Source organism: Magnolia sinica, chromosome 13, assembly GCF_029962835.1.
Source record: "Magnolia sinica isolate HGM2019 chromosome 13, MsV1, whole genome shotgun sequence".
Taxonomy (NCBI): Eukaryota; Viridiplantae; Streptophyta; class Magnoliopsida; order Magnoliales; family Magnoliaceae; genus Magnolia; species Magnolia sinica.
This window is the reverse complement of record NC_080585.1, coordinates 29,492,893-29,562,556: the sequence shown is the minus strand read 5'-3', so window position 1 is coordinate 29,562,556 and position 69,664 is coordinate 29,492,893. Positions and strand designations below refer to the sequence as shown.

Here is a 69,664-nt window from a genome sequence, read left to right as displayed (position 1 = left end):
AAACAGGGATTCCAAGTATTCATGTTTTACTGAAAAAGATCATCATTTTAAAGACATCTCTTGTAGAGCATATGAAAAAACATTACAGCAGCAATACATGACCAAAGTTTTATAAGTGTGAAGGCAGTGGCAAAGCAGTTTGGTGCTGTGACGCAAGGTGTAACTCATAAGACGCAGGGCTGATTCAGGTATAAGCCTCAGAAAAATTAACTAAATATAAAGAAAAGAATTCGAACTAAAAATAAAAATGGACAAAAAAGAAGAAGAAGAAAGGTCAATAAAAAATAAAAACTGGAAGAAATAATTTACAAACAAGGATCTAAGTAGACATCTATGCGGTATAAACTACAAACAATGAATATGAAAACTAAAGAGAAATGAAAAAAACAGGAACTTATCAAAAAACTTCAAAACAACAACATTTCTCACTCCAAGCTTGTGATGCAAGACAATTAACCACTTGCTCTAAAAGCTCGAACTATTAGAGCATGGCGAATTAATCCATTTATCTCATAGCCCAGGCCCCACATCTCATGGGTTAGGACCTCGGCTGAACCCCCTTCGTGGGCCCCAAATCACATGGGTACCACCTTACATGGGTCGCCCACCCCGAGTGTGTCCCCGCATCCCACAGGCTACCCCACTCGAGCCCGGTGTGAAATGCGCATTAATCACCCCCGGTAAGGAGTCTCGAACACGAGACCTCCCCCATGGGCCCCGCCCACCCCGAGTGTGCCCCTGCATCCCACGGGTGACCCCATTCGAGCCCGGTGTGAAAATGCCCCTGCATTTGCTTGTCTGCCTTTTTTTTGTGGAAGATCCCTTGAATCCTGGGTTTTTTTTTTTTTTTTCTACCACCTTGAAGCACGGCATAAACATTTGGCTACTTCCTCATTTAACATTCGATATGACTGAAGATTTTTAGAAGGAAATCCATAGGAACCTATGGGTAAAAGAACCAATTCTGAAATCACCTCAAAAAAACATGATGACAAAATACATGATCATATAATAACTCATGGACATCTTGCATAAGTTCAGTAACTATTTCTCAATTGAAAGGATTAATTGCATTTTTCAAGGTTTAATCATCCCAAGTGACATCCCTGCCTGCTGCATTTTATTATAAGCAAGAATCAATAAATCAAGCTTGATTATGTACATATGACTTAAGGGGTCACAACTGAGGTATGCACTTTCTGTCCTTTGAAATCAATTATAGGACAAAGGATCTTCATTCAATTATTCATCAAGATGGAACATAATGTAAAAGACATTCTCAGCATTATGCAGAGTAATATACTTCATTGTGCTTCAGTGTGCTTGTAGACATCATTTGACCTGAATCAAATGGCATCAAAAAATATGATATGCTATCTGCTACTGACTACTAGTTTTCCTGTATTGTCTACCCCTTGATGAAAATGACAGTGCACCTCTTGATATAAAGAAGACAGACTCATTGTCATGTATCACCTTCATCCAAATTGTTCCAATATCACAACTTGGCACAAATTGCCCAACAACTGTACACTTGTATTATCTTTTGTCAACTCTTATACCACTCCATTCATCGTGTGACCTGAATCAAACCAGTGAAGATATCAATGAAACAACACTTAACAAACATTAAATCCTTCGAAAAGTATGCATACAGAAGATGACAGACAAGCAAAAGGCTTACAGCTTTTAACTGATCTCTCCTGCATTGAGCATCTCTAGCACAGTGAAAGCGGCCTTCTGGAAATGACCTTTCTCATCCTCTAAGATTTTCTTCCGCTCAACAGCTGACTCCTTGCACTTCTCTATCTCTTCCATTATCCCCACAGAGCTTTGATCTATTTCACTGCATGAGCAACTTTATGTGAAATTGGAGAGCTTGATGAGAAGGAAAAATTAGGGGGGGAAAAATAGAAAATGCAGCAAACAGAAAAGAGAAAATTATATTCCTGCAACTTAAAATAAGCCATGCAACCACAGCATCAGTCCCATAGTGGATAAATCAACATTGAAAAAACTAAACTTGAACAAGAGTGAGGAAAAGACTGTGAGTTAGGGGTGTACGCGAACCGGGCAGGCTCGGTTAGTTTGCTTGACTCGACTCGAAAAAGCTCAATTCGACTCGGTTCGAAGCTGAGTTCGAGCCGAGTCGAGCTGATTTTTTTAGTTCGAAAATGAGTTCAAGCTGGCCCCAGCTCGACTCGACTCGGATTGAACCAGTTCGGTGACTCGGTTACTTTGCTATTGATGTTGCTCACCAAGTGTTTGATGAAATGACTCAACGAAGTGTGGCCGATGGCAAGGAAGGTATGTACATGAAACAAATACCCCTTTTTTCTTGGTTTTTATGTTGCTTAGAGGGTGTTTGATAAAATACCTGTAAAACCATTGCTTCTGTTTTACATAAAGTGGGATTTTGAAGTTGCAGTCCAGGTGTTTGTGAAAATGCCTCAAAGGCAAACTCGGCTCGATCTTGGCTCGTACTCGGCCCGAGCTGGCCCGAGCTGCTGACCAAACCAAGCTGACCACTCAGGCTCAAGGACCGAGCCGAGCCGAGTTCGAGCTGAGGTCGGCTAGTGGCCGAGCCAAGTCGAGCTGAGGCCAGCTCAACTCGATGTAAACCCCTATATAAGTTCTCAGCAGTCTACTTGTGGGGAAAAAAAAGTAGAGACAGAAGTCCTTATCTTGACTGCAACCTTGTCCATATATATATATATATATATATATATATATATATATATACAGCTTTTTAAATGACATGCAACTGAATGCGTTTTGAAAAGTTTCATGATCATAATCTTTTAAGCTAATATAGAGGAATGAGATAATTAGGTAATATCAGGTAAAATGCTACTAAGAAACTGACTTTATCATCTTAAGCATGTTCTCCATTGCTGCTTGCGCCTGCTGCGAGACATCTGTATTCGTCAAAAAGAAATGATAAGAGTAAACGTCATCATCTAATTCCATTGGAAGTGTCATAATCTCAAGGCAGAGTAAACATTTGGAAGTGATTTTTATTTTTATTTTTTTTACTATCCAAGACCATAGCAAAACATACTAACATGCATTTACACATAAGCATTTTATGATCCGACTCCATTCAAATCCGCAGAAATTACCAGGTGGAATTCATCTAATTTTTCGAAAATTCCACAAAGATCGGATTGAATTCCAACTCATTTAACCCATTTTCAACATAAATCCATGCATTTTCGCTAGAAATCAGACCTCCTAGGATGAAATCATCAGATCCTCGAGCTTTCAGCTACTTAGGTGAAATCTCTCAAAATTTCAGGCGATCAACAGTAATTTAGGCAATTTATAATAGATCTCACGCCAAAGCGATCAGATCATCAGGTGCAGGTGAGAAAAACGATATGAGATTGTTGGAGAATGTGAAAATGAGCAGTACATCGAAACGAGATTTGAGAGAGAGAGAGAGAGAGAGAGAGAGAGAGTACCGTAGATGAGAGCTGAGAGCTGAGAATCTGCTTCAGGGAGGAGAATGGTTTGGGAGGGAGCGGAAACAGCGACTATATCTTTGGAAGCTGCCATGGTCTTTGGAAATGGGACTGAAGATGATAGAGCGGACGTTTGCCCTTTTATAGCCCCGATTTTAGGAGGGAAGGAAGTTTTATTTTGAAGCAAGGACTGATGGGGGGAGCGGATTAGGGGAACGGATTGGCTACTCCCCCTACACCAGCCCCGTGGCTGGTGTTCGGTGGTGTGTGGGACCCGCAATGATTTATTTGTTTCATCCATTCCGTTCATCCATTTTTAAAGATCATTTTAGGGCTTAATGATAATAAAAAAAAGTATATAAATCATATGTGGAACACACCACAGGAAAACAATAGTGATTGGATATCCATCATTTAAATCCTCCTAAGGCCAAATGTACTGTTTTTATGACATCCAATCTGTTTATTAGATCATAAAGACCCAGATGAAGGGAAAAAACAAAGATCAGCTTGATCCAATACTTTTATGGCCCCCAAAAAGTTTTTAATGGTCAACATTCATTAAACACTCTTTCACTTGAGATTGGGATATATCTCGTTTTTTGTGTAAATCATAAAATGATCTATTAAAATATATTGACGGCATGGATGAAACACATACATCATGGTAGGGCCCACAGACCAGCGAACACCAGCCATTGGCTGGTGGCAGTGGGAGTAGCCAATCCGTTTCCCGGATGGGGTGAGACCCCGGCCTCACCCAAGACGGTGCGGCCCTTACGGTGGGGCCCACCTTGATTGTGTATTCTGTATCCACCCCGTTCATCTGTTTTCCAGATTATTTTAGATAACTATAAAAAAATAAAGCATACCCAATTATAAAGTGGACGATGCTATTAGAAACAGTGTTTATTGACCAATAATAGGCCACAGAAGTTTCAGATCAAGCTGATATTTGTTTTTTTACCTTCATCCAGGATTATGTGACCTTGTCAACAGATTGGATGGCAAATAAACACTACTGAAATATTAAGGTGCGCCTTAAGAAATTTTCAATGGTAGAGTGTTCAATCAGCACTGTTTTCTAGAGTACGTTCCATCTGATAATTGGATATTCTTTATTTTGGGGATGATTCCCTAAAATGATCTGGAAAATCGGATGAACAGGGTGGATACAGAGTACACACATCAAGGTGGACCCCACCATAAGGACCGCACCGTTTTGGGTGAGGCCGGGTCATTACCATAATTCCGGAGGACGCGGATTGAATACTTACATGCTGAGTAGCAAGACTCGCTACTGAAGTGACGTCATCAAGTATTATGGACCCACCATGATGTATGTATTTTATCCACACTGTCCATCCATTTGGAGATATCAATTTAGGGCATTAGCCAAATAATGAGTCAGATCCAAAGCTCGAATGGACCCCATCACAGAAAACAGTGGAGAGAGTGAGGCCCACCATTAAAATTTTCTAAGGGTCACAAAAGTTTTGGCTGAAATTTGTATTTTCCCTTCTTTCATGTCTGTCATAACTTATGAGCACGTTGAATCTCGGATAAATATCATAGTGGACCTTAGGAAGGTTTCAACGGTGTGCGTCACTCTTCCCACTGTTTTCTGTGGTCAGTCCACTCCAGATTTAGATCTAACTCATTCTTTGTGTCATGCCATGAAATGATCTCTCCAAATGGATGGATGGTGTCGACATAATACATGCATTGTGATGGGTCCCACAGAACTTGGTGACGTCACTTCGGTAGCTAGTCTTGCTACTCAACTTGTACCCCACCAAGATTATTACTTACAGTGCATCGATTTCCATGACGAACCTGATGAGTAGACCAGCTTGATTTTTGTGGCAGATTATCTTCACGGTGGAGTCGAATTAGGTGAGGTAGGTAGAGGTGGGCAATCCTGACCTAATTCGACCAGATCCGACAGCCTGGATCAGTGCGGATCGAGTAGGGCAGTCCAGATCCGAAAACGTTTCAGGTCGAGTTCGGATTCATACCTACCCGGATCGAACCGATTCGTAATCCGATCTGATTGGATCCGATCCGATCCGACTCGACCCGATCCGGAGCAGATGAACCACATGCATTTTCACGATGGGCCCCAAAAGAGTTTACTCATTACCAGAAGCGGATTTACTAGTGTACCACACACCAGCTATATAGTTGTTATAGGTACGTGTTGTGTGCGAAGATGAGTACCGGCCCCTGACACCAGCCCCGTGGTTGGTGGTCGGTGCTCTGTGGGCCCCACCATGATGTATATGTTTTGTCCATTCTGTTCATCCATTTTCCAGATCATTTTAGGGCTTGATACAAAAAAATAAATAAAAATGATAGGGATATAAATCTCAGGTGGACCACACCACAGGAAAACAATAATGACAAGATATCCACCATTATAATCCTCCTAAGGCCCATTGTACTGTTTATTTGACATCTAATCTGTTGATTAGGTCATAAGGACCCAGATGAAGGGAAACAATAAATATCAGCTTGATCAAAAACTTTTATGGCCTCCAAAATGTTTTTAATGGTCAACGTTCATTCAACACCGTTTCCTATAATGTGGTCCACTTGAGATTTTGATATACCTCATTTTTTTTTCCTCATAGCATAAAATGATCTATAAAAATGGTGGGGCCCACAGAGCACCAACCACCAGCCATTGGCTGGTGGCAAGGGGAGTAGCCAGTCCGTTTCCAGTACAGTTGTACAGGTACTAGCATCTGGCCTCCTCGAGCTCCAGGCGCTCCTCGAGCTCTGAGTTGTACGTTGGTTCAGAGGAGATCAAAGTTATATAGGCCCCACAGTGATGTATTTATTATATCTACACCATTCATATATTTTTAGAGATCATTATAGAGGATTATCCAAAAACTGAATAATATCCAAAGATCATCTAGACCACACCACAAATAGCGGTAGAGAATGATTTTTACCGTGTTAAACAATTCGTGCGGTCCACTTGATAGTTAGATATGTCTTATTTTTTGTCTCAAGCCTTAAGACGAGCTCGACGGTTTGGATATAACACATACCCCATGATCAGACCCATAGAACTCACTAACATTGATATAGAATTCACTCTGCGCAAGCTATGCTTGTGTGAAAAGCAAGTAACTGCGATTTCGTGCAGTGCACATCAAAAGTCCAGTAAAAATGTGTATACGATAGACATCAAAGTTCTTTCAGAGCCATGTGGGGCCCACCTTGATTTATATATTTTATCTAAGTTGTTCATCCATTTTTACATATTATTTCAAGCCTTGAGCACAAAAGGCGGTATATTAAAAGCTGAAGTGGACCACACCACATGAAACAGTTTGATTAAATTCATACGATCCGAATCATACCCAACCCGATCCGACCCGGTTTCCCTAACTAAGTCGAACTCAGTTCGGGTCAAGTCAACCATGCATCGGATTGGTCTAAATCAGTCGACCCGGATCCGGTCTCGGATTGGATCGAGTTCGAGTAAAGCCATTACATTTCGGTTCAAATCAAGTTGGACCTAATCTGATCCGATCCAGACAGATACTCAGCTCTAGACGCAGGGGTAAGGGCTCGGTGGTTGAGATCCTTACGGGGAAACGGATTGGCTACTCCCCCGACACTAGCCTCGTGGCTGGTGGTTGGTGTTCTATGGCCCTACCATGATGTATGTATTTCATCCATTTCGTTCATCCATTTTTAAAGATCATTTTAGGGCTTTATCCCAAAAATGAGAGGGATATAAATCTCAGGTGGACCACACCACAGGAAAACAATAGTGATTGGATATCCATCATTTAAATCCTAGTAAGGCCAACGGTACTGTTTATATGACATCTAATCTGTTGATTAGGTCATAAAAACCCAAATGAAGGGAAAAAACAAAGATCAGCTTGATCCAATACTTTTATGGGCCCCAAAAAAGTTTTTAATGGTCGACATTCATTCAACAATGTCTCCTGTAATGTAATGTGGTCCACTTGAGATTGGGGTATACCTAATTTTTTGTGTAATACAATAAAATGATCTAGAAAAATAGATGGACGACATTGATGAAACACATACATCGTGGTGGGGCCCACAGAGCACTGACCACCAGCCATTGGCCGGTGGGAGGGGGAGTAGCCAATCCGTTTCCTCCTTATGGTGGGTCACACCTCAATATATGTGTTGTATATCCACCCTGTCCATCCATTTTTTCAGCTCATTTTAGGGTATGGTCCTAAAAATGAGGCAGATCCAAATCTAAGGTAGACCACAAAGTAGAGATTGATTTCCCATTATTTAAAGCATCTTTGGCCCCACAAAAAGTTTGGAATCCAGTTGCTATTTGTGTTTTGTACACGGATTGTGTCCTACCGCCCAGATGGTAATCTGTCCGCGCTGGGCTCTATGGGGCCCACCATAATGTAAGTATTTTATCTACACCGTTAATCTCTTTTCTTAGATCATTTTAAGGTATTATACAAAAAATGAAGCAGATACACAGATCCAGTGGACCACATCAAAGGAAGCTGCAATGATAATGACACCCACTATTGAAACATTTCTAAGGGCCACATGATGTTTTTTTAAGACCCAACCTATTAATAAGGTCATGCAGACTTGGATGAAGTGAAAACACAAATTTCATCTTGATCCGACACTTCTCCAACTCTCAGGAAGTTTTTAATGGTGGAAGTTTAATCCCCAATCTGTGGTCCACTTAAGCCCTGAAACTAGCTCAATTTTTGGCTCATATCTTAAAATAATCATATAAAAATGATTAACAGTGTGAATAAAATACTTACATCATGGTGGGCCCCACAGAGCCCTGCCAGGTTGGACGGACGTGGATTGTGTCCTACCTCTGTCCGGGCAAGGTTCTATGGGGCCCACCATGATGTAAGTATTTTATTCACACTGTTAATCATTTTTATATGATTATTTTAAGATATGAGCAAAAAATTGAGCTAGTTTTAGAGCTTAAGTGGACCACAAATTGGGGATTAAACTTCCACCATTAAAAACTTCCTGGGAGCTGGAGAAGTGTCGGATCAAGATGAAATTTGTGTTTTCACTTCATCCAAGTCTGCATGACCTTATTAATAGGTTGGGTGGTAAAAAAACATCACAGTGGCCCTTAGAAATGTTTCAACGGTGGGTGTCATTATCAATGCAGCTTCCTTTGATGTGGTCCACTCGATCTGTGTATCTGCTTCGTTATTTGTATAATACCTTAAAATGATACGAGAAAAGCGATTAACGGTGTGAATAGAATACTTACATCATGGTGGGCCCCACAGAGTCCGTCCGGGCGGGGGTTGGACGCAATCCGCGTCCTTCCGCATGGCCTTATTAACATGTTATGCGGCAAATAAACATTACAGTGGTGCCCAGGAAGTTTTTCTTGGTTACCACTTGTTTTTTCCTGTGGCTCTGCCTCTTTGTTTTTTACCATGCACTGAAATCAGCCGGCGAAATGAATAGACGGCAGGGATACAGGACACATACATCGAGGTGGCCCCACGGTCAGGGCCTCACCCACGAGCTGTTTCCCTGCCTCAACCAGTCGCCCACGCTGGAGGGAAATATTTTAGATGGAACGTGGACTTATCCCCGCCCTCCGTCTGTTTTACCCGTTAGTTCCCAGCGTGATTTGTGTGACTTGTCCACACCATCTGTTTGTTTTAGCAGTTCATTTTAGGAGATGAGCTCAAAATTGAAGCATTGTATCCAAAGCTCAAGTGAACCACACCATTAGAAACAGTGTGAATTGAACACCTGCTGTTGAAAACTTCTCAATGTCATAGAAGTTTTGTATGAAGTTGGTATTTGTGTTTTCCCTTTATCCAAGTTCGCGTGAACTTATAAACAGGTTGGACGACAACTAAACATCACTGTGGACCATAGGATGGTTCAATGGTGGATGTCATTATCCCCATTGTTTTTTGTAGTGTGGTACTCTTGATATTCGGATATGCTTCTATTTTGCACTCATGACTTAAAAATGAGCTGGTAAAACAGATGAAGAGTGTGGATAAGACATATGTTTACTTCCTTTAGACTTAGCATTGACATGATATGATATAGCAGAATTTGATTGAATAATAAACTACTATTAGATATGAAGCTTCCATAAAACATGTTTGAAAGTTGCTGGTAGATTTCACCTAAGCCCATCTTTAACAATGACTTGTTGTCCAATTAAATCTAATGACAATGTTTAGTACTAACTACTCAACCAATGACCATTGCTTAGTAATATCCCTCGAACCAATATGGCAAGTTTTGATTGGGCAAGACCATCTTCGAGAGCAGCACCCCTAGCCAAATCAAATCCCACCAGGTCACTCGGGATATTCAAATACAGAACACCTAGTAATCCACTGTGGTGAGATTTTATAAGACTGTGACATATTCATCAGAAATAGAGACCATGCAAAGCATATTTGAAAGTTGCTAGTATTTGACTGGGTCCCAAGTACATAGCTCAATAAGCCCTGCCACATTAAGGCACCATAGATGTCCATGGTGGCAGGGTCACCATGCAATTTGATATCCCTGTGATAATAAATATGTGGCGCGCCCATGATGTATATGTTTTATCAACATCATCCATTAGTTTTGCTTTTTTTAGGGTGTGGCCCCAGAACTGTAATAGGCCCAAAGCTCATGTGGACCACACCACATGTAACAGTGGTGATTAATAGCCTACCATTAAAAACTTGTTAAGGTTCACAAAACTTTGGAAGCAAGCTGATATTTTTGTTTATCCTGCATCCTGGTGGATTGGTGGATGGCAACTAAGCATCATGGTAGGTCTTATGAAGGGTTCAACGGTGGGTGGCATTATACCCAATGTTTCCTATGTTGTGGGCCACTTGGGCTCTGGATATATTTTATTTTTGGGCTAATGCCCTAAAATGATCTGACGAGATGGACAGATGAAGCGGATATAAAACACACATACATCACGGTGGGCCCAACAGCATATCCCTAGTGACGAGTCACATTGAATTTGCTCCTGTTTCCAATTGATTTACGCATGCAGCAGGGAATGATAACTCCGCAGTCCAATCAGATAAACTGAAAGTGGATTGCCTACATGGCTACACCACCTCATCATGGACGTGGATTTCCTATTAAAGCCTTCCCCAGGAAGTTCCTGAGCTGGGAACCTAGGTGGGCCCCACCATGATGTTTGTGAGAAATCCACCCGTCCATCCATTTTGTGAGCTCATTTTAGGACATATAACAAAAAATGATCCAGATTCAATACTTAAGTGGGCCGAAAACATGAGGATTGGATGTCCACAGTTAAAATATTCATGGGCCAACAAAACTTTTGAATCAGGAAAATATTTGTATTTGTAGTTCATCCCAGTAGGAATGGCGTTATGAACAGTATGGACGGCATGTAAACATCACTGTCCATCCTTCTCACTTTTGGGCTCAATTCCTAAAATGATCTCACAATAGGGATGAACGGGGTGGATGTCTCACAAACATTACAGTGGACACACCTAGGTTTCTAGGGCAGGAACTTCCTGCTAAAGGCCCAGGCTCGTGGATCCCACTGTGATCCATGAGTTTTATCTACATCTATACATTTCACTATTTTTTTTTTAAAGAAATAAGCCAAAAATAAAGCATATCCAAATTTCAAGTGAACCACACCACAAAGAACAATGGAGATTGAATGCCCACAATTGAAATCTTTTTGACTCGCAAGTTTTTGGTCATGCTCAGATTGTGTTTTCCCCTCATACAGGTCTATGTGACCTCGCGAAGATGTTAGGCTGGCAAATAAGCATCACTATGGACCCTAAGAAGGTCTCAACCTGGCATCTTTCATCCCCATTATTTCCAGTGGTGTGGTCTACCAGAGCTTTGAATTTGCCTCATTTTTTTAGTCTTTTGTCATAGTTAAAATAAATATTCCCTTGTGTTAAATGATATTTTTGCCCTGATTGGGTCACAATTAATAAGAGCTTGTGGAGCTTTTTCATCCAGTCACCTTAAAGCTACAAGACTATTAACGTTTAATTGTGGTTCCGTAAACCTAGGCCTGTCAACGGGTCGGCCTGAGGTAAGTTCTGGCCCAGATTTTGAACTGTTTCGGGCTGGGCTTATTCAAAATTGTGAGTTTTCATGCCGAGCCATTCACGCCCACACTTAAACCCATGGATTTTAGAAAGTGGATCAGGTGCCGCCCTTAATGTGGGGCCCATCTTGATGTATGTATTCTTATTACACATTGTCCATCCATTTTGCAAGCTCATTCCGGGGCAAGAGCTGAAAATGAATCAGACCCAAATCTAAGGTAGACTATACCATAGAAAACAATGGTGATTGACCATTAAAAACTCATCGCGGGATACAAAAGTTTTGGAGCTGGTATTTGTTTTTTCCCCTCATTTGGTTTTTTGTCACCTTGTCAACGTATTGAATGACAAATAGACACAAATGGAAGGCGTGGATGTGGAATATTTGATTTTAATGGTGGAGCATTTAATTAGTACTGTTTCCTATATTATGGTCAGCCTAATATTCGACTGTGCTTCATTTTTGGTATCATGCCATAAAATGGTCAGGAAAGAAATATGGAAGGCGTGGATGTGGAATACATGCATAAAGGTGCGGCCCATGGTAAGGGCCCCACCGTCTTGGGTGAGGCCGGGGCCGCACCTAATCTTCTCCCTGGATTGTATCTCATCAACGACCATTCGTTTGCTTTTCCAGGATGCGGATTGCGTCCTACCCGCGTCTCCGCCCGAACGGGCAGTTCTGTGGGTGGCCCGGTGTGACGTATCTGTTTATCTCAGCCGTCCATCCCTATTCTCAGATCGTTTTAACGCATGAGCACAAAAATGAAGCAGATCCAACGCTCAAATGGACCACACCCCAGATGACTCGCATTTAATGCTTTCTGGTCTACTTTAGCGTTGGATCTACCTTATTTTTACATTCATGTCTTAAAATGATCTAAGAATAGGGATGGACGGCTTGGATAAACAGATACATCACGGTTAGCCTGCCCCTTGAACTGCCCGTTCCGGCTAGAGACCGGGGGTAGGACGCAATCCGCGTCCGCTTTTCCAAACTCCCAGCAACGCACGGCATTTCGAACATCCATCTCATGAAACTCCCTGCCAAGATCACGATTTCTTGTCGCAAGGAGTTCATGACAACTGCACGCATTCATGAATACGATAGATCTGATGTCCCTCTGTGACGAATTCTGTGATCATTTCCATGGGTATCATGCACATGAGGTGGTCTCAAGTCCAACTGGTTGGACCTAAGTTAAGGTCCACCCAGTAGATAACTTTCACCCTTTCATATGTGTGCGATATCCAATCCATCTATTAGGTTAGCTGATTCACGAATGCAAAAATTAACCACATCTACTCGTTGAGTGGACCAGAAAAGAATTTCTATTTATCAATGGCTATAAATTGTATTCTATAATGTGTCCCACCTAATAAGTAAATAGGGCTGGATTTTTAAGTAGGTAACCTTCATGGCAGGGCCAACCTATTGGAAGGGTTGGATGTCATATGCACTTAATATTTAGGAAGTAATTTACTTGGGCCATAACTTTTGGTCCAACTAGTTGGACTTAAAACCTTTTTCCAAGAACATTGTATTCGCATATTCTACCTTTCGGCTACACTTCTGCGAAAATTATCACATCCTCTATTTTCAACAACACATACTGACCAATGGGAGTCATCTAAGAGATGGACAGCAGATTCTCTATCATGCCTGATCCATGATAGACTCTGTTCTAGTATATGTGATCGTTACTAATATCGTGGCAACCTCTGTGTCACCCCCATGTGCCCTACGAAATGCTTTATATGTACAACCACCCAATTCACGTCTCATAGAGATTAATCATGAGATTCAAATGATCAAAATTCACATTCTAGTCCTTCGTGTAATCAATTATTGCACCTTTTATTGTTTTATAACACTTTAAAAATTAAATTAGTTGTAATTTAAATTAAAAATTGAATTAGTTGTAATTTGCATGGTGAAGTAATGGATCATCTAGTAATTAATAATAAGAATTTCAGCATGAAATCTTAAATGCATGTGTGTGAGAAAACATTTCCATTGACGTCGTCAAGAGATGATGCTTGATCTTATGCACTTTATATCGTCTCTCAATGGAAGTACAATTTTCTAGTTATGATGTTGAGCGTCCAAGACGTGTAGTTATATATATATATATATTCTTTCTCAAATTTTTTTTTGGTTCTCGATTTTTTTAATAGTCTATTTAATTCAACCAAATATTCCAACATACTTCTCCTCTAAAGTCTTTACAATATAAATTTTTATATCCATTTAATAACACTGTATTGCTTCAAACTTATCTATAATGATCATAATTGTAGTGGAGTTTACCATACACAATTTGAATAATCCAATAATCAGATCAAAATCAATGATCATGTACAAACCACGTAATAAAAACCAATATTAAATTCGTCAGACTCATCATCCAGTCGTTTTCCTTACTCCAGGCTCACTACGGTGAAATTGACATGTACATGCTTTGTTTTCTGATTCATTGCAGAGAAATCATCATTTTTGCCGTCAAAACTACCACTCTTGATTTATTGTTCTCCTCAAGTCTTCTTGTTGCTTTTGCCTTGACCCCTAAACCCTCCCCCTCGTTCGAACCCTTTCCTTTAAGCTTTGATTCGGCATAAATATTTGCATTTCTTTCACACTCATTGAAAAATGAAAGCCTCCTCATTCCTCATTTTTTAGACCTGTTATTTTCTAAGGATCATCACTTTTCTAAGTGAAAGAGTTTACAAATTATCAACCGTCGATTACATTACCCATCTTAAAATCGCTGCCGCCATATACTTCTTATACTCTAGACATAGAACATTGATCAAAAGTTGCCGTAGCTTGTACTCCATAGTCTAATTTTTGAGTCCAATTGATACAATTCCTAGCACGATCTTTTCATACAAAGAAAATCTAAGAAACTAATGATCTACATTGTTCCAAACTATTGGCATGTTTGTTTCACCCTTTACAATGGTAATCGCTTGTAAATGGGTAATGATTATTTACCAGGGAAATACATGTATGAAATGGTTTTGACATAGACAGTTTCACCATAAATGAGGTAAAAAAGAATGAAATACATAACTTCTTGGAGACCACAAAAGTTTTGGATCAAGCTGATATATGTATTAATGGTTCATCCATGTGTCTCGGACCTTGTGAACAGGTCTGGATGAGAGATACACATCACTGGGGCCCTATACAATTTTTTGCTTTCAACGGTGGACGTATCATCCCCCTATTTCCTGTGCCATGGTCCACTTTAGCTCACAATTTGCCTCATTTTTGGGTTTGTGTTCTAAAATGACCCGTAAAACAGATGGATGACATGGATCAAATATATACATCACGGTGGAACTCATAAATTGTGAGTTAGAATGGTGTGATGCAGTCCCGTCTCTTGAGATATATTTACCTTGTGAATTTCATTTCTCTCCCAACTGAAATTAAAAGTAATCATTACTCATTTACCAGTAACTATCATGGAGAATGGGTAAATGAATAGAGCCAGCCGATGAGCATTCTTCCATAAAAAAAATGCCATTAAAAGTATTCTACGGTTTGGTACTGTTGTTTTGCTGCTTAGGTGTATAGTCGCATATTGTTGTCTATTGTTTCCTTTAATGCATGCAATGCTTTCCCTGCCTACAAATGATCTTCAATTGGCTCGGCTTACGCGTCACATCCTACAGCTCATACCATGTGAGTATATGTTACATGCATGACTCTCATAGCTTGTAATTGAAGTTTTTAAAGACTCGTTTGGATTTTAAGCTGCTTTACTTAACTAGTTTACTTAAGCTATTTATGTCTAAGTAGCTAATCTTGGTTTTTTTATTTATCTAACAAATAAATAAGTATGTTTGGTAAATAATACACTTATCAATCAGGAAGTAAAAAAATTTGCTTAGTTTCCAACATTACATTTAGTAAAATTTAAATTTTTTCTATTAATCTTTTTTCCTCTTTTAATTTTATTTTAAAACATATTTTGTTAAAAACTCTTCCAATTTTTACTTAGTTTGTAGTGTCTACCTTTGATATCCATCATCCATCATGTGGTACTAACCTTTGATGTGGAGTGTTCATTATGTTGGGCTTACCTTGACCTTGTTTTCAATGTAAACCATCCATCGTGTGGGGTTTACCTTCAATATGGATCATCCACCTTGTAAGGCCTACCTTCTATGTGGGCTATCCATTGGTGGGGCTACTATGGATGTTGCTTCTCCATCATTTTGGACATTGAATGTGGATCGTCTATCATGCAGGGCCCATCTTTAATGTGGACCATCTATCATGCACGGCCAAACTTCAAAGTGGGCCTCCATCATGCTGGGCCTACCTTGGATGTAGACCATTCATCATGAAGGGTTGACCTTTGATTACGTGGGGCCCACCTTAATGTGGACATCTATCACATGGGGCCCACCATCAATGTTAATTGTCTTCAATGGCCACTGTTCATCATGTGAAACCCACCTTTAATGTGGATCATCCATCATGTGGCCTCATCTTTAAAGCGAGTTGTCTATCATTCAGGGCGTGCCTCGGATGGGATCCAATCCATGGTTGAGTGGTATACAAAGTGCATTTTAACACTAAGGTCATGGGTTCGAGTGCCCATGTGGTATGTGTGGGTGGGTGAGTGTGTGTAAAAGGACAGGATCGACGGCCATGTAGTGTGTAAAGTTAAATAATAATAATAATAAATAAATATATTTTAAATTTGAATTTGTGAGAGAGATTTTGTATCTCTCATCTCCCTCTTATCCCATCTCTCTCCCTTATATCACTTAATATGTGTGTGTGTGTGTGTGAGAGAGAGAGAGAGAGAGAGAGAGAGTCAAAAGCCAATTTCCTGCACAAGTGTAATTGTTAGTTGGTGCATGATATCGTGGTGGGTCATCGAAGTGTGTGTGGTTAGATCCACACCGTTCATTCAAATTCTAGAGTAAAAAAATGCTAGGACCCCAACTATCTAAATGATTTGATCATTAGGTTGGCCATATTGATCTGATTAATATTATAAATTTATTATGTATTATTGATTGTGTCAAATCATCGGACATATCAGATCTGATCTATACGATTTATTTTAATCCTGGAATCAAAGTACAATGATGTCTAGAATATGGGATTGATTCAATCGTCTGGTGGGCCACAATAATCAAAGGAAAATTATCATCAAGTCGTGACAAGAGAAGAATATGGACCTTAGATGGTCCATATTTAAACAACCTATTAGTTAATACATAAATTGATTTTGTGAAAGCTAATGGATAGTTTGGATTTGATCAATAGGAGTAATTAATCCCTAAATATAAATAATAAAGAAAATCCAAAGATTTTGAGTTAGATCATCAAAACCGAGTAAAAATAGGTGACCTTCGATCGACAATTGATGTTGATTCAATTGACAATGTCAAAAAAGTGTCCAAAAATTAAAATTTGTAAGTTAGGAGTTTTTTAATTTGATCAAAGGACCTTCGATTGAACCTTAGTTCAATTGACAGACCATCAATTAGAGTTGATTTAATCAACAAACCATTTGATAGATTTGTTTAATCCTGAGCCTTAATATTTGGATTAGTAAACTTATAATACCTATAATTGCACTTAATTTGGACCACTTATGGGTCGCTCAAAGTGGTCAGCCACCTTGATGTGATCCAATGGGTCCCACATTGACCTATGATATTTGAGAACTGTGTTAAGGGTTCGGTCCAAATAGCTTAAATTGATGACATATGACTCTTTTGGTGGACATTATTGTCGGAACTTGATTAGTCAAAGGTGAGCCTCATCATGTGAAATAATATAATAGTCAATGATTTTGTTTATATGGTTATTAGGAAATTTTAATTTGTAATGATTTAACTATTTTATGGAATTACACCGTATATATGTGAGTGATCCCAATGTGTGTTTATCCATTTAAATTAAAGTAGATTGATTATTATTTGTTTAATTGATTAGATATGTTGTTAAATGATTTATTTAATTAAAGTTAACCTATCGATGTATGTTCACAAGCTAATTTGTTAATGCATATCCACAAGTATAAATGCTTGACTTATTATGCTTTGTATGCTAATTATCATTTATATATATGCTGAAAAACACATGGTATTATGAACCATCAAAGAATGGGAAAGCATAATCATCATTCATTTCATAATATATGCATAGTTGATCCTGGGGCACTTCTCTAGAAGAAATGTTGATCTTGGTAGAATCATTATCATATGTGGGTCATATTCATGTATATTGAAGGTAGAAACCTACTTAAGTGGTGAATGCAGGTTTATAAGTATTCAACCCAAGCAGATATACGATCATCCCATCTGATGCATTCATAACATTATGCATTATATGTTGCTGTGTCATTTTAATTTTAATGTGCATGAACTGTGTTGGGTTTTCTTACTAGGCCTGGCCAGCTTATATTTTATTGATGAAAAAACCATATAAATGAAAGAATATCTAAGGAATTAACCTAAGAACAAGACGAGCTGTTTAACCCGAGAACAACCCACGTGAGATGAATTAGGTGCTTTAGACCATTCCTAATTATTTATTTTCGGCCTTGTTTAACGGAAGATGAATTAGGTGCTTTAGACCATTCCTAATTATTTATTTTCGATCTTATTTGTTAGGTTTAGTTTGATTGATACATGTCACATGTTGGTATTTATCTTAAAATTTTAAGCATTGATTATGGTTTTATTTATTTGACTTAAATTTAACACATAAATAAGACCCTAAATGAATGGGTTGATTGATGGATGGTATCTAGCGAATGATGTTGCATGGTTTATGAATGTTGGTATTTAATTATCATGTATGAATGACAATAGATGGACTTACATGGAACATAGAATGAATATAACTCTTGCCTTTTACAATTGATTGGTTATTGTGGTTCGTAACTTGAGTATGAAGGTGCACACTTAGTACTTAGATTTTGAGATGCGACATTGTGTGTGTAAATAGATGAAAAAAAGGAAGAAGAAGAAATGCCGTGGATGTGAGTTATTCATCATTAGGGGTTAACTTTTAACGTGGATCATCTATTATGTGGGGCCCACCTTGATATAGGTTATCAATCATATGGGTCCCACCTTTAATGTTCATTGCCCATCATGTAGAGCCCACCTTTGATGGACGGTCCATTATGTGGGTGCCCATCTTAAAGTGGGTCAACCATTGTATGGGGCATTCTTTGGATGAGGGTCATTCATTATTAGGGACCAACCTTTGACATGAACCACCCATTAGGTGGGCCTCACCGTCAATGTGGACTATCCATCATGTGGGGCCACCCATGATCGGACCATCCATCACATGAAGAGGTGAGAGAGAAAGAAGAAAAATATAAAAGTTAAAAGTTAAAAAAGCAAAAGTATTTACTTACACCTATAAATTTAAGTCAATAAGCTACTTTACAAAAGTAGTGGTTAAACTAACATTTATTAAAAAAGAAAAAAGAGAAAAGAGTGGCTTATTTGCCTTTAGCCTTTTCTGCGACGCACACTTGCTTAGTTTGGGCCCATTAAAGCATATACGTTGATTGAAAGCATATTTATTTGAAAGGGAACTTTAGGTTTGAGTATGTGTGCACATTTGCCAGCATGGCATAGAAGTATAAGATCCAATCCATCCATCAGGTTGGTCTGCCCTTTACCAGTTTTCTAAAAATAAATCTGGTCTATTCAGCATGTGGGCCCCAATATTGGAAATCGATGAATGGTTAGAAAATTTTAGCCAAGATTTTTTTGGAGCCGTCTGTTTATTCTGCAAACAGTGGACCCTCTGACCAGTGCATCAATCTGAATCTTAAACTAGCGTATTGAAATAGTGGTATCATTCAAATGGATGGATTGGATCTTGCACCTGGGCAACCTAAAATGATCTGTGCACATGCCTAACCCAAACATTGAGGGCCATGCATGTTAGGCCCAACCCCGGTCCTACAGGCTACCTATCCCATTGCCACCTTTGGCGAGGCATGAGTCTCTGTTTTAGAGAGAGATGAATGGAGAATAAGGGTGCAATTGGAAAGTGGGCCCAATCCGGACCGACCAAAGCCATTAAATACTCAATCCTAACCTCAGCCTAACCCAAGTCCCAATCCAACCCAAAATCCATTCTCTAGTGGAGAGAATCTATGTGGAGGGTATGGGCCCTCCAAGATTGGAATTAGATTTAATGTTGATTTTGTAAGATTCCCACCCGAAATGGACCCTTACTGCATTCATATATCAATATATCATCCATAAGGTAGGTTTGACTTAGGTCTAGTTGCCCAAGGCCTCCATCCAGCCTAACCTGACTAAGGGTCTGGTTTAAGATTTCTGGAGGAGCCTAAACTGACCTTGACCCAACCCCACCTAAAGGACCCAAGTTGCACCCCTAATGGGTAGTGAGAGGGACTGAGTTAATTGAAGTAATTGGTTGAGATGAATCACCATCTACCTACTATTTAAAGGAAAACTAGAAAAATACTCTTTAAATACCCATCCCAGCAAGTTCGGTTGATCCCTGATTGTGGGGCCCACCATGATGTATTTTCATCAAATCCATGCCGTCCACCAGTTTTAAAATAACATTTTAGTGCATTAACCAAAAACTGAAGGAGACCCAATAATTATATGGACCACACCACAGAAAAAAATGGGGATTGAATACCTATCATTTTAAACTTCTTTGGGTCCATCAGAACTTTTATTTGACATCCAACCTGTTGATAAGATAAAAAAGACCTGGATCAAGGGACAAAACAAATATCAGCTTGATCCAAAACTTTTGTGGCCCACAAGAAGTTTGTAATTGTCACTCACCACTGTTTCCTGTGTGTGGTCCATCTGCTTAATTTTTGAGGTAATGCCCTAAAGGAGGCTTTTAAAACGGATGGACAGCGTGGATGTAAGGTACACACATGATCGTGGGCCCGACAGTCAAAGATCAACCCAAGAAGCAATCGCTGTGGGGTCCACACAATGCATGTATGACATCCAACCTTTCCAAAAGGTGCAACCAATCATCATGGTGTGTCTCACATTTTGGACGGGTTGGATGCAATACACACACCACGTGGACCCCATAATGCTTGTCTCCAATTTAATCCCGAATTTGGAAGGGTATTTTTGTCATTTCATTCCAAAGAAATTGTTTTGGAACTTCATAAAAGTCGGGCGCGCCTTCGAGCTGCGTGGGACCCCTAACTGTGGGGCCCACCTGGATGTATCGTGACTACATCCCGTATTTAAACCATAAATACTAAATATAGATCTGTTCAAAGATTCCTATTGGTCACACCAATGGCAACGATTGATCCTGGTGTATCATATTGGATATATTGCAATCTCACGCCCGTCCAAACACGACAGGAGCTGGATAAGGTAAATCCCGTCCGCCCGTCCAAACATTCCAGCAGGTGACTCGCTGGATTTTGAATATTATGGGATTACAAGCAATCCACTAACGCAGTCAGTAATTTCTAAAAAAGGGTTCAATCTACCGTAATACAATCCAATCCCATGGGATTTGCCTGTCCAAACACGCCCTCAAGGCCTCTTTTGGAAATCAGGGTTCCAATGGTAATATCCCTTGTTTATATGATTCTAAAACTTATTATGAAAAGCCACTATTCTTTAAGAAGCAGCTCGCGCGCGTGTACATGGCAGCCCTTGTACACTTTCCCAGCAGCGTGGCTTACAGGTGCAATATCAAAGCCGTCCATAAGGTGGGTCAGACGGTTTAGATGTTCTTCCAAAAAAAACAGATCTGGTCCGTTTAGCAGATGGGCTACGAATTGTGGAGAAGTTACATTGATAAAAAAAACTTCATTCAAGTTTTTTCAGCCACAAATTTAGTTCATAAACTATGGCCTACCTAACGAATGGACCAAATTTGATTATTATTCAAGAGCATCTAAATAGTGGTTCCCTTCTAATGAATGGACTAGATTCATCACAATGTGAAATGCTGACAGATGGTGGCATGTACATGAGCTGCCTTGTACACACGTGTGAGCTTATCTAAGCTACAGCGGAGCACGCAAGGCTCCTATATATCCCCACTTATTGTAACAGGATACTTCCGGACTTTAGCCGTTGGATCGGACCAGTTTCAATGGCCCAAACCATGCATCGATGGGCCTCACGTGGACGGGGATTCCAATAGCAGATTGAAACATTTGAACCCTTTGATTGTTCATTGGTTAAGAGACCATTCATATTCATTGAAAAAGAGACAACTGACCAAACTTGAAGTATTCATGGAAGCTTTTATTTCATATAAACGGTTTGGATCATTAAAAGATGACCGTAGATCAAGGATCCAGACGATTGATTCTGGTGGGCCATTACTTGGATGAGTTATTCCCTAACTTTCTACCGGATGGAACAATCCTGAACAAATAATCCTAGCCCTTTGATTGGTGGCGTGTGAATAGACGGTTTAGAAGAAATGCTGCAACAGTCAAGATTCAACCAAGAAAGACCAGTGGCATCAGACCAACGGCTTCGATCACTGAACCATGGACCCCACTTATGTGAAATCAAAACACGAGGAGATATAATCAATTTCTCATCAAGGAGGATGAGCACACTATACTTTCAGTTTGTACAGGAATGGCCCACAGTTCATTGGGAATTGTCTATTCCCCCTGCACCAGCCAATGGCTGATGGTAGGTGCTCTGTGGGCCGCACCATGATGTATGTTTTTCATCCATGCCGTCCATATATTTTTAGAGATCATTTTATAGTATGAGACCAAAAATGAGGTATATCCAAATCTCAAGTGGACCACATTACAGGAAACAGTATTGAATGAACGTCGACCATTAAAAACTTTTTGGGGGCCATAAAAGTTTTGGATGAAGCTGATATTTGTTTTTTCCCTTCATCTGGGATTGTATGAGCTAAACAACAGATTGGATGTCATATAAACAGTACAGTAGGCCTCAGGAGGATTTTAATGGTGGATATCCAATCACTACTGTTTTCCTGTTGTGTGGTCCACGTGAGATTTATATACATCTAATTTTTTTCACCAAGCCTAAAATGATCTGTAAAAATGGATGAACGGAATGGATGAAACACACACATCATGGTGGGGCCCACAGAGCACCGACCACCAGCCTGGTGGCTGGTGGCATGGGGAGTACCCAATCCGTTTCCCAGTTCATTGATCCAGACCGCTCATCTGATTTGATTCACCTTGAATGGAACTCCCAAATGAAAGCTTCTACCCACCATCCATCGGGTTTTCTACAGCTGAATGTGGACCATGCTGTAATTTTCACCTCAGCCGTCTATTTCAAGCCAAAAATTCAACGGACATGATTGTCCTACGAAGGAAATTTTTGCAAACATTAGACCAACAATCTAGATCACTCAGGCATGGACCCGATTGTACAAACTAAATCCTCGTGCCGAGTATCCTGATCTTCCTCATTTTCAGTTGACACTCTCAAACCGTACACATGGCGTAGCTGTACAGAATCCAGTCCGTCCAAATCACTCAATCGATTTTAGAGATATACTTCATCCACAGCGTGCCCACCAATTTGAATGGTCTGGATATCTTTACACGGGTGCCACGTGTGATGACTCCAAGTCAACACCATCTTAAACCACACTAGCCTAGCCCTACAAAATGACAACCTATAATCACGTGTACTCCTCTCAGCACAGTTTGTTGGAGAGGCAAAAAAATCATGTTTGCTACTTCGAAGGAATGATGAAACCTTCGCTTTCACCTTAACCACCCTAAGTATCTATAAGGTGGGCCCCACCATCATTCATTCCCCATTGTATCCCGTGCTCTACCTTAACCCCATTAGAAAAATTCAATCCCACCCCTCCCTTTAATCATCTCATGCCTCCTCCAACTAATTCCTCATTCCATAGAGCTTCGCTATGCCCACAGGCGTGTGCAATACAGCTCATGTACACGCCACACATGTGCCACTATGGGATATAGATCCGAGATCGAATCCAACCATCAGAATGAAAACACTATATTGATTGGCTATCCCAAAATCCAGTTTGATCTAATGGTCAGATGGGCCCCAATTTTTGGAAAAAATGTACGGTTCTGAAAACTTGATGAAGTTTTATAACACATTCAAGAGTCCATTTGATGAATTGACCAGATTTATTTTTGGAAAAACATTTGCAATGTTGGATCAACCTGATGGATGGATTGGATCTCAGACCTACATGCCATGCTGGCACATTTGTTGCATGGACATGAACTGTGTTGAACACGCGTGTGGGATTGAAAAAGGTCGATTACCTGCCTCAAAGTCAGGGAATATTTCTTCCATCTCGCGATAAATTAAGTTCTCGCAATTATCGACGTTTACAGGTTAGAAACAAGATCCCCAGTGCTAGTTCACTACCGTTTACAAAATGGGGGCGGGTGTACGGCTATCCAGACCTTTCAAGTTGTGGGGACATATTTTGGATGGATCAAAACTCGAAAAAATCATATAAATCGAGCAATCCTAATAACACAATTAGTGTCTATCAAATGGACGGCTAAAAGTAATGTATTAAAAGTCCAAATTCATCAGGCAAAATCGGATGGCTACTATCATTTGATTAGTCTGATTTTCGATTATGTTGTAATTTGGGCCATCGAAGTGCTGCGCTATACCATATGTGCGGTGGATGAGTCAACTCCGTTTTTAAAATGGTGGTAAACTAGCGTAATACAGACTTAAAAAAAAATTTAAAATTAAAATTGAGGGAAATAATTTTTTCGGGTAATTTCGAGAGAACAAAACAGAGAGAGGCAGAGATACTCCGATATTCTAGCAGGGATAATACGCAGGCAGTTAGAAATCATCCAGAAATTGAATACGTGGCATGCCAATAAGTCAAACTAACCGTCCAAATTACGGGCACCATTTTAGAAGTATCAAAAAGAAAATATTTCTTGAGAAAAGATATAATGAGGTCGATCTGATGGAACTTCCTATGAAGTCGTGCCTTATATAAGGCCACTGTGATGTTTGACAGACATCCATCCCATCAATCCGATGCACCCTTCCATGGTGATCCACGGACCTAAAACTCAAGAGAATTCATGACTTAAGTGGGACACACCACACACAACAATCGAGAGTAGATGTCTGCCATTGAAACCTTAGGGCTCGTTAAGATGTGGTTTAGACATCCAGCCCATCCATTGTGTGTGGAGCTGTACATGAACCGAGTTAATTCGGTTAGCTTGCTTGACTGGACTAAAATAAGTTCGATTCAACTCGGTTCAAAATTGAGTTAGAGCTGAGTCGAGTTAAGTGGATTTTTTGAGCTTAAAAAAATTTCATGCCAAGTTGGAGCTTGCCTGAGCTCAACTCGACTTGGATCGAACCCCAACTCAAATTGAACTCGGATCAAACAAGTTCGGTGACTTTGTTATTTTGCTATTGATGTTGCTCACAAGTATTTGATGAAATGACTCACTGAAGTGTCGGCGTGTGGTGAGGATAATATAGATATGAAACAAGTACCCTTGTATTTTGATTTTTATGTGTACCTACTAGGTATTTGATAAAATACATTTAAAATGTTGCTATTGTTTTACATACTATGAAAAATTGAAGGTGTACTCCATGTGTTAGAGAAAATGCCACAGATGCTCTATCTTGACTTGAACTAACCCGAGTTGCTAACCGAATTAATCCCAGTTGGCCAGTTAAGTTTGAGGACTGAGTCGAGCCAAGTTCGAGCTAGGGTTAGCTAGTGGCCAAGCTGAGTCTAGCTTGCCACTAGCTAACTCTAGCTGTGCCAAGCCCGACTTGGCTCAACTCATGTACATTGTTAATTGTTTGTGTCCCACTTGGACGAGGCGTCACATCAAATTTCATGCAACTCCAAAACTCAGGTGGGCCCACAAATACATTTAGATGTTTTAGACACTATTTCCATAGTTTCAGACCGCATGGCTTGGCACATCATAACCTAGAGGGGACCTACCAAATGCATAGAGTGGATGTCCAACAAACATCAAGGTGGGGCTCACAGAGCTCGACCTGTACCATTTCCCATATTTCTTTCATCTTGTTATTTAACTATTAGATTTAAGGACACTCAATGGAATCAAAATATCCAATGGTCTGTTTTTAAACAACAAGTGTCTATTAATCAGATGTTAGGACACTCAATGAATCTAACGTTTAGAATCCAACTTAGTGTCTCTACAATTTAGTCGGTTTAATTTGAGTAAATACATGCCACGTGTACTCTTTCTACGTGCTTGCATATCAAACGTGGGACGCAGCCAGAGTATCAAATAACCCACTCTGCAAGATTATCTAAATTTTAGTACGCTAAACCTGCAAACTTCATGGTCCACATCTTTAATCATAGAAATTATTCGTCTAGAGGTCCTAATATAGATGGACTACGAGCATTTGGAAAATCTAGCCATGAATCAATGAACGTTTGCATCTTGGAAGTGAAAACACTGGCCTTTCTACGTTAACCGTCCATTTGCAGGCCATCATGGGCTACTATAGTATCCGACTAATGGTTTTCTTTCAATGGAGGCTAATCAACTTGGTACACACCGAATTAAAGGTTCGGATCGTCTGGGTGGACCGACAGAGGTCGAAGGGCTACAATTTCAGGTACACCCGATGAGTTGCCTGTCTTTTTCGTCAGTACAAAATGAGAGAGCGGATTGCATATACCTGTGCCCGGGGCTGTGTGGGGTCCAAACAGTTGTCCGTGACAAATCCACGCCGTCAATATGTTTTGAAAGAATACAATAGGGCATTAAAAGAAATATTAGGAAGATTGAAGTCTCTGGTGGAACACATCAAACGAAACAGAAGGAACGGAAAGGTCCACCGTTGAAACATTCCTGGAGCTGAACATAAGGTTTATATGCCATCCAAATCGTTCATAGGTTATTACCACACAGATAAAATGTATTAACAAATATTATCCTGATACAAAACTTCTCTCACTGCCAGGCGTTCAATCCCCACTGTTTCTTGTTTTATGGCCTACATGAGTTTTGGATCTGCCTGATTTTTAGATTTCTGTCCCACTGTGTTCTTTCAAGACAGATGGACGGAGTGGATTTGTCACGGACATCTCTCTGGGCCCCACGCATCCCTGGGCACAGGAATAATCCGCTTCCACAAAATGAAAATATCGGTGCTCGTACGGTACCCCGTACCACCACAACTTGTGGGGAGTAGGGCTCTTGTGATACCCACATAAATTATAAATCTGATCCACCCCGTCCATTAGATGTCCCCTTTTATTTTACGCCATGGGGCGAAAAATCAACACTAATGGATACTAAGTTGGACCACACTACAAGGAAAATCTGGAAGAGGACGCCCAACCAATAAGCTTCCCACTATTTGTGGGGCACCATGACGCATATCACTAGGAAGAAGGAACAAACAAAAATTCAGACCATTTCAAAAGCTAGATAGGCCACACCACGTGAATTTTTAGAGCTGTTAGGCATGCTTTTAAATTGTTATCTTCGTTGTAGCCTACATGAATTTTGAATCGGCCTTACTTTTGGTTTCTACGGTGAGAATGAGGGGAAGAACGAGATGGACGGGGTTGATCGTATGCACAGTTGATGTAGGCCCCACATGGTCCAATACGTACCACCACAAGTTGTGGTGTCGCAGACCGCACCTTGGATGAGCTTCGTAAGATAATTGGGAATAGAATATTGATGTGCTTGAAGTTTGATGCAGCCCCCTTCCCATGGTATACTTATCAGAAAAACATGTCGGGTGATCAGGACCGTTGATCTTTTGGGCCAATGCCTGGATGGGCTATGAGACAAAAATCACCATTATCGAACCATTCGTTTCATCTCTTTTGAATTTTTCTTGCTGATTGTGGGAAATTTCTCTAAATTTTTCTTTTGCTGGACCTACTCCTGCGACATAGATACATGATTGACACGATCAACGGTCCTGATCATGACACAGATTCCCACGTGTGCCATGAAGAGGGAGATGCACAGAATTTCCCTGACAAGACTCAGGAGCTGCATGATATCAATTCTCTATCCTGATTCCTCAACATCCCAAGAGAACTTCATAAATATCGTCTCACGAGAAATTGAATCAATACGGCCACTTATCCTTATGCAGTAGTTATACCTCGTATGACCAAGATTTAAATTCCCTTAAAAAAAGAGTTATTTATACTCTGAGAGAGCAGGACAGTTGATACACATTCTCTCGGTAACTACTCTCGTGCTATAAATGTAACTCAAGTAAACCCGTTAAAAATCATGGGACCAATAGATCAGAACCCCAAAATCAGATTGATTGAAAAATCCTGACCTCTTATTCACGGATATTTGTATATCAAATTTGGAACCTTATCTTTATGGTTTAACCGTCCATTCGATGTCCACCAATCATCCATTTAGAACAGCCATTTCACTCTAATTTTCAGTCTAATCCCCAATCTGAAATCTACCACCTGATCTGAACCGTTTAATCTGAGTTAAATGTATGCCACATGTACATTTTTTTAGTGCATTCTCATATACCTTCATACTCTAACAGATTTTTCTAAACTAATACTAAAATTCCAAGCCTCATACAATCATGAAATATTAGCATTGAAGCAACCAAAACCCAACTAATCCAAAACCATGTGATTCAAAACACTCATAACATATACACCTTCACATCTCCATCTCTCCCACTCTCATTTCTCCTCTCAAAATGACAAGAAGAACCCAGATCTTTGAGTCCATTCATTTGATAGATACACCCCAAATATGTAGAGAATCCATTAGAATTCTACTCCTCCATCCAACCCAATTCCAATCCATCTCCATCTTCCTCTTCTCTCCTCTCCCAATCTCTCTCTTCCTTTCCCATCTCCTCATTCACCAATACCCAAAAATACCACCCTCCACTTTCAAACTAACCACCCTCTTATTTGGACAAGATGGTCCACCATTTGAACAAAATGGCCCACTTAACATCCTCTCAAATTCTCTATTTTCATACATCATGTGCTTCCCTTCGTCAATCACATTCCTTCTTCTCGGTAAAGCGGCGACGGCCCACTTAATTGCCAACACCTACAATGGGATTGGCCATAGTAGAAGAAGGTTGCTTGCAAGAAGTGGGGTTGTTTGGGTGAAGCTTCTACACACATGGTTTTGGGAATTCTTGATTGTATTAGGCCTTTCTTGGGTTTTTGGTGTGTGTTTGGCTACACTTCCCAATATGTTATTTGCTTATGGGATTTGTTCAAAGATGATAGGTGTTTGGGTTGTTTTAGGATTCCTAGGAATTCCATTTTGTATTGTGTTTGCACATGTTATGGTTGTGGGCAGTCTGGCAAAGGTGGTGTCTGTTTTGGAGGAGGATTGTTACGGGTTCGAGTCATTAGTTAAGGCCAAGGATCTGATCAAAGGAAGGAGGCAAACAGCATTGGCAATGGCCCTGATTAGCAATGTAGGGCTGAGATTGGTTGAGGGTTTGTTTGAGTTTAGACTGTGGAAGGGGATTAGTATGTGGGAAGGACCCATGTTGGTGTCCATGTATTCTTTGGTGCTGGTCTTGGACACTGTCATGAATGTTGTTTTCTTCTTTACATGTAAACCTTAGCCACTGGTGCAAATTCCTGTGGACCCCAGTGGGCCCACCTGTGATCAGCGACGGACGGTCGTCAATTGCAGATACTCCAAAACAACCATCAGCGGATTTTTATCGCAGCCGTTCAATTGAGTAAAACAGATGCGAGGGACCTTAGTTGAATGCCTCCGATCATTCGATCCGATATGATGGCAAGCCATGATGGTAGGTGGGCCCACTTCGGTCCCACAAAGGAATTTGCACGGTTTAAGGTAAGAGGAATTGGTACTTGATTCTTGCTTTTTTGTTTGCAGAGAAATCACATACAACAAATGTATTGGCTCATTGTTCAATCTTAGTTGTGAAGAGAGCAAATATTTTATATGCAGACGAATGTCAGACCCTCTGCGGATGGGACATAATTCAAAAATTACACTAGACAGATGATCGCAACCGTTCAAAGTGGTCTCCATCAAATGGAATTTTAAAATGAAGAGTATGGATTTTGCTAATTCAAGAATGATATTAAACTGAGGTTTGGATTGCCTAGCAAATCCGTTTTCGGGGCTATGGCCCATCTAAAGTGGGGCCCATGATATGGGCGTTTTGATTTGAGGCATATGTATTCTACGTGTACAGTTTGCATGCATGTAAATTAAAACCCACCGTGAAATGTCATCAAGAGGGCCCCACCAGCCTGATGGAGGGAACATCAGCATTTGAGGGTTTTCTTTTTTCTATGAAAAAACTGCAAACTTTACCAACCGTTCAAAAGGAAGAAAAGATCATGCATTAGTGCATAGTAAATAAATCAGGCCCGTGCCACGTGTGTGTAATCAGGCCCATTGGCAGCTGAAACCACTAATACCAACCATTCAAATACAGAATAGGCAATCTCTAGGGGCTTGCTAGGCAAAACAGGCCAAGGGATAGATGAGGATTCGTGTGAGATACTGAAGAGGCAATTTGTATAAAGTGCCACACGTGCAAGATCATGAACATCCATCAGTCCAACACCCATCAAATGGGCTGGACAAGCTTGACTATTTGGCTAATGATGGTTAACTGCAGACCCCACCTGAGGAACAACCTGGATCTTGTGCCACCATCAGCATCTCCAAAAAATAAAGAAAAATGAAAAGTAACAGAGAAGGCAAAAGGCAGGATTGGATTTTGTTTTTATTTTTTGAAAGAAAAGGCCAAAGCCAGAATATACAAACAGGAAAAAACCTATACATCCTCCCAAGAGCCTTTATAGCTTCCTTAGCAGCCACTGCCCATTCTATAACATGAGATTTTGCTTTGATAAACACAGTCTGAAAGTTCTACTGTTCTTTTCCAACTATAAGGACCATAAACCGGCTAACAAAGCAAGCCGCCACACTTTCCGACCCACACTCCCATGCATACCTTCATGTCACATAGAAAAAATGACCAATGGAATTTGGCAAAACCCACATAATTCCAAAGAGGTCATAATCATCACAACGAATGGAACCAACACAACGAGCTCTTCTATCTAAAATACAATACATTTATTGATAAATAAGGTCATAGTCATCGGCGCCAAAAACTTTTCCTTTTTCTTTCTTTCTCTGGAAGAAAGACAACTGAACTAGTAACAGGTCGTCTTCATCCCACAGGTTATACACCTAATGGCCCCACAAGGTATGGCTAGAGATACATTGTGCAAATGCAAATACATATGGGTTTAAATACTTTCGATCGGCTTGTAACATAAGAAGGCTTCAACGACCGATTACATAGAAGAAAAAAATGACGCTGCCGAATCATATGGTGCCCTTGCTACCTGCCCGATATCAAACCATCCGTGTGTCACGGCCATAGAAGATATCATCCACCACCCGTGCCAATCCTCAGGATGCTCTGCAGACAAAAATGGTGATTCCAACAGTCATCTTCACAATTCTAAGTTGGTTATGAATGTATATAGGGAGAGATAACACCCATCTGCACCCTGCACAAGCCGGCATGGCACACTTGCGCCAGATCTTGGCTGTTTATCAGGAGGGGCCTGGTTGATGTCCCTCAGCTCCAAAATAAAGCCAGTCAGATTACCATTGCCCATAAAGCCTGCAGGTTCGGCCTGCCTAATGAGTGGACCGTACTGATTTAGGGCTAGGGTACATTTAACGGCATGGCTCACCTGATGAAGGCCCAAGGTGTTCTACAATTGGGGTGCTTGTGTCTGGCATCTACAGATGGGTACTTGCAACTGATGAAACTGGAGATGGAATTTAATTGAAAATGACCAATACAGCAGAAACTAGAAAACCGTTGGTTTCGAGTTTAGGCTGCTTCATGATTTCACAAAAAAAAAAAAAAATGAAAAAAAAAATGTTTACTTTGAAAATGCCCATCAAGATACAAGCCACGTTCAAGTCAGCAAGCATTCAAGCTTTTAAACCATGATTGCTAATAGCCAATACGACTTGAAGGCAGCCCATCTACATGGCACCACACATGACAATGTAGTGTTCTGGTGTGAGATTCAATCCATCCATCAGGTGGGTCCCACTATGCCCTTGTGCAAGATCAGAGTGGTCCGCTGACCGGGGGAGCCTAGCTTATGAAAGGCATGGACAGCCTAGAAGAGCTTGGCAATCCATTTCTTTCAAATTTTATGGCCATGATGCAACGAGTGACCTGATTTGGGCCAGAGCATCTACACAGTAGGACAAACCCAGTGGATGACTTGAATTTCAACACCTGAGTGCCACAAAGACATGAAATGGCATGCAGATAGGCTGCCTCATACACAGAGGGATTAGCAAGCCTGCAATACAAATATATCAAACAACCCGAGTTCCCAAGAAAGATTCACCCCCAAATTACTTCCACCCTTTGATGGGAAGCTGAACCTAGGAAATCAAATTCCAGACTCAGATTCAGTTCTAGAATCACGACAAAATGTACTGTGAGCTCCGGCAATTTAGATGTCAATGATCCTAGCAAAATTAATGATATGCACGACTCCTATTTATAGATAATGCGCATAAAAGTTCGATCAGTCATATTCAAATGTTGAAAACTGCATACATGACTCCATAAGGTTTTATCCCTTCACAAAAATAAATATCCCTATTTGAAAAAAAATAAATCTGAACTAGGCTGGAGAATGAATTTTCTCTAGTAAGACTTCTTTAAAAAGAAATTAAATAAATCAAGTTTCCCTTGTATATAACCACACATATGGCTTTGTAGGGCACATGTCCTGAAGTTGGTCAAACAGTCAAATACTGACACAGTTGTGCCATGTGAGCCACGATCCAATGTATGGCTTGAAAGCCCTATTAGACAAATTTCGTAGCGGGCCCACCTTCGGTCCTACATTCATACTCTTTGCTGGTGGGAGGTTGCCCTGCCTCATAATCGCTACTATTTAACAGCCCACTAAGAAAATAGCCACAGCGTGATGCACTGGAACCATCCAACTTCCCTATTGCCACATTAGGTTTAATTCAATAGACCAATGGTCTCAAAATATGGCACTAGACTTTGTAAAAGGATCCGAGCATGAAGCTGCAAATGCAACGGCACTTGGAGTAGAAATTGCTATGGAATAAGTTTTTAGGGCTGGCAATGGGTTGGTCACCCACAGACTAAACAACCTGACCCGCTTTAAACCCTGACTTGGGCTGCCAGCGAACCAACCTGAGCAAGGGGATGATTTTTATGTCAATGTCGGTGGGATACTTGTAGTGGTGGCAATCAATGTTCTGCAACCTGCACCTTGACCTGTTTTTGCAGGTGGCTTAGTCCTACAGGTCAGACCTGCTTGGCCTGTTTTTAATGACTGTCCATATCGTTGATGCGACATGTGCAGGTGTTAGTAATGATGGCAAAAAATCAACAATGGATAGATAATCCCACGATTTAGTGACAATTGACTAAGATAAGGAAATAAGAGGGAATGTACCGAAGTTGATATTCTCAGAATATGACCGTTGATGATGGAAGTTGATTCCCAGAAATATAGTTGTCAATCAAAGTCGTTGATAGTCTCTCTAATTTAGATGTTGATGAGAATACCGCTTGGATAATCAAGAGATGAAAGAGCCATTTCTCCATTAAGAGATTAAAAATTCATCTCTCTCTTCTCTTTTACAAAGAGAAAAACAAGATTTATAAAATCCAATAAGCTATGTCGCAACTCGTGTATGAATTTCCTACTACTATAACAAATAGCCAATGAATTTTTGCGACATCCTTTCCTAGATACCCAATCATAACTTAGCTTTCAAAACTAAATGTAACAACTATTTTATATCCCAATAAAATAAGAAATGGAAGTAGCAATAGAAAAAAAAAAAGAAAAGAAGAAGAAGATCATTTGAATCTCCGATGTGCTTGTTTGTGTGGCCATGCTAACTTCCATCCAACCCACGCTTGCCAGTGTCGTGCAGAGACCTTTCCCCAAACATGTTCACACACCGATAATTTCAGATTTTCATATATTTCTGATAACTGTCCACTAAAACGACCACGGCTTGATTATAAGGGGTAGAATTTACATGTTCTTGGGCTCATTCAAAAGCTGACGCATTAAGCTTTCAAATTAGACCAATTTCATGTCGTTTCGACACCGTTTGATTCTCCAAAAGTAAGCCGGAAGTAAAGTGACAGAAATAATACGTGGGACTCTAATTAGATAACTAAAAACTAGGAGAAAATCTCTCTAAGAAGATGCGAGAGTCACTCAATAAAGGACTCCTCAAGTGTGACCCCATAATGATGGTCCAATTTTCAAATGACGACGATCACAATCCTTCAAGGTTAAATATAACATTTCAAGCATGATTCCTCAAAAATCTGGGCCTTTGAATGATTTGATTGCGGGCCATACAAAGATCAATAGTGGAGATTGATTTGGCCAATTTATTTCCTGCATCACACCCCTGTTTGAAAAAAATGGCCCTCAAGAGTCCTTGAACGGCATGTGAAGTGCAACAAACATTGAATTCATACAATATAACATCAATCAAATGGTATGGATATGACCTCTTCTTGATAGTTGAGTCAAAAACGTTCGTCAAAAATCGGTTTGTTGCTAAGGTCCAAATGTCTATCATGTTGAATTAGTCATGTTGGTTGTGAATCAAATACTACTTGATGACGCCTGTTCGTATCAACCAAAATGAAGCATGATTGTCACGATGTTAATGAAGATCAATGACAACGATTAATGCCAATGTTAGTGGGAATATCGAAGTCCATTGGCGGCCATATTTTGAGAACATCAATGTTGATGCGTATGTGATGACGGATTATAGCTTTGATCAATGGCACATGTTCCGAGAACATCATTGGTGGCCATATTTGGAGACACCCTGACTAGATAATGGATTGGTATCAAATAATGATGACCAATCATATTGTTGAAATAACACGTGCGGCATCATTGAAGATGGCAAAAAAATAGATGATGGAGATTGCCAGTGGATAGATGATCCCTATGATCTGTTGACAAATCTACAACGATTAGGAAATAAGAGGGCACATATCAACATTGTTATTCTCAAAATATGGCCGTGAATGGACGTTGATATTTTCACGAATATAGCCGTCAATCATTATCGCCAATATTCGCAAACATCGCAAACTATCATGTATCATTTTGGATGATGCAAACAAGCGCCATCAAGTGATATCAGAAAGGATTCATGCATAGATTGACCAATTCAAGTTCCCGTGCCCCATCCCAATGTTGTTGCATCCTCATTTCCACATCACTTCATCCACATTTCCTGTCATTGTCCATGTCCCCTATAATGTTTGAACTTCTCTTCAATCTAGAAGATGGTCCTCATGCATACAGTTGAAATTTGAAACTCAGCAAAAGACCAATCTTTGACAAGGAATCTGAAGAGATTGGTCTAATCGTCACAAATCCCTACCACGTGGACATCAATAGCATCGACATCCACCATCACCTTGTCATTGTCACCAACAATCCACTGCCACCATTGTTGCATCACCACCATCTGTTGATTGCTACAAGTGCATCATCAATATCACCAACAAAATGACCAAGGAGAGCTCATATTGGTACCATTCAATTGATGTTATGTGGTATGAATGTAGTGTTTGGTGTTGCATCGCGTTCTGTTTAAGGACTCTTGAAGACAGAACTCAAGGGCTAGTTTTTTTTTTTTTTTTCAACCAGAGGTGTCTGATGCAGAGAGCATATGGGCCAAGTTAATCTCCACCATAGATTTTCATATGACACATGATCAAACTGTGTTCAAAGCTCAGACTTTCAAGGAATCATGTACGGACATCACTGTTGACCTTGAAGGATCCTGATCACGATCATGTAAAGGGTGGTTCACCATTGGGGGTATCACGAGTCCCTCAATTGATTGATTGCTAAAACAGCCTAATTTCATAGAGAGATTTTTTCCTACTTCTTAGTTATCTGATTAAAATCCCGCATATTGTTTCTATGACTTGTTGTCCACTTTTGAGAATCAAACGTTGCTGAAATAATGTGAAAATAGTCTCTTTTTGAAAGCTTAATGAGTCAACTTTCAACGAGCCCAAGAACGTGAAAATTCAACATTTTGTGATCAAGTTACAATCACTTTAATGGATAGCAGGTACAAAGCTGAAATCTAATATTCTTGGCCTATGAAAATGAGTTTAGGTTTTGAAGGAGGACTCTAAATGACACATGGCAAACTTGGTTGGATCATGGATGTAAGTTAGAATTGGTCCCACACGAAGCAAACTCACTGAAGATACAAAGAATCTTCTTCTTTTTCCTTCACTACTTACATTTCTTGTTTTCCTTGGTTGTTTCTCACTAAAGATACGAAGAATCTTCTTCTTTTTTCCTTTGCTACTTACATTTCTTGTTTTCTTTAGTTGTCTCTCAAGTCTCACCGAATATACGAAGAAAAAACTTCTTTTTTCCTTTGCTACTTAACATTTCTTGTTTTCTTTAGTTTTTTCTTTATTTTATTGATGCTTAGAATTGTTGTTGCCTTTAAAAAAAAAAAAAAGAAGGCCACGTCACAAAAAATTATTGGATATTTGTATAATAAAAGGAGACTCATCCGCAAGGTGCGTTGTAGGTCTTTGGATTTTATGAAACTTGTTTTTCTCTTCGTGAAAGATGAGAGACATGGCTCTTTAATCTCTTACTTGAAAGCGGGGGCATTTTAGTCCCTTGATTATCCAAGCGGTGTTCTCATCAACTGCTACATTCGAGAGAACATTAATAACTCTGATTGATGGCTATTTTGTGAGAACAAGAATATTTCGGTATTGGTTCCTTATCCTCCTGTATGAACCTGTATGAACTACTTAAACTGCCAATTTTACATCCCCCTTATCATCTCAGACCTACCTCAGTCCAATGAGAGTTCCCATTCAACTTCCATTAAGGTTTACTCCAAGCATGCCTTTCAGAGATAGTTTCCATAACACCCCTCACTTGTGTTGCAGTTTGACTCTTGCATGCTAAAACCCTACACATTATTAATCATATAACCAAATGAATGATTTTTTTTTCTTTTTATGATTACGTTGGGATTTTATTAAGAAGAGAAAAATAAAACTACCAAAGAGGGAGGGAATCCCCAATCTTGAACAATTGAAAGAAGATTATTTGTCTCATCAATACGTCAACAGCATCATTTCCTTCCCTATGAATATGCACAAAAGAAACAAAGGAGAGTTCCCTACTTTTCTCAGCCTTCCTCCGCCTAAATTCCACAGGCAACCGTTCGTAGATGAAGCCCATTTTATCGGTTCCCCCTCAATTATAGTGGGAGGCAGTTACATCCATTGAGTTCCTTAATGCCTACTCACAAAGATCTCACCCTAGCCTCATTAGAAGACCCACATAAGCTTTGCAAATCTCTCCCCAATCATCCCTAATGAGCCCACAATCCCAGCCAGACCAGGGTTCTCCAAGAGCTACCATCAAAATTAAGTTTCCACTGCTGACGGCAAAGGAACCCAATCAAAATGGAACTCAAAGGTCCCCTCCGACATACTCAATTACCATAAACCAACATCTTTCCAAATCAGCGTGAGAAACCCTACCAAACTTGTCACCCAATAATGCCCAATAGATGATCCCGATACAAACTCTTGCCACCTGACATGTTGATCCTGACTTATTTATTTCATTCTTTCCATAGTGACCATAACACGACTTGGAGAGACCATTCAAATATTAAATATTTAACCATTAAAACAACACAGCATACAGATACAACTGCCGGAGTATACTACTTTTGGTCAATTTCTACCGAAAGTTCTGTTCCTCCAGCAATTCTGCAACCAAGGCATCAACAACTCTGCCCCAAGTAAATTAAAGATGTAACACTACTGCATTTGAGCAAACAAGCAATGGACAAGGGTTTTCATGCTTGAATAAACAATAAACAAACATTAGCGGTTATTTCTTGCCTACAACGAAGTTGATCAACTAATTTTTATCAATACTCACGGACTAATAAACAAACATTAGTGATTATTCCCAAAAACAAATTGTGGGGTCGTTCCCAACTCATTGGTTCTCTCCATTGGCTTGGCTATTGTTGTCACTTCATCTCCTAAGTTATATCCTTCCAATCCTTTTGACCACCCAAAATACAATGTTGGAAAGAGCTTGCAACCAGGAGGTCCTTGACCAACCTATAGTCAATTTCTCCATCTTTTCCACAAGCCCGAAGCCCCCAACTCTCAATAAAGTAAGGAAGAAACTCCAAAACAATCAGAAAATAGAACAATGGATAAACAGATGACCAAGTAACTCTTTTGCCTCTATTTACATTATTAAAATGTTTCCCAAGGATTTGCCTAACACCAAGAGGTAAAATTCACATGTTCCAATTGAAGGGCACACCAAGATCACATATACCAATTGAAGGGTCATTTAATGCTTGGTTGGGACCCATTATACCAAGTTGCTACATTATCCCAACAATACTTGTTAGGGAGGCCTTGTTAGTTGTCAGTATGAATGGAAGATAACACATGGTGATGAAAAGAGAATCTATAATACCTAGTTGTGACATGATCCTCATGGCTATCTTTTTATATTAAGGAATGCCCTGTCAGTATGATTGATGATACATGGTCAAAAGTGTACCTATGCTTTTTGGGGGAAGATAGAGTAAAATTGGTCTTGCAACCCCTCAAAGATGCATCTCAATAATAAAGGGGCAAAGACGAACAATCTCTGAACCTTTAAAGCAAGATTCGCAAGATGAAAATTGAAAACCCACCCCAGAATCATGCTCACAGTTACTTATACTAATCCACTTCATGCTGACTTTCTACCGCTCCATTCACGTTCACATTACTGTTCCTAGCTTCTAACTGTGCAAAAATATCAATTTCACAAGCAAAATTGCTTTTCCAACCACTGCGAGTAGGAATATGTGAAATAGCAGAAGATCGATTAAGAAGAGGGAGAAGAAACAAAATGCATAATATTGTAGGTTATTGTAGCCTTCTACTTGGAAAGCAGAACTTAGAAGAGAATAAGGGAATGCTGAATTTTTTGTTGTTGTATTGCTTCTTCATACTCAAAATGAATTACACACAAGTATTTATAGAATTTTAAATACATTTTTCTTAAATACCCACCATTTAAGATATACTAATACCTAAGCAACCTTTTACCTTTCCTAAGCAACAAATAAAGGCTTCTTAATGTGTGCATAAAAAACTAAGAGACATGTGCACCTTTTCAACTCTATCACAAATCTCTAAGCATGAAGACATGCATGTTCAAAACCCTTAGCAATCTTCTCATCCATGTATTGGAACATATACATGTATTCCATAAAGTGCGTCTATTGGAACCAATACATGTATTTCATAAAGTGCATGCATTGGAACCAGAACCAATACATGTATCTCATAAGTTCATTAATTTAACACTCTTCCTTAATACACTTTCTGAATTATTCCCAACATCTCTCGAAGATGACAAAACCTTTCTTTCGTGAGTGTGCCTTGGTGAACATGTCAGCCATTTGTTCTTTCATCTTGCAATACTTCAACTCGATCTCTCCACTCTCAACAACTTCGCAAATGAAGTGATGCTTGATCCCAATATGCTTCGTCTTGTTATGATAGACTAGATTTTTTGCAATTGAAATGGTTGACATGTTGTCGCAATATATAGTAGTTCCTTCATTTTGCTTTTTGTCCATATCTTCAAGAATTCTTCGTAGTCATATCGCTTGAGAAACCGCAAGAGATGCTGCCATATACTCTGCTTCTTGAGCAACTGTACTTTGTTTCTATGACGCCCAAGAAAATATTCCAGATCCAAGAGAGGTGCACACGAATGTGCTTTTCATATCATCTACAGATCCCACCCGATCACTATCTGTATTGAGTTTGGGATAGGAGTATACAAGATTCCAAAGTCCAGCGTTCCTTGGATGTATCACAACACCCTTTTTGCAACTCCTAAGTGAGTTTGCTTTGGACAATTCATGAATCTAGAGAGTAAACTTGCAACAAACATAATATCAGGCAACAAACATAATATCAGGCCTTGTAGCAGTGATATAAAAGAGGCTTCCAACAATACTTCTATACAATGATTCGTCCACTTTTTTTGAACCATCATCTTTCATCAACTTTTCATTTACTACAAGAGCAGTAACCGGTTTGCGTCCTTACATGCTGAATTTTGTAAGAACAGATTCAGCGTATTTTTTTGAGAAACAAAGACGCCCTTTTCGTCTTGAGAAACTTCCATTCCCAAAAAATAATGCATCATGCCAAGATCATTCATCTTATGTCTTCATCATATTGAACTTGAACTGATGGTGCATATTATGATCATTTCCCAAGAGTATCAAATCATCAACATACAATAACACGATGAGAATAGATGTACCTTCAGTTTTGACATATAAAATAGGCTCACACTTGCTTTGATGAAACCAATTCTTGGCAAAATAACCATCAATTTGGCTATACCAAGCACGCGGCACTTACTTTAGTCCATACAACTCTTTCTTCAATCGATAGACTTTGTTTTTTTTGCCCTCCACCACAAATTCTTGTGGTTGAGCAACATAAATTTCTTCATCGAGAACTCCATTCGAGAAGGCTAATCTAACATCAAGTTGAAAAATGGACCACTTCTTTTGAGCTGCAAGTGGAATAAGGGTTTTTATTTTCTCCAATCGAGCAACTGGTGCAAAGGTTTCATTGAAATCGATGCTTGGTTTTTGTGTAAAACCTTTTGCAGTGAATCTTGCCTTATATTTTTGAATTTAGTCATATGGATTGAGTTTGACTTGTAAATCCATTTTACTCCAACAACATCTTTGTCTTTTGGACGATCAACTAACTCCCAAGTGGAGTTCTTCTCGATCATGCAGATTTCTTTCTTCCATAGCTTTTATCCAATTTTCTTTTTGAGTTGCAATTTCAAAGCTTTCCGGTTCTACAACCGAAAAATTGCGACACTCGTAGATGTCTCTCTGACTCCTCATTTTTCTTGGGAGAGATTCTGATGAAATACTTGAGGTTGTTGATGGAGAACTTGATGATGTGGATGGAGCAATTTCTGGTGAAGAAAATGGAGTTGTGGGTCCATGATCTTCTTTATCATTTTATGCTTTCATATTTTTAAATTTGGCCATATGGATTGAGTTTAGACTTGTAAATCCATTTTAATCCAACAACATCTTTATCTTTTGGACAATTAACTAACTCCCGAGTGGAGTTCTTCTCGATCATGCAGATTTCTTCTTCCATAGATTTTATCCAATTTCATTTTTGAGTTGAGATTTGACAAATGAGTCGATATTTGTGAATATCCGATCATCACTTGTCACATATGATTGTTGCATCCATTGTCCAAGTACCACATGTCTTCATTTTGAGTGGGTCAGTATTAACGTGCAAAAAAGATGTTTTCTTCAACTTTTTCTTCAAAGAAGTTTGCGACATGTTGATGTCTTTGAACCGACAATCCTTCTTCACGTATCCAAACTTATTATAGTTAAAACACTGAGGTTCACCTCGATTCCAACACTCACTTTCAATATGGCCAGACTTTTTGCAAAAACCGTAGGTAACATTTGAAATTTCACCTTTATTTTTTTCATTTTGATTTTGCCATTTCCCTTGCATCGGCTTTCTGCCTTTCTTATGATTACCTTGATTTTTTTCCAGGACCAGCTTGTGTCTAGTGCATCATAAATGTGTAAATTTCACAAATCTAGGCAACATCCAGTTCGCTCATTACTTCGATCACAGAACTTACGATTTCTATTTAAATTTTGAGATTGATTAGATGGAATAGTGTGGCACATGTATCCATTCACATTATTAAAGAACTAACAAAACACCACATACGATTTCCACTTCATAAGACAACCAAATGCAAACATTACAATTCCTTAGAATCACAATGGTCTACTACTAATGTTGTCCAAACACAAATCATAATCGCCAGGTATTACCATACCTGGCAATTGAAATATCCATGGCATCCAAATTTCCCCAACCCAAACGGCCCAGTATTGTTCAATAGCACTCCCATAAATCCATAAATATGGCTATATATAGCCATGATACAATTCCTAGCTAAACCCAAAGAAGCTAAGTCTAAAAGCTCGTTGGCCCGAAATACTTAATGTACCCAAATTGTCTCAATCTCGTAAAATAGAAATTCCATAAGGGAAATTAAATAACAATCTAAATCTTCATAGGTCTCTTAATCTTCAAAAACAACTCTCACTAGGTCTCATTATACACCAATCAGATGGGGGTTTTATATAAGGCATATGGTAACAAATGTGAGGACCACTAGTGGAGAGAAAAGTGTGTTCCCACTATTGTAGGCTTGCACTAGAGGTCAACGTGTTGGGCCCACACCTTTTTGCATTGCTTATTGAAGAGTTAACGAGGCATTTGTAGGAAGAGATCCCATGGTGTATGTTGTTTGCACATGACACAATTATGATTGACAAGATGACGGAGGGCTTGAACACAAAGCTAGATTTATGAAGAAGGGCTTTAGAATCTGAAGGACTTAAAATTAGTCGGGCTAAAATAGAGTATATGGAATGAAATTTTAGGAACAACAGGAGTGGAAATAAGAAATTAGTTAAGACTACTGCCTAAGAAGTCTCCCAAAATGACCATTTTGATATCTTGGGTCGACAATTCATGAGTGGAGAGATTGACAAGGATGTTGCCCATAGAATTCAAGCAAGATGGTAGAAATGGAGATGTGCCTCTAGAGTTTTATGTGATCGTTGTATACCACTCAAACTAAAAGGGAAATTTTATAGTATAGTTATAAGACCAATCATGCTTAATGGGACAGAATCTTGGGCAATTACGGAAGAACATGTTCACAGGATGAGTGTAGCGCCATTATGTTGAAATGGATTAGTGGCAAGACAAGGAAGGATAGAATTAGAAATGAATGCATTCTATGGAACTTGGGAGTAGCGCCATTATGTAATCAAATGAGGTAAAGAAGACTTCAATGGTTTGGTTACGTGCAACAAAGACTAGGAACTAAGCTAGTTAGGAGTGGGTTGGTACAAGTTGAAGGCTCTAAAGGGCCATGGGAAGGCCCAAAAGGGCATGGGTAGAGCTAGTAAAGAATAGAAACTGAAGTTATGGCCTTCGATAGAGTGGAATAGCAAACAGGATTCACATAGCCAACCCCAATTAATTGGTATAACGTTTAGACGACGATGGCGATGATGATATGTTGTATATAGTCCGGAGAGTTTGTATAAAACCATGAAGCTTCTTGGTAAAAGTGTGAAAGGAGCATCTGATTAGAATAGTAGAACACCCAGTCAAACAATGGGTATTTTGAGCCTTGAGATTGACTACGCAGTCCCCATAGGTCAATCAGACCACTGGGGTACTAGATTATATCTGTAGACCCAAAATCCAATCTATCCACAAATAATGGCCAAATCTTCCTCAAGAAGCAACCGGGTGCACTTGTGTACCCTATTTGTTGATCATCCAATGATCCTGCAACACCAAACCAACTATTACATGCATGCCCCAAATGGCGAGCAAGCAAGCGAGAGTCATGAAGGAGCAAGTTCCAGGCTAACTACAAAGCAAAAGGGACACAAATGTGCCACCATAAAATAAAAGGTGGAAATAGAGCTGTTGGATACATGTCGACCAAACACCACCTACATGCCAAAACAATGATGCCCGACACTGCAATTTAGCCTAAATATCGTACATTATTTCGAAAGAGAAATTACAAACAGTTAAGGCCTCTAGCACATGTAATGCCGAACAAGATTGCTAGGAATGATTAATAAAGATAAGGGATTTTCACTACCTGAATTATTATAGCATTTAGGTTCCGATACATTTTTCAAAAAGGTTTTTATTAAGCTACCTCATTAATTTGGTTAATTTTCACTAACATACCTTCTATTAGATTTCTTTATCAGAAATTAGATTAGGTTGGTTTTTTTTTTTTTTGAAACGAAGTTAGATTAGGTGGGTTATTTTATCATATATATTTTTTAATGATGAAACAGCCCTCTTGTTGAGAATGCCCTTTCAACATGGAAGTATTCACAAAACAGAGGTTAGGATTGTTCACCTGATCTCATTTTGGGACTGTGACATGGGGACAACGGATTCCTCAACTTACTTGGTTCTTGTTGTTGTTGTTATTGTTTTTTTTTTTTTTGAAAGGTAACGATGATTTTGTTAAGAAACTGCCGAAGGTAGGAAAGGAAAACAGCCAAAAGCAGCTACAAACCAAAAAGACATGACAATTTACAAATGTCTATGAACTTAGAAGAGGCCCAATCCACAACATTACATTTTATAGACCTAACGATCCCAAGGAGCGAGCTTGTAATATCCCAGAAGCAACGGTTGTTACTTTCCAAATCCAACCAAATGTCTCAAAGAGTCACCATAAGAGTTAGCCACCAGATTTTAGTCCTTTCCTTCCTGAATCCAGACTCAACCTCTGTGCCAAGCCAAGAGGAGGCTTTGATGGGGACATCATGCGTACGCCCCCCACCCTACGCACGTATTCGAGGAGGAGACAGGCCCCAATTTCGATTTGGATTGACGACGACATCTTTGGAAGGCCTTACAGTTAGGGGCTGCGCTATGGAGCATTGGAGTTGACCCGATCATCATATAGATTCTACCATTGGATCTCATGATCATGGTCCACTACCTTAGATGATATAAGATTTTGAGTTTTGACTATTCTCGTTATTAGAAACATCATGAATGGCTTTGATTGCTTAGATTGGTTATTATTTTATTTACTTCAGCTTTAAGTATTAGTGTGCGCACATGGCGCAAGGGTAAAATTGTCTTTTGGGGTTTAGGGTTTTCTTATAAATAAGCAACCCAATGTAGGTATTCTCAATGAAGTTTATGAATAAAAAATTCTGCGTTTTCTTCTTCTTTATCTCTTTGGGTTGAAGAATCGAATTGGGTGTAAACTCTCCATTCCTCGAAGGGCTAACTATCGTGATGCAAAGACACAACCATCCCAAATCATCCCCACTTCATTATGCCCGACATCCATCATCCTCTACACCCCTTCCACCTTCAGATTCACCCTCTTTTGTATCCAAGTTCTATCTTATAACAATGTACAAGCAGATTTTCAGATTCTGGCCCATCTGAGGGGCTGAAACTTCAGCGGAGCACCACACACACGCATTGCGACGGGTCGATGCGAAATTTGGCATGGAGGCAGTCCTACCCTGGCCGATCCTAGCCTAGGAGTTGGTTTCCGACTTTGCGGTCCCCACACACGTGCGGACGAGTGGTCATGCACGTGCGCCCAGGGCCAACTGTTGTCCACGCACGTGGCTCATCTCAAGGTCTATTATTCCTCTATTTTGCTCCTCTTTAGACTTAAATCTAGATCCTTAACCCTAAATAATCCCAAATCCTAATTATCGCCAAATTTGAGCCCTAGATTTTCCCTCGAATTGAAACATGGTGAATCTCTTGAATTGGGGAACAATCCTTTGCAAGAATGGATGAATCTTACACTCCTTTGGGCTTGTTTGGTTTATAATTTTATTTGATCCAGTCCTAAACCTGTGTAGGCTTGGACCCCCATAGATTTCCCTTTTTGAATGTTTGATAGTATGTAGGATGTGGAATTTTGTGACTATTTAAATTGGTATAATCATGAGCTTGATTTCTTGCATTCCACATTTAATTTCATGTCCCGCATCAGGCCTTCAATCGAGCTTGGTATTACTCAAGGAGTTCGAAAGGCGCGGGGAGGTTGTACAGACTCTATGAGCAAACGAGCAACGGATGAAGAGGTGATCGATTGACTCCTCGCTGCTCATGCACATCAAGCAGATGTTGGAGAGGATCATCGATTTACGTTGAAGGTTGAATTTATAAATGCAACATGTGTACTTTCATAGTAAATGATCAACCATCATACTTTGCCAAAGTATTAAATAACTCTAGGAAAAACCCTAACATTTATCTCTCACCTACAACCAAAATCCTAAAACCAAACTAGCCTGACGACGAGCATACCTACCACCACATGGTTTGGAACTTTGTTAGATCCAGCACATTAATTGGGTACATTGCCTCTAATTCAAGTTGGAACCTAGAAATCATGACAATCAGAAACTCAGGTAGGCCACACCATAGGAAATGGTTGGAATGCCCACCATTGATTGTGTAGGGCCCACAGAGCTATTTATATTTCACCCAATCCAATCCATTCATCCAACTTACCTCATTAGGATGAAAGCATTCCCCAAAGCCATGGTATTCCAAAACTCAAGGGGGCCATAACACGTGAACTTAGATGTTCAGGTATAATTCCCTATGAGGCGGTCCACTTGAGTGGTGAATTAACCTGATTTTTGGGACCAAGGGTAAATGTACCTGATGGACAAGGTGGATCTCATGCACGTAAAGTCTTTTCCCTTACAGAAGCATTAGGAATGCTCTTGGGTGCTTAACAGTAGTGGATTTGGCTAACAAGTTTGATGAAAGACATGGTGGCTCCATACACAAACCTATGGTTGATATCCCATCCCTAAAGTTCCTTGTGGTTTGGCCCACCTCAGATGTGGATCTTACTAACTTTTTTTTTCTTCCACATCCTAGGATAGAGGATAGAACCCAACGGGCAGAGTGAATTTTACATGTACAAGATGGTGGGCCCTGCCCTACAACCTTTGGTGTTTCACACAACTCTTAAAACCAGTTGTAGAGGATTCTCTCCTAATTTGTCTCTCCCCCATAATCTCTACCCTAAATTTCTCTTATAATCTCTCCTAGGAAGTTTTGTCAGGCCATCCATGATGTCCATGTGACATCCACTTCGTCCATCTATTTTGCAAGCTCATATTAGGACATGGGCCTAAAAAAGGAGGCAGATTAAAAACTCAAATGGGCCACACAACAAAAAATGGTGGGGACAGAAATGCCCACCATTGAAACCTTCCTAGGGCCAGTGGTGATGTTTACATGCGATGCAACCCATTCATAAAGTGATTCCACCAGGATGAAGGGAAAATATAATCATCAGCACAGTTCCAAGCTTCTGTGGGCACCAAGCAGGTTTCAATGGCGGGCATTCAACCCCATTATCAAAGAAACACCGAAGCGAAAGAATACACACTCCACAACACAAAAATCTCAAAAAGGCAAGGAAGCCAAAATTTTTTTTTTGAAAGATCACTGATGATTTAAGGAAGCCAAAACTTCCTTAACGTACACTGCGCAATCGGACACAATCCTTTTAATTCTGTAAATCACTACATCCTCCCCTTCTATGATATTTCAGAAACAATGGCCATTCCTGGACCCCCAAATGACCAACAAAATTGCCATTACAAGCAACCGCCACACTGCTTTCCTCTCCTTCCCTCCACCCCCACCACGCCAGGCCTAGAGAAGCTCCTCTACTGATTTAAGCATTACCCAAGCCATGCCCAAAGCCAAAAGAAAGAACTCCCAGGTTTTAGCGGCAAAAAGACAATGAATAAATAGGTGATCAATCCATTCTTTGTTTTCCATGCACATAAGATAGATGTTAAGCAACGCAAGCACTCTTCTCTGAAGATTGTCTATGGTCAGAATTCTCTTATGGCCCACCAACCAAACAAAAGCTGCCACCTAGATTGTTTTCGTTTTTTTCGGGGGGAATAACAACCCTTGGGTGACATGTTTTTGTTGCGTCACTTGGATTGCTTTCGTTTTTTTCTTTTTCATTGTTAATTTGATCGAAGAGAAATTATCCTTCAAAACAAAATTGATTGCAGTGAAATGACAAGATGGTCACATTCCACTTGCAATGCTTGCTTTTGTATCATTCTTCTTGGTTTTTAATGCATTGACCATTGTCTCGGGGGGTAGGGGGTTAAGAATAAGGTAAAACGTAGTATGTTCCCACCCTCCGCCAAACCATCCAAAGAAAAGACCATTACAATATGGGCCTATTTGGACTTTGGATTGAAGGTAAACTATGAGAATGCAAGGTACAACAAAAAAAAGTGACATAAGTGGGAGGTAAATTGACATCGGTGCTAGGGGAAGCAAACCGTTTACACCTGTTTGTTTTGCTAAAGAAAAGTCATAGAAAATGCTTTTCCTTTGCATTTGCAACTGTTTGGATTACAATCCCACAAAGGAAAACCTCTCTCTCCAAGATTGCTATTTAAAACGTAACATTAGAGGAAAACTCTTTTCCCTCCATTCGACTTTTTAAAGGGAAAAAAAGAAGATTGTACTCTCCTGTTGAGGAACAAGAAAATACAAACACTTTGCTGCAGCATCTGCTGCTTCCCAAACAGATTAAATGTCTTGTCGATGCAAACTGGTTACATTCCTCAGTTTGCATTTTATCCAAATAGGCCCTAAAGGAAACATCTAATACCAAAAACAAAAGATTCCACCTAAACTTGGACAATTATCAAACCCCAGCCAAATCAATTATGCAAGCAATTTCAATCCCTCTTCATCCAAAGATTATACATGGGGTGTTGATAAAAATTACATGTGGGGCTCATAACACATCTAAGCCCAAATCCCCCCAAAATAGTTGATGTTAAAGCCTTTTAGATTATAAAAATTGCAAAGCCTAAATTTTAAGCCATTTTAGGCTATGTTCATGTGGAGTTCCTTCTCACAACGATGTCACCATCCAAACAGCCTGTAAAAGAGGTTTCCCAGCCTCACTTGGACAGCCTCCATTTCTGCTCTATTCGAGTTCCCCACAGCAATGGGGCCAAAAAAGCACCAACTTGATCACACCATGCTCATACTATGCCTCATGCCAACATCCGAGCTACTTAGCTTCCTGAGAAACCACCCACCAATGTCCGACTTCCACGAATTAGGAGGCAGCATATCCCCGCAGACAACGCTCTCAGGTCCTTTTCTCCCATCTTGGATCCTTCCAACCAGCCCACTACAGAGTAAATCAACAAATCTATGTTAAATGGAACTTGACCTCAAGTTCAATCCCTTGGAACCCCATATGATTCAATGGGTCCATCATTGGTCTGCTTCACTTTAGGTTTCATTGATATTTAATAATGTAAAACAACATTTCATCTTCTTTTTTTAACCTTTCACTTAAAAAAAAATAAAAAAAAATAAAAAAAATAAAAACGTAAAACAACATTTCTTCTTCTTCTTCTTTTTTTTTTTTTTGAAGGATAACATTTCACTATGGTATGAGGAAACAAATCTTGTCATTCAGTGCATCATGAATTGAATATGGTGATGACACATGGAGAACATCTTCAGTCCACGCAATACTGCAGATTTTTTTAGATTGATGACTTGATTCAGCAAACTAATCATATTAGTTACTCCTTGACTGTCAATGCTAACTTTTCTTATACTAAACAATGAACTCATGCTATCCTTAGCATCTGTCACACCTGTCTCCTCAGAACCCTCCACGAAATCATTACATTAGAAGAAGGTTGCACTTGCGCCCCTCTTCCTTTTAAGATTTGGGATCCTCTTCTTTCCTAAGTGCATGATTAACCTTCCTGTGGTCTTTGAAGAACATGTCAGTATTCATATCTCCATGATGAACAATCTTTCGATCCCACTGTCATGGCCACCCAGATTATGTATGTCAGACATCCATCAAAGTGATATCACACCAAATCGTTGTGTTGTGCTTCTTCAAAATTGAAAGGGAAGTAGGAACTAAGAAGCAGTTTGTAAGAGTCACCTTGTTGCACTTCTGGAACTAAGCAAATTTGTACACCCAAGGATGCTTCTCTGTCATTAGATTCACTCTATCCACCATCTATTCTGAGAGATCTTAATGCAAATTCCATCATTGAAAATCACATCTTCCCTCTGCTGGTGCATCAAGTAAAAAAGATAACCTTATATATATATATATATATATAAAGATACAAAAGATATTTCTGCACTCTAGTCATCGGCAGTCTTGGAAAGGTGAAAAAATCTCACAGTATCACAACAGTAACACTTACGAGCACACCCTAAACAAAAGTTTTCCTTGAAGTCCGCAGCTGTACTCGTCATCTAGATTGCCATGCTTTCCCTTGGATAGTCTTCTTTGATGTCCTGAAATTCCGCCGCATCCACATCTTCCCAAGTGAACAATCATCAAATTGATAATCAATGTCAAGACTTGGAAGCACTTAAAGTTCTTGTTTACATTTTCCCATCTTTCACCTCCAGATTCGAAGTAGACAATCCACCTTTTTCACCTCCAATGCTAAACCCTCGATCATACACCCATTTGAGTTGGTTGTTCATCTCCATTTTGTGATCCACGACCCCAAGCAGGTTCGCCCTTATTGTGAGGATAAAGGGCTAATCTTTCATAAGTCACTACCTACCTTTGACATGATTAAGTTTGGATTAAATTCGTATCACCAACTTTACCACAATGTGGCAAGCCACATCATATGGAGAGATACTTCAACTTTTAAGCTCATGCTTGGCACTTGAAATGATAATTACAGGCAGTGAATCAAATGTGCACTACCTGAAGTCTTCTCCTATGTAAAGAACCATATAGTTCCATTATCCATTCCCACAGAACATCTCATATTTGTGTATTTTAATGTTGATAATTCAGGGAAGCTCTCCAGTGGCTATGCAGTCCAAATCTTGCTGAGTGTTAAAGGAAACTTGATGACTTTGAAGAGTAAACGGATTTGGTTTTGGGCATACAGTGAGGGGCATGCATTGGTGCTAGAACGGTTCATATAACTTGTGAGTTGCCATGGCTTAAGACCTTAGTCAAGCAGAGTTGCAGCTTCCTACAGATACTCACAATGTAGAGTGTAGATCCCTACAGATGAGATAGTTCCCGAGGCAATTAACAACCCATAACTTGAAGATGAGTTGGCCGACATGCCTAAAGGCTCTAGGAAGAACTTGATCGCTTTGTATCTCAGGCAGCAAAGACATCATAAATATCCATGCACCAACTTGAGGGGGAGTGATAAACGGGCTTTACAAAAGTCAGGTGTCTTACAAGGGACATAATTGGCATTTGAAGTATGCAGTAATAGTATATTGAGCATGAATGAAATCTTTTAAAGAAAGCACAAGAGAAAAGGTGGAAAACAGAATATGAAAACCATGACGACTCGAAACAAAAAGGTCAGTGACGAGGGGTCATCAATACACAAGGCCTGGCCTTTCACACTCCATATGTCTTATATTTCCTCGCTTCATACAGCCAAGGCCAAAACACGATTGTCCCAATCAATTACATTCCCAAGGGTTGAGGAAAGAACTCTTCGACTGACTCAGACTTATTTTCAAATGTCCCATTGTCATGTTCCTACCCTAGTTCCCACAAACATCCAATCAGCACTAATTTCCACAAAGACCTCTTCTCCCTTGCCTGTTGGAATAGGCATTCAATAAGATTCAAAATGGAGCCGTATTAACCATTAGGGCTGTTACTTCTAGCCAAAAAGATATTGTTTCTCACTTCCAAATTGAGATAGAAGTAATCAAGTCCTAAAAAAAAAAAAAAACAATGCATGGAACTTACTCATAGCAGGTACAAGATAGACCCCGCCCCACCAATCAACATATGATAATTATTTTTAAATGCACCATAATAATGCCATGTTAATGTAATGAAAGGGAGGCACCAACAACCATTAACCATATCACCATTAATTTATAAAATCAAACTTGGTACAATGAAGAAACAAAAAACTAAAACAAAGAAGTTTCTGGCGATGTCATTTCCAACAAAATTCAATAAGAACATAATCATAAAGTGGGAAAAAATAAACAATTTCATATGGATTACTAATACACTGGCAGTCAAAATGCTAAACCCACGAAGGCTGAAAATCAGAAAACGACATACCAACACATCACCCACTGATATTCTCAACAGAAACGTCAATCTCCTCATCATCATCTCCCTCCCGAATCTTTGCGATCTCTGCCTGGGCCCGCTCCAAAATCTGCCTCTTCTGCAGCTCGAGATCCCGATGGAACTCCATCCTCATCCTCTCCAATTCCTCCATCTGCTGCCTCTTATTATTCTCAATCTTCTCATAAATCTCTCCGAACTTCTGGATTGAATCTGCAAGCATCCTAAATGACGATGACGATGATGGCCCACCGCCCTCGTCCCCATGCTCCAATCTGGTGCGCTTGGGCGGTAGCCCATCTGAATCATCCTCATCATCCCCACCTTCCTCCGAATTCCCGGGACTGTCCGGCATCTCGTCCAACCCATTTGCACGGTTGAGATACACTCTCGGATTCATAAACACATACTCCCCTGAATCAACCCCACATGACAGTCCAGGCTGCTGGCGTGGCGGCAGCGAGCCCGACATCAGTTCCTCCATCTTCTTGAAGTAGACCCACTTGCTGGCAGGATTCCCGGACTCCAAAACCTTCATCTTCTCTCTCTTGTACTTCTTCTTCAGTGTGTCGAGGCGGTTCCGGCATTGTGTGTCTGTGCGGACAGCCCGTGACACCTGTGAGACCTGCTTCGCAACATCAACCCAGTCGTCCGACCGCAGGCTCTTGCGGCCCAGCTGGAGGAATCGGTTGCCCCAGGCATCAAGGAGGGTGAACGTGGAGTGCTCCGTCCAGTCAGCAATGGGCGACCCGCGTGGCCCACCGAAGGACGGTTTCGCCACCACGGTGGGAGCGGGCAGTGCAGGGAGCGGCTTCATGCGCGGTGCGAATTCAAATGCTAATGCTGATTTGTCCATCCTGTGGGGTCGCTTTCGAGGTGGCCCAGAATCATCATTGGCTCCAGCCCGCCTATAACGGGCGTTGATGTCGTCGTCATCATCGTCATCATCGTCGTCATCGTCATCTCCATCATCTTCTTCATTCTCTTCTTCTTCATCATCCTCTGCCTCCTGAACGGCTCGATGGATAGGAACATCATCTTCTTCTTCTTCCTCATCTTCTTCGCCGTTGTCGTCGTTGTAGTTTCCTCCTTCGTTGTAGTCGTCTTCTTCTTCTTCTTCTTCCTCTTCGTCGTCGTTGTCGCCTTTGTTGTAGTTGTTTTGTTCGTTGTAGTAGTTTTTGGGGATGGGAGGAACGGAAGAGGGATTGCGGACGGGGAGTTTAGGGCGTCGATGGTGGTGGTAGTTTGAAGTGTAATAGGAAGAAGAAGAAGGGTTTGGAGGGTACCTGGCGTCGTCTTCGGTGTCATCCATTTCTTTCTGTATGGTGAATTGGATTGAGGGAAATGGGCTGTTTTGTTAAAAAAAAAAAAAAATTTAAAAGAAAAAAAAGATGGGCTTTTTTTTCAATTTTTGGGGGTTTATTGATTGGCTGAACCTAGGGTTTTTGGTGGGAGGGAATTGGGCATGATGGGATAAGAGGGGAGAAAGGGAAGGTGGGGTTTGGTGGTTCGTTGCGCGATGGATGGGTGATGGTTCGTTGCCGCTGGACGCGGATTTCCTGCGAAAGCCAAGTTCCTGCTTAAGGATTCTGGGTGGGGCCGACTGTTATGTACGTAAGAAATCCAATCCGTCTATCCGTTTTTCGAGCTCATTTCAGGACATGCAACAAAATGAGGAGGACCCAAGACTCAAGTGGGCGATACGAGATGAAACAGTGGGAAAAGGATTGCCTACCGTTGAAACCTTTCTAGGCTACACCTTGATGTTTATAATCCATCCAAACCGTTTATAAGGTCATTTTCACTGGGATGAAGTGAAAAATACGAACGACTTAAACCTATAAAAAACTTTTGTTGCCATACAAATGTTTCAACGGTGGTCACTAAATCCCCACTGTTTCTTCTTGTGTGGCCTGTTTAAGTTTTGAATACACCTTATTTTTCTTCGCATGTCTTAAAATAAACTCAAAAAACGGATGGACGGAGTGGCGTTTTCACAAACATCGCAGTGGGCCAACTTCCCGCTGGAGGCTTTATCAGGAAATCCGCGTCCGTTGCCGCTACACGGACTGAATCGTCTGCGTAAAACAACCACGATTTGTGGGGTCCACCATGTCTTATATGAAAATCCACTCCGTCCATCAGCTTAAAATTTTATTTAAACCGTCAATATAAAAGTTCAGCTTGATAAAAGAACTCTGATGGGCTACCCCAGGGGGATCAATGTAAACCTTCATATGGTGTGGCCTGCCTGATATGTGGATGACGCTGATTTCTGTATTTTTCACTTTATCCTGGTGAGTTATAACTATTCACGGGTTTGATGAAAGATAATGGTGGCCTAACACCCAAACATGTGGCATCACACCATCATTGTTCCCAGCGGTGCTGTCCGCCTGTGACCCTGTGAGCTCCTTGAGCCGTTGATCTCGCTTATTATTATTACTAGAACTAGGGCTGTATGCGAACTGATGACTTGGAAAAGCTCAATTCAACTCGGTTTGAAGCTGAGTGTTTGAGCTTGTCCGAGCTTGACTCGGCTCAGATCGAACCCCAAATCAAATCAAACTCAGATCGAACCAGATCAGTGAGTTGGTTACTTTGATATTTATGTTGCTCACCAAGTGTTTGATAGGATGACTCAACGAAGAAGTGTTTGATAATATGTATATGAAATAAATATTCATTTTTCTTATTATTTTGATGTTGCCTACAAGGTATTTGTTGAAATATCTATTAGCATCTAATGCTGCTTCATATTTGATAAGAAATTTAAAGTGCACTCTATTTGTGAAAATGCTGCATAGGATCTATTTTGGCTCAAATTTGGCTCGAACTAACTGGAGCAGTATCAAGTGGAGCTGAGCTGGGTTCAAGCTCGGGCTAGCTAGTGGCCGAGCCAAGCCGAGCTGAGCTGTGACAAGCTTGCTTTGTTCAACACGTGTACACCTCTAATTGGAACATGATAGAGGGAGTGGATTTTACACTAACATGAAGGACAGGGTAGCTTTTACGTATAAAGTATGGTGGCCCCAAAAGCCGGGTGTTCTATTATTGTGTAAAAAGGTGTTGTACCCCCAAGAAATCCAGATGGTCCAAACTGTGGGCTATTATAGACGGCTAGAATAGTCTATAACACCTGTTTTACTGCAAGGGCCCGAAACACCCTAATTCTCTGGGCCCACCATGTTGTATGTTTGCGTGTGTGAAATTCTCACTGCCATCCTATTCATTGCACACGCAGATAATAATAATAATATAATAATAATAATAAACAAACAAAGGAACAGAGACCTAAGAACGATTTAAATCATGCTTCAAACATTCAAGTTAATGTGTTGCAGCTTACTTGAGTTCTGAATGAAGATGGATTTTGTACCTTCCTTTCATCCTGGTCCTTGTAAATGACACCTCATGAGCATGAACGGGTCTGATGAAAGAGACACCTCATAACAGGCCTCAGACGCAAACCTATGTTCCACTTCTACTTTTGTTCCCTTTGAGGTGGCACACATAGGTTGCGATTAAAGACCAATTTTTCCCTTACTCCGGACCAAGTGTTGGAACAAGTGTTGGAGAGGATTCTAATACAGAAGAAGAGATGATACAGAATCTTCATATTACAAATTATCAACCTGCACACGTGGCATATTCTAAGCTGTTGCCTTGGTTACCCAGATACATTACAATTCTACCTTAAGTGCAATTTTTTATTGTGAGAGTTTCTATATTAGAAAAACCTTTTCTTTTTAACTGTGTGAAAAGATTATTTTATTATTTAGAGGGTGTTTAGGTGCTAAGTTACAAGCTACTTATACCTCAAGTAGCTTATATTGGTTTCTACTTATTAAGTAGATAAGTAGATAAGCAGAGTCATGCTCTCCCACGCACCTACATACGTGCGCACCTTTGCACATGTGTCATGTGCGTCTAATCCGAATGGTCCATGTGATGCGGAATCCCATGAAACTCTAAGGGACAAATTTTCAGCCTGATTTAAAATTCTGGTGGACCATGGCAAAGAGAAATGCAAATCAACAGATGAAACTGTTTTCATTTTTCTGGCCCACTACAGTTTTGGATCAAAGTAAAAATTGGGCCTAGAAGGTTTCATAAGGTGCTGCTTCAAGTGGAGCGTTTGGATTTTGGAGTCACATCACGTATGATGGGTTCTCAAAAAAGTTTGCACGAGTTCTGTGCGAACTGGTGCGCAGCATTGGGCAGATAAGTATATTTGATAAATATCATACTTATAAGCTAAAAAGTCGATAAGCATATTTGGTTTCCAACATTAATAAATAGTTTTTTTTTCTAAAAAAAAACTTATTGAGGAACTTACGTATATTGTGCAAAGAGAGTGAGAGACAATTGATCCTTGCCCCTTTAATAAGTAAAGACATCAAGCATGTCGTTGACCTTTTGAAGGATGGCCCACCACTTGTGGACAATCATCATCGTGAATAATGCGACACTGCCTGATAGGATGCCCATGATTGTAGCAGCCCATCCTTGAATGAGACACTAGCTTATGAGATTTTGTTTGGGTATATTCATGATTATTCCTCATTATGGGTTTTTGGATATCGATGTTTTTTATTACTCAAGAATTATGCAACAAAGAAGTTTATGTTGTAAACAGATGTCCTCAATCTAGTTTTACATGGTTCGATGCAATCGAACCAGCTTCGATGTCATTGAAACTGATCGATGCCATCAACTTTTATCGGAATTTTTAGCCTCAGTCGCTGGACAGTTTTGGTCATTCTTTGATGACATCGAAGGTTGCTTGGTGTCATTGAAGGTTTGTGCAAATTCATTTGCGGAAATGCAGATTCTGCGATTTTTATTTCCTATTTAGTTCCCACTTGTTTTTAAGCCTATAAATAGGGGTGGATGCGGGACTAGGAGGTATTCTAAGAGGTTTAAAATATTTCTAAAAGGGTTCTAGGGTTTCTAAAGGAGCTTTAGGGTTTCAAGGGGTGGAGAAAATGTGAGGTTTGAGGATTGCACAAGTCGGGTAAGTCATCCATCTTTGTAATATGTGCTTTCATAGTGAAATTTTTTGTCGCTTTGTGCCGTGGTTTTTTTTTTCTGCAAGGGTTTTTCACGTTAAATCTTTGTGTTTCTTGTGATTGCTTGGTGATCGTGGATTGCTATCCTAGATCCATATCTTTGTGATTCCGCAGGCCAAAATCCAAACAGTTTAGCCCTAAATCTCGTGTTTCTTTCTATGTTACAGTTTCCAACATAAACTTCTACCTTGTTGCATAGCGGATAGTTCAGGAGGAGCTTATCACATATCCAAATATGCTTGATAACAATGATGGTGATCTAGATTTGAGTTCTTTACATATGCTTGAATCAAATTTAGATAGTTCATGGCTTAGACAATTGACAACTTGCAGTCTCATGGGTTGATTCATCACCTCCCATGATGTCACCATCACCACCTACCATGTCATTACCAATGATGTTGTCCTTTACAATTCGACTAACTTCTCTTGATTTAGAGGGATCTCTTATGCCTATCGCCACCTCTCCCTCAACCTCAGATGTGCCTCACAACTTTGATGAACCTCTCTCATCTCAAGTATTAAATCCAATTGGTGAGGCCACACCAAGATCTCCTTATAACCATACAACGTCATCCTTGTCTCATCATCAGGAATTCAATGGATACAGGGAGCTCAGATCCTCCTGTAGGTGTAACAATATTAGATGATGCTATTTAATTCTCATAGTGTTCTATCACCCATGCTTCCATTACATTCATATCACACTTGGTCTAAGTTTGGTGTGATCAAACATAGAGTGTTGCCATCTCTTTTCGACAGAGATGATTCTAGCTGAGCCCAAAAGCATTAAATCATCTCTTTCTCATCATGGATGGCTACAAGCTATACAAGAATAAATTCAAGCTTTACATATTAACAATACTTGGGAATTAGTTCCTTGTCAACCAAAGATGAATATTGTTGGTTGCATATGGGTCTATAAAACCAAGTTGAAAGTTGATGCAGTTTGGACAGGTTGAAGTTTTGTCTTATTGCAAAAGGCTACAATAAAAAGGTTGGTATAGATTTCTCTAGGTGTTTGTGAGAGTGACTAAGTTGAGTGGTTCAGACAAAGCGCCCAAACAGTTTATTGGTTAAGATTTGTATAGTGTAGAGATTGACCTACTCCTTTTAGGAGTTCCACCGTAACATGCATTCATACGACATGTGCTAAAGATGACCATAAACACCTACAATGGATGGAGAATAGATATGAGTTTTTACTCCATGTGAGAAAAACCGGTGCATAGGTGACCCTTATGCTTTTATGACTGTGAGCCAATGCTGCTACTCTATCTTATTCTCCAAAGACCATGAAGAAATGGTATAATGGAGCGTATCTAGAAAAACGATCATGCCAAGATAGTTAAGTATGAGTGTTATAGAAAGGATATCTGATTACACACTTTATGAGTTTATGTGCGCAAGCAAGATGAGTTCATGGCAACGAACGTATTCCTTAGCACGTTCGAACTCATAGCTACGAACTAGTACTTGAAAATCACTTGAGTTGAGAGTATCCTCGAGAAGTAAAAGTATATCTAGTCAAGTGTGATCGAGACAAGTCTGGGGTAGGTTAGTGTTGCGCAAGATGAGATATATTATGCCAGTTGGTGAAAACTTGATATAATTGTTCTTTCCTGAAGTTATGTACTTCATTGGTCGCACACTGCGTTTCATGGTATGAAGACTTTTTTCCTTCAAGCTTAAAATATGATCACCAGTTAGGTTGAAGCCCAAATTTTTCGGGTGAGAGATATAACATAATTTCATCCAAGTGGGCCCCACCCAGCATAGAGATATGTATTATAACACTTACTGGGTAACTACCTACCCGTTTCTATAACAGTTATTTAATTGCATAACCATATCTCTTGGTTGCGTGATTACATAATTCAGATTCATCTCAAATAAAGAAGAGAATTGTAAATTCAGACTTCAACATCAGAGAAAGGATAAAACCAAAGAAAAGACAGAGAGTGATCATTAAAGAAAAATCTAAACAAGGAAAAGTCTAGGTTCCATCAAATCACATGATTTGTAGTGTGGATAATTGGCTTAGAGAAGATTGCTCACATCTTCCTTCAGTAGTAAAGTTACACAGTTGCTTCTGGTGACGTGAGATGCATCTGGTAAGATCCAACATCTGAGCCTCCACCTTCCGCTGTGATAATGCCTAAATATTACATATTTATCCTCTCAATTACATTAGTTTTTCTTGCAATTAAGTGTTAATTCGATATAATTATATATGTTTTTTACACGCGCTATGATTTTGGACTTAGATGAATATGTGCTTAAAATGGGAGATTTAGAGTTCACAAGAAGATAATGAGGACTTGGAGATTTGGAGATCATTATTGAAGAATTCAAGTGTCAAAAAGATCCAAGAAAACCAAGGAAAAAATGATGGAGATAAGATTGAAATATCACACAGTATAATAACAGAAATAACAAACTATTTGGTCCTACTTAAAGTTGGTTCGGTCCGACCAAATTTACACAGAACAGTCCAACAACAAATTATGATTTTCAAAGATAATTCGGCTCGATACTTAGCTCTGACAGAAGCTATGTTCGGTGCCACCGAAGGAGAGTTCGGTGGGACGGGAGACAGAGACTTTAAATAAATATTAAAGAAATTTGGCTATAACCATGTTTGGTGTGTAACATAAGTGCATAAATCTAAAGTTGGTTTCAAGTTGATGTTGATTTTTCATATTTAAATGGGTATTTTAGGTTTTCTAAAGCATGAATTAAGGCTTGAGAGAAAGACTTAAGGGTGGCAGAGCATCCAAGGAGCCGTCCTTATTTTTCTGCTTAGTTCTAGTTTGTCTTTTTAGTTTTTCTTTATAAGATGTTAGTCATGTTAGGCTAATCTCTTAGCTAAGGCTAATGGATGAAACTTGTAGTTTAATTACAATATTTGGTTTATTTGATTCAAAAACATTAGTTTGAATGATGATAGTAGATTGAAATAGATTTGGATTTTACTTTAAATCTTGTGTTGTTTCATCTTCGATTCATTGTCAACTTCGGGCACATTGGATGCTTGAAAGTGCAATTACAATGCTGATTAGAGAAGGAATCAATCTATAATCTATTGATCCATTGTAAACTCTAGGCACAATGGATGCTTTGTATTCCATGTGATTAATGTCCGAGCGCTTTATAAGAGAATCGTTCAATCGAAATCATATTCTTATTGGTGTTAATGATGGGTTTAACAGAATTATCTTTCGATTGGATAGGATAGGACTTCGATTCCAATTGAGTTACACATTGAATCAATGAATGAGATATTGTGATTGTTATGAGTGGATTCCTGTATCCTTAGTCTTTTATTTTATTATTTTAAAACCCTTTTATCTTACCGGATTAAAAACCCAAACAAACATTCATTGTTAATTAGTTCTAAGTTGCGTTCCACATTCCTTATGGATTCAACTTCGGTCTTACCGAGTTATTACTACATCATAGTCCTGCACTTGAGGTTGTCAACCCTTGGGTTTGATCAAGTTTTTGACGCCGTTGTCGGGAAGTGGCATTAAATACAATTAGGTTTAAGTTTTCTAAGTTTGATATTTATTTTAAGTTAGGTTTTTCTAATTTTCTAGCTTAAGGTTTTAGGATTTTCTAATTTCATAATTTTTTCTAGGGTTTGTTCTTGGATCCTCTAACATTATTAGCATCGTTTGCTTATTTTGCTTGTAGGATTTTCAATCTAGTTTCCTCCTTCTGGTAACATCGTTCTGCCTTCTTCTTACTTGTTTTCCATATTGATATATAATTTTAATTTCTGTAGGAATTTTTTTTTAAAATTTTTTAGATTCAGAATTAGGGTTTATCATGTTCATGCCGAAGTGGACACACTAATACTCTAATCAACTTCTAAGAGACGAGATATTGGTTGAAGGACTGTCAGATCATTATGTTAGGAAACACCCTGTCTCATAAATTAACTAGAACCGCGATCGAGGGCCGACCAGGATATGATGTTCCACCAATTAAAAAGACAATGCGTAATTATATGAGTGAGAATATTTATCATTAACCATCGAGTACACCCATAGAGGACATGTATGATTTTGATTGGTGGAACCATCGAAGCTTAAATTGGAGAGGTTTACCAACCATAGAATCTAACGATTATCCCCTAAGGCCTCCTACTCATTAGATCCCATCGAAAACAACCCAAGAGGATCCAGTTCAGAGATTCGTAGATACTCCAAAGCAAATAAACCAAAACATCCTGCAAATATTCTAAGACATCAAAACATCATTAGAGATGTTTGCATCCTCCATTCAAAGAATTCAGTCATGCCTCATTGATGAGGAAGTGGCTTGTCTAACCCAACCTCAGACCAATCCAGAAATACAATGTGAGGAAAGTGATATCAACTCGCTTGTTAAGCATACTAAATTTGATAATGAAGATGAGCCAAAGTATGCTCAAGAGGCTATGGTTCATCTTTCCCATGGGTCAATTACAACCAAGGTACCAGTTAACGATCGAAGGATACAAGAAATTTTCAAACATGGTGATGTTGATACGATCCACCAACATGACATGTTTGATTCCATTATAGAAGACGGGTCCCTTTTAACTGAATGTCCCGACTCTTTAGAAGTTTTCTTGAAACACTTTGAGAATTTTAGTAATGATATGATTGAAGAAATAGTAAATTCCTTGTAAGACAATACTCTGGTAGTTGATACTGACCGGGAAAAATTTTGTGCTGAAGTGCCTCTTTCCACCAATTCTAAATGTTTACCATTAAAGGTGAAGGAGCTGAAATTAGAACTAATGTTTGAAACTTCGAATTTCATGGAGAGTACACCACTTAAAGAGATTTTTTTTTAAAATTTTAAAATTTTTTGAATTTCAACTAATTGTAGTTTTTATTTCACCATGCTGGACTAAGTGACAATTTTTCAGCCATAGGTAGAACTGTGCACGAGTCTAACCGAGTCAAGCTTGACATAGCTCGGCTCAGCTCGGCCAGTAGCTAACCCCAGCTCGAACTCGGCTCAGCTTGGTTCGGTCCTCGAGCCTGTCTAGCAGCTCGGCTCGATTTGATCAGCAGCTCGGGCTAGTTCTAACCGATTTTGAGCTTGTGTAACATTTTCTGAAACAGGTATAATGCATCTTCAAATTCTCATAGAATGCAAAACAATAACAATACTTTACATCTATTTCATCAAACACTGGGCGATCAGCATCAAAATCAAGATATGAGGGCAATCTTATAATGTAAATTTTTTTGTAGTGATTTGTTTCATATCCATTCCTTCCTCATCACCAGCTGATCCCGCAGAGAATGCACACACCCGAAACAACACTTCGTTGAGTCATTTCATCAAACACTCGGTCAGCAACATCCATATCAAAATAACCAAGTCACCGAGTTAATTCAATATGAGTCGATTCAAGTTGAGGTTCGATTTGAGTCCAGTCGAGCTTGGGCAAGTTCGAACTTGGCTTGAAATTTTTGTTGAGCTCCAAAAACCATCTCGACTCGGTCCAAATCTAATTTCGAACTGAGGCGAGTCAAGCTTTTCCAAGTTGAGTCAAGTGAGCTGACCGAGCTAGCTCAACTCGTGTACAGCTCTAGCCACATGTGAATTTATAAAAGATGGACACCTCAAAACAACAAAAAGAATATTTTATGATGAGGTTTATAAATTTCTCTAGACATTAATGTTCCAGGACATCCAAGCCTACTACAAAAATGGCTTTTGGATGGTTTTATTGAGAAACCTGCTGAGAAATTTATTAAGATACTAGATAGAGGATGAACCTATCTGTCAAGAATGAATAGTTTTCCATTGTTTTCATAGATTAAGAATTTATTTGCTTTCTTTGGATTAGTTTATATTATTAATTTAGTTTAGTCGTTGAAATATCAATTGATAAGAAGTTCGTACTAGCTTATATGTCTTATCGCCTTTCATGTACTTTTCATCTACTCTTTTTTATTTCCGTTTCTCTCGTGTTGCTTTTATTGCATATGTTTATACATTGAGGACAATGTAGAATTTAGGTTGGAGGGTAGGTTTCCTTTGAAATGTTTTTCATTTTTGAACGTTTGGGCTAAAAAAAAAATTAATTTTTTTTGAAAATTTTTATGAATTTAGGTGATTTTCAAGATAATCTAAAGATGAGAATGAGAAGATATTTCATGTTGAGGATTTTTGAAACTTAGATTTTAGTTATTTGATAGATTCTAAAGTAAAGTTTGAAGTTCTTAATTTTTAATTGGAAAGTTTAAACATTGATTAAGTCATGATCTCACATATTACATCTATCTTATGTAATAATGTCTGAGTTTGATACTGAATTGTTAACTTAATGATTATTGAGTATGATAGGAACCAAATATGGAGAATTTGTCCTTCACGCTCAATGAAAATAATTAAAAAAAGAAGAAGTAATACTCAACTAAAAAAATAGTTATCGTTGAAAAGGTATACCTATCAAAATTTTCATGAAAGAACTTTTGTGAAAAAGAGAAAGAAAAAGAATGAAAATAGTCTGAAAGCCATCGATGGAAAAATCAAAATCGAAAATAGTAAAATATTCAATTGTTAAGGAAGTTCAATTCTTGCCCATTCTATGGTGTGGTCCACATGAGCTTTGGATTTGCCTCTTTTTTGAGATGGCAAACTAGAGTGTAGTAAAGATGAAACACATACATCACAGTGGAGCCCATAGAGTTTCAGCCATGTTGTGCCACCACGGATATCCCTACAAATAAAACACATACATCATAGTGGAGCCCACAAAGTTTCAACCATGTTGTGCCACCATAGATATCTCTGGTGGGCAATGCTATGCCGATAGGATATGATGTAAATTGGGTATTGCCCCCACCTCCTGGACTGAGCTCCCTCCATCCCTAGTTTGGCGGCATTTGATTGGACAATAGAATTGGAGCCCATGCCAAATCTTATTTGTACTTAACGGGTTATCTCTACGGTGGCCTATTGTTTAGTCAAAACCTACCACATCAGCAGTGAAGGGAACTTGGTCCAGGTGGAGGCAGTACTCAATCCACGTCCCATGGTGACACCATCTGCAAATTTTTCTTAAGGTTGGACCCCTTGCAGGGTTTCAAGTTATTCTACATCGTGGTATGTGGGACCCACCATGATGTATATATGATATCCAATCTGTCCATCTTGTGCTTCACCTCATGTCTTGCTTCGAGCCTAAAAGTCATGTTGATCCAAGACTCTTTTGTATGTGAATCGTTAAGATGTTTTGATTTGAATTCGTTTTGCCTTCGTCGCGACTCAGGAACAACATGAATCCACATGCATTGAGGCCCACATGTTGAGTGTTCTTCTGACTGAGAACCGTCCAGTTGTGGGCTTTACTCTACTATAGCAACCATTAAAAAAGTTATGCTGAACGAAGGATTGTGATCATCACTTTCTTTAGATGAATTTAGAATAATGGAAAGAAAATTTTAATGGTTGGCATTAAATCTAATAATCAATAGTGAGGATAATCAATAAAGCTTGAAAACCAGTTTACAACTTATCTATAATATTGAAAATAACATGGATGGTACAAATCACTAGACCATCTGAGAATGTAGCTCTATTTGGGGTTTTTGGTCCAAATAGTCTGGTATTGTGACGTAGTCGTGGTAGGAGCCTGACCTTTTCAACCTTAAGTGTTCTAGCCTTGCAACCATCTTTTCATTTTTAAGAGGATGAAAATGCCCCTTTGCCACATCTGCCCCTAGGGCGGGTTCTCGTCTCGAAATGAGAAATGTTTTTTTTTTTTTTTTTTTAAAAATAATTTTTAAGGACGTGACCCCCACAAAAAAATTGAAATTTGGCCGACCCTTTGGCCAATCTGATCCGTTCAATTTAATTGGATAGCCGTGAACTCACAATATGGTTTTTTGTTGTTTTCTATTTGAAGTTTTTTGTGGCCCACAACTAAACTAATGTTGTACATTAGTTCTGAATTATTTCTTTTGGTGTGATATATCTATGATGAGTTTTGTTATCAAACTTGGACCAATTACATGAAATTAAAACCCCTTATATATGTATGTGTTGGATTTACTTCACGACAATCCATAGGGCCTTACATAAGATGTGGATGGGTTAAAAAAGTGGAGCCCTTTTGCACGAAGGATTTGGCCGTTTCTATCTTCCTTGTTTTATATATATATATATATATATATATATATAGGAGGGGACGAAGGTGTTTTTTGATTATTTTTTTCCTTCTTTCTTGGTTTCCTTTATAGTTGTTTTTTAGATTTTTTATTTGGCATGAATGGTGAGAGTTTGTGAAAGGAAAGATGGTGTGAAAGAATACTGTAATAAATGAATTTTTATAATGGAATGATATTGTAATGGATAAATTTTATAATAAAAGAACGTTGTAATGCATAAATTTTATAATGGAAGAATATTGTAATGGATAAATATAATGAACATTGGAATCGATGAATGTTGTAATGGATGGAGTTTTGTAATAGAAGATGTTGAGATGGAAGTATGCTGTAATGGATGAATGTTGTATGGGGGATTGTTGATATTTACCATGGATTGCTCATATTCATTGTAGATCGCCGATATTTTCATTATGGATCACTGATATTTAGTGTAGATCATTTATATTCACTGTGCACTGCTGATATTTAGTATAAACTACTGATATTTTCACTATGGATTGCAGATATTCACTATTGATCGTCAGTCTAAAACAATGACCATAACTCTTTCGTTACATATTTGATTTAGGTGATCTTATGCTCATTGGAAAGATAATTTGATGAACTTTCAAATGGATTTATAGTAATCTCATTTGGATACCATTTGATTGCCCAAAAGTGGGCCTAAAGTTTATCATTCATTGTGAATTGCTGACATTCACTATGGGCCATCGATCTGACAAAAATGACCATAACTCCCTCGTTACATGTCTTATGTGGGCGATCTTATGTTTGTTGGAAAGGTAATTTAATAAAATTTTAAATATATTTGAAATCACATCATTTGGACACTATTTGATTGCCCAAAAGTTGGCCCAAAGTTCCTCATTCACTGTGGGTCACTGATATTTGATATGGGCCATCGATCTGATGAAAATAGCCATAAATCTTGCATGTCCGATTTGAGTAATCTTATACTCGTTGGAAAGGTAATTTGATAAACTTTTAAATGGATTTGGAATCATATCATTTAGAAACTATTTGATTTATCAAAAGTGAGCCTAAAATTCATCATTCATTGTATATTGCAGATATTTACTATGGATCGCCAGTCTCACGAAAATGATTAGAACCCCCTCGTTACATGTCCGATTTAGGTAATCTTTTGCTTATTGGAAAAATAATTTAATGAAATTTTAAATGACTTTGAAATTATCTTGTTTGAACACCATTTAATTACTCAAAAGTGGGCGCAAAGTTCATCTATGGTCCATAGTGAATGATGAATTGTACCCACTTTGGGCAATCAAAATGCTATCCAAATGATATAATTCTAAATCCATTTGAAAGTTCATCAAATTATATTCCCAACGATTATAAGATCACCTAAATTAGATATATATATATATATATATATATATATATATATATATATATATATATATATATATATATATATATATATATATATATATATATATATATATATAAAACGAGGGAGTTATGACTATTTTCATGGGATCAATGACCCACACCGAATATCTGTGGCCTACAGTGATTAATAAATTTTAAGAAAACTTTTTGGCAATCAAATGGTATCCAAATGATACAATTCTAAATCCATTTGAAAGTTCATCAATTTACCTTTCCAACGAGTACAAGATTGTCCAAATTGAACATGTAACAAGGGAGTTATGGCCATTTTATGGGATCGACAATCCACAATGAAAATATCAGCGGTCCATTGTTAATATCAGCGGTCCACTGTTAATATCAGCAGTCCTCAATGAATATCAATGGTCCACTATTAATATCACCGGTCCACAGTGAATATCAGTGATCCTCTGTTAATATTGGTGATCCACAATAAATATTAGTTGTCCTTTGTTAATATCAGTGGTCTACGACGAATGTCGGCGGTCCATTGTTAATATCAATGATCCACTCTTAATATCAACGGTCCACTGTTAATATCAATAGTCCACTTTTAATATCAACGGTCCATGGTGAATATCAATAGTCCACTTTTCATACATTCCAATATTCATCACATTCATCCATTACAAAACTCATCCGTTACAAGATTCTTTAATTACAACATTCATCCACGCCCTCCTTCCTTTTACAAACTCCCACCATTTATATTAAAAACAAAAACTAAAAAATAGCTATAAAGAGAACTGCCACACCCTCATCTCTTTCACAAACTCCCACCATTCATGCCTAACAAAAAAATTGAAAACAACTATAAAGGAAACCAATGAAGTAAGAAGGAAGAAAAAAATAAGGAGGGAAGAAGGAATAAGGAAGAAGGAAGGAAACAAAAAAAATATCATCCTCTCTTTCATACCCTCCTCCCCTCCCATGAAAAAAAATCAAGGAAGAATGAAATAGCTAAATGACCCTTGTGTGGCAAGGCCCGCACGTTTTAAACTTGTCCATATCTTATGTGGGGCCTAATGGGTTGTTGTGAAGTAAATCTATCCAATTCACATATAAGGGGTTTAATTTTATATTATCAGTCCAAGTCTGAGGGCAGAACTCATCATATATAAACTATATAGGAAAATATAATTCAGAATTAATGCACAATGTTAGTGTAGTTGTGAACTACATAGAATTTCAAATAGAAAATTGAAAAAGAAAATCCTCATTTGGATTCATAATTGTTCAACTAAAATGTACAAATTAGATCGGTTAAGGGGTGGGCCAAATTCTTGTTGTTTGGTGAGGCTACATCCTAAAAAAAAAAAAACCTTTTTCCTTTTGAGATAAGAGCATTTTCATCATTCAAAAAAATGAAAAAATGATTTTAAGAGTAGAAAAATTTAAGCTTAAAAAAGACAAGCTCCTGTCATGACCACATCACAGGAAGGGACTATTTCGACTAAAAACCCATCTGTTCGAAGAAGAGAAAGTGGAATGTGGCTCTCACGTAAAGATGTGACTCGCTTGTGAAATATCCAAACCCCATTAGGATCTCACGGGGTCAATACCCTACCTTATGACTAGGGGTGTACACGAACCGAGCTAGCTCGGTTAGCTCCCTCAACTCGACTCGAAAAAGCTCGATTCGACTCGGTTTGAAGTTGAGTTCGAGCCAAATCAAGCTGATTTTTTGAGCTCGAAAATGAGTTCGAGCCGAGTTCGAGCAGGCCCCAGCATGACTCGACTCGGATCGAATCTAGCTCGAATTGAACTTGGATCGAATCAGTTCGGTGACTCAATTACTTTGCCATTAATGTTGCTCACCAAGTGTTTGATAAAATGACTCAACGAAGTGTGGCCAGTGGCAAGGAAGGTATGTACATGAAACAAATACTATTTTTTTCTTGGTTTTTATGTTGCTTAGAAGGTGTTTGATAAAATATCTGTAAAACCATTGCTTCTGCTTCACATACAGAGGGATTTTGAAGGAGCAGTTTAGGTGCTTGTGGAAATGCCTTGATGGGGAACTCGGCTCGATCTTGGCTCGAACTCGGCCTGAGCTGGCTTGAGCTATTGACCGATCCGAGCCAAGTTGACCAGTCAGGCTCGAGGACCGAGCCAAGCCGAGTTCGAGCTGAGGTCAGCTGGTGGTCGAGCTGAATCAAGATGAGGCCAGCTCCATGTACATCCCTACTTATGACTCTCACGTGGAGATGTGACTCACTTGTGAAATATCCAAACCCCATCAGGATCTTACCGGGTCAATACCCTACCTCATAAGGCTGATCTAATAGCCATGATGGGCACACTCACATTTTAATAGGGACCGTTAATTAATTTCTTTTGACCGTTCGTTTATTTATGTTAAGTAGGTGCGATCTAAAGTATTTTAGAATTTAGAACTGTCTGAATGTTTATAAAGCCATGATCGCGGTTCTAGTTAATTTATGAGACAAGGTGTTTCCTAACATAATGATCTGACAGTCCTTCAACCAATATCTCGTCTCTTAGAAGTTGATTAGAGTATTATTGTGTCCACTTCGGCATGAACATGATAAACCCTAATTCTGAATCTAAAAAATTTTTAAAAAAAATTCCTACAGAAATTAAAATTATATATCAATATGGAAAACAAGTAAGAAGAAGGCAGAACGATGTTACCAGAAGGAGGAAACTAGATTGAAAATCCTACAAGCAAAATAAGCAAACGATGCTAATAATGTTAGAGGATCCAAGAACAAACCCTAGAAAAAATTATGAAATTAGAAAATCCTAAAACCTTAAGCTAGAAAATTAGAAAAACCTAACTTAAAATAAATATCAAACTTAGAAAACTTAAACCTAATTGTATTTAATGCCACTTCCCGACAACGGCGTCAAAAACTTGATCAAACCCAAGGGTTGACAACCTCAAGTGCAGGACTATGATGTAGTAATAACTCGGTAAGACCGAAGTTGAATCCATAAGGAATGTGGAACGCAACTTAGAACTAATTAACAATGAATGTTTGTTTGGGTTTTTAATCCGGTAAGATAAAAGGGTTTTAAAATAATAAAATAAAAGACTAAGGATACAGGAATCCACTCATAACAATCACAATATCTCATTCATTGATTCAATGTGTAACTCAATTGGAATCGAAGTCCTATCCTATCCAATCGAAAGATAATTCTGTTAAACCCATCATTAACACCAATAAGAATATGATTTCGATTGAACGATTCTCTTATAAAGCGCTCGGACATTAATCACATGGAATACAAAGCATCCATTGTGCCTAGAGTTTACAATGGATCAATAGATTATAGATTGATTCCTTCTCTAATCAGCATTGTAATTGCACTTTCAAGCATCCAATGTGCCCGAAGTTGACAATGAATCGAAGATGAAACAACACAAAAGATTTAAAGTAAAATCCAAATCTATTTCAATCTACTATCATCATTCAAACTAATGTTTTTGAATCAAATAAACCAA

General features: G+C 39.1%; 3 protein-coding genes across 5 annotated transcripts; 1 reads left to right on the top strand and 2 right to left on the bottom strand.

The window, feature by feature from the left end:
• Positions 1–1,191: 1,191 nt before the first annotated feature.
• Positions 1,192–3,639, bottom strand: LOC131223410 (uncharacterized). The gene is made up of 4 exons (XM_058218816.1): positions 3,465–3,639; positions 2,867–2,918; positions 1,685–1,846; positions 1,192–1,582 (listed from the first exon to the last, which is right to left on the bottom strand). Exons 1-3 carry the CDS (start codon positions 3,556–3,558, stop codon positions 1,690–1,692), a joined length of 303 nt encoding a protein of 100 aa, XP_058074799.1. The 5' UTR covers positions 3,559–3,639; the 3' UTR covers positions 1,192–1,582; positions 1,685–1,689.
• A 24,613-nt stretch (positions 3,640–28,252) lies between these two features.
• LOC131224078 (uncharacterized) lies at positions 28,253–29,681 on the top strand. Its single transcript, XM_058219643.1, has one exon. It carries the CDS (start codon positions 28,289–28,291, stop codon positions 29,183–29,185), a length of 897 nt encoding a protein of 298 aa, XP_058075626.1. The 5' UTR covers positions 28,253–28,288; the 3' UTR covers positions 29,186–29,681.
• A 984-nt stretch (positions 29,682–30,665) lies between these two features.
• LOC131223408 (trihelix transcription factor ASIL2) lies at positions 30,666–53,016 on the bottom strand. Of its 3 annotated transcripts, XR_009160442.1 has the most exons (3): positions 51,516–53,016; positions 31,975–32,034; positions 30,666–31,039 (listed from the first exon to the last, which is right to left on the bottom strand). XR_009160442.1 is itself a non-coding variant. In XM_058218814.1 (2 exons), exon 1 carries the CDS (start codon positions 52,834–52,836, stop codon positions 51,523–51,525), a length of 1,314 nt encoding a protein of 437 aa, XP_058074797.1. In that variant the 5' UTR covers positions 52,837–53,016; the 3' UTR covers positions 30,666–31,039; positions 51,516–51,522. The 3 variants fall into 3 exon arrangements, 2 of the variants coding, with proteins under 2 accessions (XP_058074797.1, XP_058074798.1); XM_058218814.1 differs by lacking the exon at positions 31,975–32,034; XM_058218815.1 differs by lacking the exons at positions 30,666–31,039; positions 31,975–32,034 and adding an exon at positions 43,151–43,168.
• Positions 53,017–69,664: the final 16,648 nt, after the last annotated feature.

Excerpts from the sequence above, each read along its gene's own strand:
- LOC131224078 (XM_058219643.1), top strand. The coding sequence starts at position 28,289 with ATGACAAGAAGAACCCAGATCTTTGAGTCCATTCATTTGATAGATACA.
- LOC131223408 (XM_058218814.1), bottom strand. The coding sequence starts at position 52,836 with ATGGATGACACCGAAGACGACGCCAGGTACCCTCCAAACCCTTCTTCT.
- LOC131223410 (XM_058218816.1), bottom strand. The coding sequence starts at position 3,558 with ATGGCAGCTTCCAAAGATATAGTCGCTGTTTCCGCTCCCTCCCAAACC. Across the intron at positions 2,919-3,464 it reads GCTCTCAGCTCTCATCTACG|ATGTCTCGCAGCAGGCGCAA; the intron begins GTACTCTCTCTC and ends TGACGAATACAG. Across the intron at positions 1,847-2,866 it reads AACATGCTTAAGATGATAAA|TGAAATAGATCAAAGCTCTG; the intron begins GTCAGTTTCTTA and ends TTGCTCATGCAG.